Source organism: Arachis hypogaea, chromosome 17 (assembly GCF_003086295.3).
Source record: "Arachis hypogaea cultivar Tifrunner chromosome 17, arahy.Tifrunner.gnm2.J5K5, whole genome shotgun sequence".
Taxonomy (NCBI): Eukaryota; Viridiplantae; Streptophyta; class Magnoliopsida; order Fabales; family Fabaceae; genus Arachis; species Arachis hypogaea.
In genome coordinates, this window is record NC_092052.1 from 122,213,950 (window position 1) to 122,279,580 (window position 65,631).

The following is a 65,631-nucleotide window of genomic DNA, read 5'->3' on the forward strand; positions in this document are numbered from 1 at the left end:
GTGCAGTATCACGAGAGGTAAAGTGCCAATGTCTGTTGTTTGAGTCAAAAGGCATATTGTGCTGCCATTCCCTGAGCGTCCTAAGCTTTGAGCAAGTAAATAACGTGCCACCGAAATACATACTGGAGCACTGGAGCAAGAACATAAAGAGGAGGCACACACACATCAAGAGCAGCCAAGACGAGCCTCTACTAGAGCCGAGAAGCAAGAGATTCAACGATTTAGTGTTTCGGTCGCACAATATATGCGAATTTGCTTCAGAGTCAGAGGAGCTGACCGAAATTCTGCACCGGGAGTTTGACAATGTGATGGCCAAGATGCAAGAATATCAAGCGAGAAGTAAAGAAAAAAGTTCGTTATCCCACGAAGAAGCAACGTTGAGTGACATGAACAACCTTCAACGCCCGCCACGTGTCAGAACAAGAGGTCGACCCAAGAACAGACTTTGATCAAACCTGGAAAAAAGATCTTAGACGCCATGAAGAAAAATAAAAAGCCAGCTCCAAGCGAGGTAAAATTGATTTGCTTTTTGATTCATTTGTGCATTTTGCTAATATATGATTTATTTTCTCTTTTTGCAGTTGAACCTTTTAGATGGTGGACCAACGATTCAGTCAAGTTCCAGCTTTTACAATGCACTGGATATGAATTATCCCAGAGAGGATTATACGAGTTTTAGATTTTATTAATATAATTTTCTTTTCATCCATGAGCAAATTTTGGTTCACTGAAGTTATAGGAGGTTTAATTTCTGACTGTTGTTAGTCTTTAATGAATAGTCACTTTTTTTGTTTTTGATATTAGCTTTTTTGAAATTCTTTATTCAAAAGTCACTTTTTTCTTTATTGAATAGTCAATTTATTGTGCTATGTCAAATAGTTCAGGTGTTTCTGAAACTGAATACTAATAGAAACATTTTTTTTTATAATTAGCTCTCTACTATATTGATATATGCAATTTTTCGGTTCATCCAGTGTATTAATTTTGGTTCATTGTGTTTTTTGGGGTTCTTAATGTCTTGATAAATACCCTGATTCCATTCACTGTGAACCTGGAACAAAATAACAGCCAGACAGTTTCAACAGATATATAAATTAACATCTTAGACAAGGACAAGGAGTAATCCATCTTGAATGAGATATAAATATTAACATTAGATATATACATTGATATTAAGATTAGATATATACATTAACATTTACATTAATATTCACGTATATACATTGAAAGAAGCATTCTTTGCTTTTTCAAACAAGTTAAACAAAATATTGTTAATTACAACCACTCAATCATAGTATATCTTATTTACTATCTAAATCTGCAGATAAGAATTTACAAAAAGGGCTAGAGAAGACAGCAGATGGCTTCGGGAGTCTTATTGCTTCAGATGCTCAAATCACTTGATCTCTTATTTTGTTCATTTCGTGCTACAGAATATTCGGACCATATTCGTGCCTGAAGCCATCAATCTCTTTCTACATTTCAATCAAAAGGAATTAGTTACATAAGAAATGAACCCAACCGAAATAAGAAATGAAAGAATTGCATGCAAAGGGAGAAGTGAAGACGCTAACAATCAAGTGAATGAAAATTACAAAGACTACTGAACCGAAAGCAATTCATGTGCTGAACAAAATGTGATACACATTCAATCATCAAGAAAAATATTTCTGCATGAAAAAGGACTCCACTGAACAATATCACATTTGTAAGTTACTTAACAAGCATACATAAACAATTTTCAGCAAAGAAAAGCAAAACTAAACTAGATGAATATCATACAATCATATAAATGAATATCACCCAATACTTACTGACTTTCAGATTTGGTTGTGCTTTCTGAATCTGTCAGCACAAACTTCCTTTTTTTGCTTTATTTTTTAACCACCTTTTGTGGTTGTTTTCTTTTCTTTGTGGCAGTTTTTTCAATTTCTTCTTCTCTGCAATACATGAGAACAAGTGCATAGGAACAATTTTAAGCAAATACAAATAAAATGAAACCAATATGAAGATCAAACTTACTGGTTTTCGGATTCACTTTTGATTTCTGAATCCATGGGATTGCTTTCAGTTTCTCTTGTTGTTTCTGAATCCATCTCAACAAGCTTTTGTTTTTTAACCACCCTCTGTTGTCTTGTTCTCTTTGCTGACGGTGTTTTGTCGGATTCGGATTTAGATTCAAACTCAGAAACTGTGTCTTCTTCTGAAGAAGAATCCATATCAACATTTTTCTTTTCTTCTTTTTTCCCTTTTCCTTTCTTATCTAACTTCTTTCTTTTTGTTTTTTCCTTCTTTATTTTCTTTCTATACAGAAGTCCCTAAAACAGAAACTTATGTAATGAGCAAATATACTAACAATCAGCTGAATCAAAGTGAGCAACCCCATTGAACCGAATGACACTAATGTGCTGAATAAAACACCATAAACATTTAATGATAAAGAAAAATATTTCTGCATGCACAAGGACTTAACTAAAAACACTATCAATCAAGTGAATCAAAATGAGTAACTCCACTGAACTGAACAGGATTCATGTGGTGAATAAAATGAGATAAATATTTAATCATCAAGAAAAATATTTTGCATACAAAGGATTCAAATGAACACACTAAAAATTGCAACTAGGAGAAATAAATTAATTATAACCTAAAACAGAAGCTTATTTACTTAGCAGAGTATTTTAGAAGCATTTGAAACAAAATTTTAAGGGAAAATTTTTGCTTAATTTACCAATGTGTCCATTGCTTCTTCCGAAATCCGGTCTAGCATCATCTTCTTTGTCCAATGGGCCACCCACAGTGACGGGAGAGCATCAGGTCCATACAAGCTTAGGAACTTGGTTTCATAGAAGTAAATCAGCATCAAAATAAAAGTCCTCCAAAATTTTTGTCGGTTCTCCTCCCCTTCAACACTCATATCCATGACAGACTTTGTCATACTCACCAACGTAACACATTTGAGGCTGTCAAATATTGCCTTGTCTTCCAGATTCAATTTCCTGTAATCAACCTTTTCAGAAAAATGATTCTCTACAATATTTTAATAGCAACAAATCATCCAAAAGGGCTCAGTTTAATTTTCTTGAACTGAAAATAAGCAGGAAGTGAGAAGTGTATTACCACCGTTGTTTATGCCCAACGCATTTGCAACCTTGCGAGGAGTTATGTATATTTTTTCATGGAGATTTTTCAGGTATCCATGATACTCATCATAGTAATCAATCAATTCTCTCAAGAGGGCATGAGAGACATTCATTTCCGGGACATGTGCCAGGGCACCGAATCCCATTTCTTCAACTATATCTTTCTTTTTCTGACTCAAATTCTTTAACACTGTTGCTATTGCCTTTGTTTGGCATCTGCAATCATGAGTTTTCTGTAAGTTTTCAAACAGAATGTGATAATATATTTATAATACAAAATAGATATTATTCGAATGAAAGCGGATAAATATAATTAATGTGCTTACGTTATAGCGCGGCTTCTCCTTCTTTCTCACCATTGTCTTGTTGAGTTTTGCTGTAATGAAAAAATTTGGTCAATACTTCACTCAATTACACCGACAAGCACAAGCATGCATATCTTAATCAAGTCAATGAAAATGTCCTAGCCCATTGAACCGAACCCCCTTAATGCACTAAATAAAAATAAATAATGAAACAGCTAGAAAAGCATTGTTGCATGCAATTAGAATAACCCTAAACCCTGAACACAGTAACTATCAAGTGAATAAAAATTAACAAGCCCACTGAACAGAACACAATTCATGTGCTGAATAAATCGTTATAAACTATCAATCATCAAGAATAGTATTTGTCCATGCAAAAAAAAAAGTAAAATGAACAGAGTAACAACCAAGTTCAAATTTACATACACTACCCATTGAACTGAATGAAAATAAGAACAAATTTCATTCAAAGCCCTACTTACACTGTAAAAATGGAATGAGAATAAACCTAAACCCTGAAACACTAACTATCAAGTGAATGAAAATCACCGAGCCCACTGAACCGAACAACATTCATGTGGTAAATAAATCGTTATAAACTTTCAATCAACAAGAATAGTATTTCTCCATGCAAAAGAAGTGAACTGAATAGAGTAACAATCAAGTTCAAATTTACATACATTATCTACTCACTTACAATATCCACTGAACTAAATGAAAATAAGAACAAATTTATTCAAAGCCCTAGTTACACGGTAAAAATGCAATCAGAATAACCCTAAATCCTGAACACATTAACTATCAAGTGAATGAAAATCACCAAGCCCACTGAACCGAACAACATTCATGTGGTGAATAAATCGTTATAAACTTTCAATCATCAAGAATAGTATTTCTCCATGCAAAAGAAGTGAAATGAACAGAGTAACAATCAAGTTCAAATTTACATACACTATCTACTCACTTACAATATCCACTTAACTGAATGAAAATAAGAACAAATTTCATTCAAAGCCCTAGTTAGACTGTAAAAATGCAATCAGAATATGTCGATCTACTAAACGAAGCAAATCAATCCAGTAAACTTAAAATGGAACTAGGAGAAATGCTACATTGCAAGATTTCAAATGAACAGTAGTTTTTCTTATACCTTTGTGAGTCTCTGTTGCTGTTTTTGTTCATTTTTGCTTGTTCCTTGCGAGATCTTCTCGCGATTCTTCTACAGTAATGGTTTCCACAGAGAACTTAAGTGAAGTTTGAGTGATTTTGAGAGAGATTCGAAGAGAATGAGCGATTTCGTGTAGTGTTTTATGTTGAAGAAGAAGTAACGTTTTTTCATAATGAAGCTTGAATGAAGCAACGAGGGGTTTCGTGTGTGTTTGGCGCATGGAATCACGCTTCATTAATGCATGTGAGTGAATTTGGGCTTGGACCAACTTGGATAACTTGGATACACATTCTACATGGATGTGTAGCATGACTACAATATTATATATATTTATATATCTCTTCTTTTAGTTCTTTCCTAAAAATATTAGCACATAATTAATGTAGATAACATATATATTAAACAAGTATCTCCATTGAATTAATCATAAAAATTAATAAAAGATAATGGCATAATTTTTACCTAATTGTAGCAAGTATCTCCATTAAAAATATTGGCTAATTATTACCGTGTATATATATATATATATAAAGTAATAGTGAATTGTAAAAATTATTTATTATCTATTTATATATATATATATAATGTAATAGTGAATTGTAAAAATTGTTTATTATCTATTTCCTAACTTTATCTAAAACGCTAATTATAGTAATATATTATTAGGAGTTAAATTCTCATGCGATCTTCTCAATGCTTAACAAATGAATCGAAATTCTTATATATTGTTTATTTATTAACAGGTCAAACATCAATTTAGAATTGATGGAAACTGAAATTGTTTCGTCTTTAAAAGTCATGATGGATGAAAATAATGTCCTAGCAAAGGCATTTCGTTCAGCCCAGGATAGATACCAAGTTTATGGCTCCGCTGATGTTAAGTTACGGTTAATAATCAAAAGAAATACTGATGCAAGGACATATAATCTACCAACTACATCTAAAGTTGCTACACTAATAGTTGGAGATATTGATGAGAGCGGGATTAATAGGGATATAATACTTGAGACAAATTCAAGAATGTTGCAGAGGATAGAAGTAGTACATCTAATGTACCTTGCTCTTCAATATCCTTTGTTGTTTCTATACGGTGAGCAGTGGTGGAGTTTGAAACAAAATTTTGGTGGGGCAAAAAATTTAACATAAAAATTTAATAATATTATTTATATTAAAATAAAATTTATAAATATAATTATTCTTTAAATTTGTTACTAATAAGATAATAAATAAATAATTCTACAGATAAAAAATATAAAATAGTTTATAATGATACTTTTCGAGTCTTTAGTGACTTAACATCTTTAATAATTGAATCAGAACTAAACCTTTCAGCAATTTATAATATTTATTGAATTTTTTTATCAATTTATACAAATACAATAATATCAATAAATACCTAATTTTTTATATTTGAACTCAAATGTAGAAGGAGTGACTGGAGTGTTGCTTGTTGAATACAAAGGCCCACCCAATTTAGTCCAAATCCAACATTTTTTAATATTTAAAACTAAAAACTATTGTGCAATAAGAGCAAGAAAGAGGATTGAATCTAAGTACTTTAAGTCATAGTAAAATATGTGAACCAACTGAACTATTTTTTATTTTTTTGAAGAAGTACTACTAATTTTTTTATAAAAAAAATTGGGGAGGGGGGATGGCCTCCATTGTCTCAACTAAGCTTTGCCCCTGACGGTGAGGATGGTTACAAATTCCATATAGCTACTTTTTCTCGACCAAATGTCAGAAAAACTGAGAAAAGACCAACAATAAGCATGAGAGACTTCTTTGTATACAGACTTCAAAAAAGGACTACCGAGTCTCAAATTCTTTTGCGGTAAAAAAGATTACTGTAACAATTCATAGTAGACACCTATACTATGATTGAGTCAGACCGGCTTTTATACTTATAATTGAAACAACCAAACTTCAGGCTAGGCAAGTTCTAGTAATTGCATGAGTGTATGGTTCGTGGTGAAACTAATGCCATTAACACTGGACAAAGAATTATTCTCTCATAGAGCTTTATCGGTGGTCCAAGGTACATGTTCAACAATTGCAAAGATGTTTTTGCAATATGTAAATATGCTGGATATCCAAGTTACTTTATCACTATGTCATGTAATCCAGAATAGAATGAGATAAAAAGAGAGGTAACACCCCAAGGACTCCATGCAGAGGATAGGCCAGACATCTTATGTAGAATATTCAAGTTGAAGGTTGATAAATTAATTAATTAAGACATTGAAGAAAGGAACATTCTTTGGAAAGATTATTGGATGTAAGTATAAGGGTTAAGTACTTTTTTCGTCCCAAATGTCTGAGCTCAAAATCAAAATCATCCCTGACCTTTTTTCTTTATTAAAATCATCATCAATGTTACGAAACATTATAAAATCGTCATTTTCTATCTCAATTTTATTTTTTTCACCAAATTACCCTTAACCATTAATAAAAAAATAAAATAAAAACAAAACCCCACTCTACCCCCACCCCACTATCTCTTCGCTCTCTTCCCTCCCATCTCCTTTGTCAGTACTCTTCGAACTCCCCCTCCCCCCTCCACAACCCCAAAAACCCCATCCCACCATCATCATCAGAAACAAAAAAAATTATAAAACAAAAAATTAAACCCGATCCCACCATCAACACGTTCTGCATCACACACGCAACAAGATAAACCTTCAGCACCATCACCATCACCATCACCATGCGATTACTGTAACAGCTCCAGATCAGTTCTGTATTGCAGAGCAGATTCAGCGAAGCTCTGTACGCACTCTTCTCTGTGACTCTTGCTATGATTCCCATGCTCTGTTCCACGAAATTCTCTGTTCTCTACCATAATTGTGACTGAAAAAGTCACGATCTTTCTCTTCCAACCGTACATGAGAGAGGTCCCCTTGAAGAATCACTGCTTTTTCTTCCGTTTAGGAGCATTTAACCATTTTGGAGTTTGAAGATATTGGAAAAAAGGATTTTCTTTCTGGTGGTGCTAGTGGTGGTGGTGATGGAGAAGGAGGGGAAAAGAATTCTACTAATGACTTTATGGGGTGTGTTAATAAGAATGTTAATGAAGGAGAGAGGGTTAATGGAAAGTGATAATCATGGTGAGATGGGGTTTAATTTTTTTTGTTAAGGGATGGGGATGGGAATGAGGGTGATGATCAATTGATCATGGTGGGATGGGGTTTAATTTTTTTTGTTAAGGGGATGGGGATGGGGATGAGGGTGATGATCAATTGATCATGGTGGGATGGGGTTTAATTTTTTTTTGTTAAGGGGATGGGGATGAGGATGGGGATGGGGATGGGGTGCGGTGGGATGGGGTTGGGTTATGTTTTTATTTTTTAATATTTTTTATCTTTTTATTAATAGTTAAGGGTAATTTGGTCAAAAAATAAAATTGAAATAAAAAAGGATAATTTTATAATATTTTGTAACGTTAAAGATGATTTTAATAAGAAAAAAAGGTCGGAGACGATTTTGATTTTGAACTCAAACGTTAAGGACGAAAAAAGTACTTAACCTTAAGTATAACTAATCTTTCTACGAGTTTTTATTTACTCTATCTAAATTATCTATAGGACACTCATTGTACAATACACTATCGATATTAAGAAACAATTATGTATAGAACACTTACATAGTACCCTCATTCGATAGTGTACTATCTTGAGTATATTATAGTACACTTATATAATTGGTATTACTTCAAGCTCATTGTATGGTACACTTATATATAGTTTTATATGATTTTATTTTACCATAATTTTTTTATATTTACTTTATCGTGCTTATTTGCACTATACGCTTAGGTTTATATAGTTTAGTTTAGAATCAACTATTTTTTAAATCACACTATCTAACTTATTTGCAATGTACTTAGTTTTATATGCTTTAAATTTTTGCATAAATGTTTATTTACTTTGTTCAAATTATTAGTAATATCATATCTTTAAATTTGCAGATTGTCTAACCATAGAATTTTAGAAGAGAGGTTTACCTCACGTCCATCTTTTTTTATTAATTTATTATTATCAATTTAAAAAAATTGACAAATTCTAAGTGTTAATGGGTAATGCATTCTTATTGTATATTTAGAGCTTGAAAATATTAGAATTATTATAAAAATTTGTATTATTTTATTCTCCAAATAAATAATTTTATAATTACGTTAATCATATAATTTTGTATACTAACATTGATATAGTATTGTTTCAGGTATATATTTTGCAGGTATCAAAGAATAGTGTTGAGTTGTTATTTAGTGGGTTTAAATTATGTATTATTTATTGGAGAATTTTTTACATTAGAATTCTCTAATAATTTGTTGTTCATTTTCACCTGATTTTAATATGTTCTTACACATATAACAATTTGTTGGTAGATTTAAGTATTACTAGATTATTTATAGTCACATTCAGTATATATGTCTGATTTATTGAAGAAAGTAGATTACTAAAATCGGTTAATAACTATTTTAGAGTTAATATAATTAACACTAGATTAAGAAAAAACAAACAATGCATAACTCATTACTTTTTCAAATTATTATAATTCAAATTAATTTTAACAAAACAACTTAAAATTATAATTTCAATTTTATCACGTGTATGGCACAGGTAATTACACTTATTATAATAAAAAATTATGTTATTTCAAATTAAATAATTTATATAACGGTGATCTCATTTATTGTTATAAATGTTAAATTGATTAAGTCATAATTACTTTTGATTTGAAATTAAATAAGAATAAAATTAGATATTATCTTTATTTGGGCTTTAGATACTATTTTTATTTGGGTTTTATGGTTTAATGGGTCTATGCTCAAATATAAATAGTGATTTTAGAGTTTCGGTCTTTAAGGTAGCGTTTGTTTTGAGATACTGGGACAAAGACTGGGAGATTGAGACTCAGTATCATGTTTGTTGGCTCAAAGACTGGTACTAAAATTTCTGTCTCTGTCCCTAAAATTTCAGTACCTCCAAAAAGTGGGGACACAGGAGACTGAAATATTTAGAGACAGAAACTAAAACTTTAATAATATTTTATACCTAAGATACTCTCATTTCAATTAATTAATTCCAATTTTATCCTTTGTACAAATTAAATTAAAGCTTCATTCTTGTTTCAATTTCTGTCTCCCACTTTACACCAAACAGAATACTGAGATTTATTTCAGTCTCTGTCTCTAAGTCTCTGTCTCTCAGTATCAGACTTTCAGTCTCTGTCTCTCTACCAGTTTGTTTTGAGGTATTGAGACAGAGACTGGGAGACTGACACTCAGTATCATGTTTGTTGGTTCAGAGAATGGTACTAAAATTTCTGTCTCTATCTCTAAAATTTCAGTATTTCAGTACCTCCAAAAAATAGGGACACAGGGGACTAAAATTTTTGGAGTTGGTGACTGAAACTTTAATAACATTTTATACCTAAAATGTCCTCATTTTAATTAGTTAATTCCAATTTTACCCTTTGTACAAATTAAATTAAAGTTTCATTCTTGTTTTAATTTCTGTCTCCCACTTTGCACTAAACAGAATACTGAGATTTATTTCAATCTCTGTCTCTTAGTCTCTATCTCTCAGTCTCAGTCTTTCCATCAAACGCTACCTAATATATCAAAGCCGTCTCCATACCTCTTTTCTCATTAGAAGAGTGCGATTCAATCCTATTAGAAATACAGAAGGTTTTAGTTGAAAAAGATAAAAAAACTAAATTCTTTCAATCATGCTTATAAATTCAGATGCACTTTTATACATGTAAATATTTCTTTCTTAATAATTTAACATAGATAATCTTAAAATTAAAAAAAAAAATTAAGAACTTTCAACACTTAATTCAAGTCTCCTTCTCAAATTCTAGTATTTCCATTAGTTACATATAGACATTTGACACTCACATAAAGGTGTAAGAACACCATACTTGCGCAAAGAGAAAATTATTTGTTAGTTGGAACAGAGTTTATTTGACAAGTTAAAGAAATACAAACTTTTTACACCACTCTAGGTTAAAAATCAATCCAATTCTTGAATCACTACTAAATCTTGGGTACTCTTGTTTAGAAGATATTTTAAATTATTTTGATTTAATTAATTAGTTGTTATCTTAGGATACTTTAATTTAATTATTTAGAAGACATCGTAAAATATTAATATTTTAAATTATTTTAATTTAATTAATTAGTTGTCATATTAGAATATTTTTATTTAAGTAGTTAAAAAATTAATTAGAATATTAATATTTGAGATTATTTTAATTTAATTAATTAATTTTCATATTAAAATATTTTAATTTAATTAATTAGTTGTCATGTTTTTAGTATCTCACTCTATTGTTGATTATTAGAAGAGAGAATAGTATTGTAATACATATAGTAGTGATGAATCGTTAAAATAATAGGAAAACCATTGGAAATAAACTAATCCTTCTTGAAACCTTTGCAAAAAATAAAATAATGAAAAGGTCAATGCTATTAGGCCTAAGATTTCTTTGATTTGCTTCTATGCTACATTTCACATTATAATGATGGAAAGGTAAGAATGCTTAATGGGACATATATACCTAAATGAGTGTGAGTATTACTTGGCTATCTTGATGTGCATGTGTGTGTATATATGTGATTCACAAAAGAGTGATAATGTTGCGTGAACAAATTAATGGTGATATGGTGAGTGGACTTGGTGTGATAGTGATAGTCAACTCTCTGTGAACCAAGTGAATTATTGTTAGAAAAAGTCTAGGGGCCAGCAACTTTTCTAAATTCTGACCAGCATGTAACCAGCAAGGAAAAGTGAGTCATTGGATGAAATCCCACACCAATCTCACACCATTAAAACCATCATTGATGACTATTTGATGGCTACAAATATCAAAAGTTGCTGGCCTCTAGCACTCCTCTTATTGTTATATACGTAGTCTCTTATTATTGATGTGTACACCAAATCAAAGAAAATGTTATCCCTTTGTTCATTTTTGGTATCCTTTCTACTGCTGCTGGGGATCTTCTTAAACATTTTGGATGTTATTGTTATTATTGATTACCTCGCCGGGTGGAATACCAAGGTGGCAATTGATGCAGACAAAAGAATGTGTTCATCCCGGTGGTGTGGGAGGCATGAGATAAGGTACCCTTTCAGGCTGAATAATAGTAGTCCAAGCCATTGTGGTGATCACAGGTACACCCTCTCCTGCGAGAATGATAACCAACTCTTTCTCTATCTCACATCAATCAAGTTCCAAGTACAGTCAATTAACTACAACAACTACACAATCCGACTAGTAGATTCCAATGTTGCGCTGCATACCCATAATAATCACTCTTCTCTCCTTCCTTATTCTTTAACCTCCTCTAGTTTCAGCAGTGCCAAAGATGAACCATATAATGATCGGTTCTATAACCAGCATCATTTAGTTGATGTTATTAGATTGACAAAGCAGATGGTATATTTGATGAGGTGCCCACCATATGGAGTAAAATCTTCTTCTGCTGCTGCAACTTGCATGAATGGATCTTATGCGCTTGGGAGTACATTATTCTATGTCAGTGATATTGATAAAAGTCTCCAGGATTTGGTGTTCGGAGACTCGTGTCATATAGAGTGGATGTATCTGATTTCATGGCCTGTTGAAATCAAACACAGAAATAATTCATGCACAGACATCCATCGTATGCTGCTCTACGGGTTTGAACTTTCTTGGTTGAAAGTATATTGCAAGTATGAGGCCATCCTCAGTGATAGTAACAAAGTCATTTGTTATGATAAGCCTTCACTACTTATACATACAAGTTGTAAGTGTATATCTACTAATTTAACTACCTATTCAATATTCATATATCGTACACTTGTGTCTTTCTAGGGTATCTGTACCTTAATTTATGACTATTATTTAAAACTTGTTTTCAATTTTTTTATTTTTTTTTTAATTTTAAAAGTAATTAATTTTAGTTTGGATTATAGATTATTATTTTTCAGGAATTTGAATTCATTTATTTTAAAAAAAGATATAAATTTTTTATATTAGAATTGTAGAAATCTACATCTTTGTTGTTTTTATTATTTGTAAATAATTAAAAGAAAAAGTTAAAAAAAATGAATTCAAATAAAAATATCAAAAATATAATATAAAATTGTGAATTAACTTTATAATTATGATATATTTAAATATACTTAGTAAAAAGATGTTGTGTCAAATTTAAATTTATTTAAAGCCGTTTTCAACAATTTATATGAGAGAAATTAAGAAATGAAATGATAATAGTAATAAGAGTTGTATATGCAATATGATTAGTAAATAGACCAAATAATATAATAAAAAGAGTCTTATACAATATATATAAAATAAATAATGTGAAATTTAAATATTTATAATTAAAACTTCTTATAATTATGATTATTATGACACTTTATGTATATATATTTATTGTATTTAATTAATCATTTATGTTTCAGTTGAATAATAATAGGTAAGTTTTTATAATTTTTTTTAAAATGATTCACTGACTCTCATATGTCATCATGTATTTAGAAGTACTGATGTGATATTATTAAAAAAAAATAAAGAAAAAGTCTTACGAATCAATATTTTTATTAAAATCTAATCAACATTTAACTATTAAAAAATGTATAATTTTATATTATTAAATATAATTTTATATCATTAAAAATACCAATAATAATTAATTAATATTTATAAATTAAAAATGTACGAGTTCTTTAACATTACTGAAAAATAAAATACTAAAACTCATTGCATAAAAAATTAATATCACTTTTATAGATTATAAATAAATAATTACTAATTCTATAATCTTATGAAGTACCACAAGAATTCTTTTTTGTATAAGTTTTTTTTTAGTTGTCGACTTGTCGTTGAACATTCCCTTTCTAATTCTCTTCTTCTACATTTCTAAGAAACAAAAAATATTTTACTATTCCTTAATGTTATAATAAACTGTTAACAATTATGTTGATATAATGATGAAAGAAAGAGAAACTTTGTATTTGTATTTATTGTTTATTTATTTATTAAAAAATGTAAAAAAAAAAAATATGAGAGCAATGTGTTCTTTTTAAACTTAATTTTCCTTTTGAATCCTAGGTAGATAATTTTGACATCTAATATGTAACTACATATTACATATGTGTTTTTAACGTAATTAAATTCTTAAATTAATGCTTAATTTGATAGAATTTTCTGAAGAAATGGTTATACTTTTCTAAAAAGCAAACATTATGTTATTAAGATCTTTTAATACAATATTTTATTCATTTAAATTATGTAATGACTATTATTTTCTTGTGTACATGGCATTATTCATTATTCATTATTCATTATTCTTGATATGACTATTAAAATTATATCAAAATTATTCATTATTCTTGATATGATTATATACGACTTTTATAGATGTGAAAAATATGAGATTGGCATTATGACAGTTAAGTTTATATAATATTATAAAGATGACTATATAAATAGATGTCATCTTTTATATTATAATAAAATAAATTTAATATTGATATAATATATTTATGTATTTAAAAACTTAGCTGTCATTAATTTATTATAACACTAATTTGATATCTTTTATATAATTTTCATAAAATGAAATTTGCTCAACCTTTGATATGAACTAATATCTTCTATAATATAGTTTTCTATATAAGTGAAGAATTTAATATGAGAAATTAACATCGAAGAATTTAATGTAAAAAATTATAAAATTGATGGTAGATGTATTATATAGATATTATTTTCTATTATATTATAAATATAGTTTATATTTACAGAAAGAAAAAGTCTAGACGGTCAGTAAATTTTGTGGTTTTTAGTCATCAATTAGCTATCAATGATATTTTTAATGGTGTGAGATTGTATCTAATAGTGTAAAATCATTCAATTTCCTTTTGATGGTTAAGTGCTGACCAAAATTTAACAAAAATGCTAGCTTACTATAATACTAATTTAATATGTTCCCTGTTTGTTTATTGCAGTCCTGTACTCAATGTATGTTGAGGCTCTAATGTATGGAACGGGTAAGCCTTGTCTTTTCCTTTGCGCTACGTACTTATTTTATTTCGGATTGAAATCTATGGATAGGTCTACGATGATGACATTATGGAATTTATGATTTCTCTACTCTTCCCATCTCCTTTACAGTTTTATTTATTCTTGCCAAATTTGCACTTGGAGCTCCATGCATCATTATCTTCTGCATATATAAATGGAGACGAAGGCATTTATCCATATATGACAATATCGAAGATTTTCTGCGAAGTGACAACAACATCATACCAATTAGATACTCCTACAAAGAAATCAGGAACATAACTGAAAAGTTCAAGACTAAACTAGGAAATGGAGGCTATGGCTCTGTCTTCCAAGGAAAACTTCGAAGCGGTCGTCTAGCAGCTGTTAAGGTATTGAATGAGGCCAAATCCAATGGCCAAGAATTCATCAATGAAGTTGCTACTATTGGAAGAATTCACCATGTTAATGTGGTGCAACTCATTGGTTTTTGTGTGGAAGGATCAACGCGTTGTTTGGTATATGAGTTGATGCAGAATGGCTCTTTAGAAAAATACATATTTTCACCTCAAGATAGTGCTTCCTTAAGTTGTGAAAAACTCTATACCATTTCCCTTGGAGTGGCACGTGGTATTGAATACTTGCATAATGGGTGTGACATGAAAATTCTGCACTTTGACATCAAACCTCACAACATTCTTTTGGATGAAAACTTCAATCCAAAAGTCTCTGACTTTGGACTTGCAAGGCTATCTCCCACTGATAAAAGCATTGTGTCTCTGACTGCAGCAAGAGGAACCATAGGGTACATGGCTCCTGAGCTCTTCTACAGAAATGTTGGCGCAATCTCGTACAAAGCTGATGTCTATAGCTTTGGGATGTTGTTAATGGAGATGGCTAGTAGAAGGAAGAATTTGAATGCACAGATTGAAAATTCCAGCCAGATATATTTTCCCTTTTGGGTTTATGATGAATTGCAGGATGGAAGGAAAATAACAATAGAAAATGACACAGATGAAGAGATGAAGTTGGCAAAAAGAATGATGATTGTGGCATTGTGGTGTATACAAACAAGGCCTAATGATCGACCTTCAATGAAGAGAGTTGTGGAGATGCTAGAACAAGACGATGACTTAGAAATGCCTTCAAAACCATACTTCTACCCACTTGATGCACCCACAGAAGACAATGTTGAACATACCACAACTCATAACAGTTCATCACTTTCCTCTGACATCTCGTCAGTTAGTGATTCAAAGGAATAGAAATAATCGGTTTGGACTCTACTTTGATATAATGTTGCATGCTCTGTATCTAGCTAGCTTATGTCTTTGGCTATGTTGTGTATATTAGTATTTATGATGCAATTAATTCGTTCCTATGTGGTCTATATGTATAAAAAATTGGTTTTACTAAGAGTGACATTATTATTTTTCTAATAATTAAGATGAATTCTCTTATCTACTAATGTATAAAAAATTGGTTTTACACTCTTTAGTCCACAACTTGATTAAACTAATTAACAATCAAAAGCCACCATCCAAAAATTGATTACTATGCTAAATGAATGAGGGAGAAATGGTCTTCATCTTCTTAGCTTCTTCATGATCACGACTTGAATGGCTATGTTTAGCTGAAAAACAAAAAGCATCACGTCTAAGCAAAGGGAAAAAAAATAAAAGAAAACAAAAAGTTACGCGCATTACTTGTGGAAAATTAGTGAATGGACAGTGATTGCGATATTCATATCAATCTTTTGTGCTTGGAGCACATCATACGAGTATAATGAAAGAAAATTTTCCTATAAGACAAAGGTAAACATTACAAGTTAATGAAAGTATTATAAGTTAATTAAGTGCCTAGAATGTGCAAAGAACATTATTGTTTAAGGAAGGTCCCATGAATTAGACGTGTATAGTGACTAGTGAAACGAATATTTGATGAATCCATTGCAAAGAGAGTGAGTGGACTTGGGAGAGTGATGATCAAAATAAACGAACAATAGAGAGTGAGTTCAAACGAATATATATCACATTTTTTCGTTATTTTTTTTTAGGACCACCATTACTTATTTTGCAATTTTCTTTCCTCGTTTTCATGAAATTATAGTAGAATCTTAATTTAATTCTTAAAATTTTTTTATATTACGATTTTAAATGAGTCGATTAATTTTACAAAATTTATAATAGTTCTAACAATTTTACTATTTAAATCTTATTGAAATCTTACATTTTATGTATATTTAATTCACTTTTTCGATTTCACATCAAATTTTGATTTTTCACTAGGGCTACACATGAATCGGATCGAATCAGATATAACCTAAAATTATATCCGATCCGCACTGCACTCATCAGATTGGATTGAATATGTTATCCGTATTTTTTCAGGCCGTGTAACATCTCAAGATTTTTTTTAGAACATTTTACATATGCTCTCTAATTTTATCAAAATATCTAAACTACCCTTTACCCCTTTTCTAAACCCTAACCCTCTATTAACACACACACCCTGCTGAGAATAAAACTACCCCTTTTCTCCACCTTACTTGTTGGCATTGTTGTTTTTTATCTCTCTCTCTCTCTGAAATGGATGTTGCAAGCTGGAGCACGTCCTTGTCAAAGTCTGATTTTTGTTTTATGGGTGACTAGTGAGTAGATTTTGTGACACTGAATTCTTATTATCCTTTCAACCTTTAAGTTTTTATTTTTTAAAATAATTTATTAAAACGAATAATTTTTAAAATATGACTTACAACTCCTGCAATGTGAACCTTTTACAGCCAAAATAATCTATCTTAAGACACTAAAAACTTTTATAACTTATATAGTGCAAAAATATATGGTGTGATTCGATGGGCAAACTAAAGTCTAGATATATAGTTATCTGTTGAGGTAGAATTAATTTTGGTATATTAATATAATGACAAATATTATATTAGAATAAAAGTTTAAGTGTGATTTAATATGTGTGTTAGTATTACAGACTTGATACTTGATAATACATTTTTCAGCTCATCTTATTGTTGTTTCAGCAAATTTTCACAATACAAAAATTAAAACATTAATCCAATGCATATAAAGACAAAAATCAAAATCAAGATATAAAGAGAGAAGGTTTTGCATTCGCTAAGAGAGAAAGAAAAAAAAAATAAATGGGACATTTGACAACATTATAATGAACAAGAAACAACAAAGATAGAAAAATAACAACACTAAAGACAACAAAAAATCAAACAGCAGAAGATCAAAAATCAGAAGTTGGTAGAACAAAAATAAAATGTATGAACAATAGAGATTAGTGGCGCAATTATTATAAGGACAACAAAAGTGGTGGAGCAAAATGAAAAGATAATGCATGCCAAGAAAGATAGCTACAACGACAAAATCAACAAGAAAAATGAAGAGGTTGTGAATCAATTTGATAAAGCAAGCTTCTCACTGTATAGCTGATTCTTTACAATATTTGAAGACAAAAAAAATATAATGAAAAATTCAGAGCATCATCTTATACATTGCATATAGAATTATTTTCCTTTAAGTTTATGTTTTATTCTAGATTTTATTGTTATAGCCATTTGATGTTTATCTTTCTGTAATTGAGAAAAAGATAAATCATTGTGAGGTAAAAAATGAAAAAGTCATGAGAAAAAAAAGGTAAGAGAGATAAATTAAAAAAGCCAAAAAAATTTCTGTATATTTGGTTATTGTCGAACTAGGATTAGTTCTTCTTTTCAAGTTGGGATAGCACTTAGTGGTTGTTGAATCAATTTGGATTCTCCTTTGTCAAGTTGGGATAGTACTTGGTGGTTACTAGACTTAGGTTAGAAATTTAGTGGTTAATACTAGATAAATTAGGTTGTAATTCATTGGTATTGGTGTATGTAATTAGTTTGATTATAGTAAAAATTTTACCATGGTTGTGATGGAGACTGCTGAATGTAGGTTTTATTATAAAAAAAAACCTCGAACTAGAATACATACTTGTCTGATTCTCTCATTTCCTATTTTGTTCTGTTCTGGTTTTAGAGATAAAACGAAAAAAATTTATGCATAATCTGCTTCTGCAAAAACAGAACAAAAAACTTAGGATGAATTTGGTTTACATTTTCATTTTCTATTTTTATTTTTAGTATTTTTTATTTTTTAGATTTTGTAAAAAAAAAAGGTGAAAGTAGAAGGTGAAAATAAAAAATAAAATTTTATTATTTTTACTTTTTTTTTACAAAATTTAAAAAAATAAAAAATACTAAAAATAAAAATACAAATCAAATGTACCCTTCATTTTTAAAACTAACTTGATTGAACCCCTTATCAAGTTCTATCCTTCCCATTAGCTACATATAGAGGTTTGATACTCACATCAAGGTGCAAGAACACCATACTTGCATAAAGACAAAATTAATTGTTGGAACAGAATTTATTTGACAAGTTAGAGAAAATACAAACTTTTTACACCACTTCAGGTTAAAAATCAATCCAATTCTTGAATCACTTCTAAATCTTGGGTACTCTTATTTAGAAGATATTTTAGATAATTTTAATTTAATTAATTAATTATTATATTAGAATATTTTGATTTAGTTAGTTAAAAGACATTGTAAAATATTAATATTTTAGATTATTTTAATTTAAATAATTAATTGTCATATTAAAATATTTTGATCTAGATAATTAAAAAATATGTTAGAATATTAATATTTGAAATTATTTTAAGTCAATTAATTAATTATTATATTAAGATATTTTGATTTAATTAATCAAAAAACGTGTTAGAATATTAATATTTTAGATTATTTTAATTTAATTAATTAGTTGTCGTGTTTCTAGTATCCCACTCCATTGTTTATTATTAGAAGAGAAGATAGTATTGTAATACATATAGTAGTGATGAATCGTTAAAATAATAGGAAAACCATTGGAAATAAACTAATCCTTCTTGAAACCTTTGCAAAAAATAAAATAATAAAAAGGTCAATGCTATTAGGCCTAGGATTTCTTTGATTTGCTTCTATGCTACATTTCACATTATAATGATGCAAAGGTAAGAATGCCTAATGGGACATTATTACTTGGCTATCTTGATGTGTATGTGTGTGTATGTGATTTGCAAAAGAGTGATAATGTTGCGTGAACAAATTAATGGTGATGACTAGTGAGTGGACTTGTGTGATAGTGATAGTCAACTCTCTGTGAAGCAAGTGAGTTCTTGTTATATCTGTAGTCTCTTGTTATTGATGTGTAGACCAAATTAAAGAAAATGTTATCCCTTTTTTCATCTTTGGTACCCCTTCTACTGCTGCTGGGGATCTCCTTATTCGTTTTCAATGTTTTTAGTGGTGGCAACATGTGGACTACCGAGGAAGCTTATGCAGACAAAAGAATGTGTTCATCTGGGTGGTGTGGGAGGCATGATATAAGGTACCCTTTCAGGCTGAATAATAGTAGTCCAAGCCACTGTGGTGACCACAGGTACACCCTCTCTTGCGAGAATGATAACCAACTCTTTCTCTATCTCAAATCGATCAAGTTCCAAGTGCAATCAATTAACTACAACAACTACACAATTCGACTAGCAGATGCTAATGTTGCTCTGCATAGTCATGATCTCTCTTACCCCCTTCCTTATTCTTTAACTCCCTCCAACTTCACCGGAGCCCAAGATGAACCATATCAAGATAGGTTCTATAAACAGCATTTTTATCATGTTATTAGACTGACAAAGCAGATGGTATATTTGATGAGGTGCCCACCATATGGAGTAGAATCTTCTTCTGCTGCTGCAACTTGCATGAATGGATCTTATGCGCTTGGGAGTACATTATATGTCAGTGATTTACATGACTTAACACTTCTACTAGTTAGTTAGTGTAGTGAGCTTATGTGTATAGTGTTGGTTACAAAACTTATCAGTGACTTAGTTACTTTGTACAAGAGAGAAGAATTAGTTAGCAGTAGAGTAATTAGTGACTATATATATCAACAGTATTATTTTGTATGGATAGTTTTTGCATTCCCATTTTTCAAGTGGAATGGTGATTGAGATGTGAATAAGAAACACACTCTCCCTTCTCTGAGTTTCGTGAAGTCGCTCTTTCATCTTCCAGAACTCACCACTTTCACATGGTGCGGTGAGCGTGGATGGAAGGATTGAGAAACTTCGAAAGAAACTTGAATGCAACTTCGATTTCGTCTCCCTGTTGATTCAATTAACCTGCATGCAGTTTCAATTCCTTCTTCTTGCAAATTCAATTTCATCTTCTTCTTCTTCTTTCTTTCTTCTTCGATTTCATCTTCTACTCCGTTTCTTCTTCTTCTTTGTTTCTTCTTCCTTCTCCCTTGAACTCACACAATAGAGACTGATGAGAGCTACTTTGTTCTGCACAAAGCTAATTCAGACAAATAGTGATCCGATCAGCGAGTTCTAGGCGAAAATTCCACAAATCCATCAGTTCTTAAAATTTCTTTAAAATTGAATCCAGAGCAAGAAATTGAAGAAATGGCGTCAGACAACAATCCACCGTTCTCTTCTGTAGACATCCAGGCTCTTGCAAGTTTGGTTAACCAGATCAATCTTATGCAATCGAATGCAACAAGAACGCAATCAAATCCTGCATTGGATCCAGTGAGTCCCTATTTTCTGCATCCCGGAGAAAATTCAGGTTCTTCTTTACTTTCGACTCCTTTAGTAGGAAACAATTACCAAATTTGGGAGAAAGCTATGTGGAGAGCACTTACATCAAAGAATAAACTAGGATTTGTAGATGGATCAATTAAAAAACCTGAAAGAGGAACTGCATTGTTTGAAGCATGGGAACGATCTAACACATATGTGATTTCTTTGATTAATCAATCTTTAAGCCCTGAGATAGCTAAGAGTGTAGTGTGGATAAATTCTGCTGAGAAATTGTGGAAAGAATTAAAGCATAGGTACTGTCACGGAGACATATATAGAATTGCAGAACTAGAGAAAGATCTATTTGCTACAAGACAAGGAGAGTTAACAATTACTGCTTACTATACAAAATTGAAAGAGATTTGGGAAGAATTAGATAATTTGCGCCCGATCCCGATCTGTTCAAGATGTTCTGAAAACTGCACCTGTGAATTGAATATATTGAGAGGTTATAAGGAAGACTCAAGTGTTGTAAGACTCTTGCGTGGATTGAATGATCAATATTCTACTGTACGATCTCAAATCATGCTGATGAAACCATTGCCCAAGGTAGATGCAGTTTTTTCTGATTTGCTTCAGCAAGAAAGGCAGTTTAACATGAATGAAATGGTTGAAGAGAAGGCATTGATAACCAATGCAAGAACTGATGGTGGAATTATTAGAGGAAGGGGTAGAGGCAAAGGAGGTAGGGGAGGCCATGGCAATTATCACAAGACTGGAAGAGGTTCAAAGCAGTGCAGTTATTGTGGCAAAAATGGCCATCTAATAGACACATGCTATAAAAAGCATGGATTCCCTCCTCATTTCAAGAATGGTGGTGCCTCTATCAACAATTTGGTTGCTGAAGAAAGTGATGATAACAGCAATCAGTCTCAAGAAGCATTCGGCAATTCTGAGCTTGGCTTTACTTTAGAGCAAAAGGAAGCATTATTAGCTCTCTTGAATCAGCAAGATGCACAACCAAAGCATAGCATAAATCAAATTGTTGCCACCACATTTCCGTCAAACCAAGGTATATCTTACATAATGTCAATGTCCATTTTCAGTCCAAAATCCTGGGTCATTGACTCAGGTGCTACAAATCATGTTGCCTATTCAAAGTCATTTTTTCAGTGCCTATATCAAATAAAACCTGTTCTTATTAATATGCCTGATGGTACCAGTACAATAACCCAATATGCAGGAACCATAGTATTCTCAGACCAGTTTAAATTGTTTCATGTGTTTTTCATTCCAACATTCAAATTTAATCTAATATCTGTGTCTAAATTGACTGCCGATTCAAAATTAAAACTTACATTTGATGAATTTGGTTGTGAAATTCAGGAAAAGATTACCATGAAGACAATTGGTGTAGCTGAACAGAGAAGAGGCTTGTATGCTTTTGAAAACCTCACACCTGTTCAAGCTGCATCTTCATCTGTTCTTCCATCTACATCTGCATTGGCTATTGAGCCTACACAATCTGCATCTTCATCTGTTCTTTCATCTGCATCTGCACTAGCTGTTCAGCCTGCACAATTAGATAATTCTGAGCTCTGGCACCTCAGATTAGGACACATACCTCATGATAGGATTGTTGTAATGAAAAAAGAATACAATGACTTGAATTTTTCTGCTTGTAATAATCCTTGTGACTCATGTCACTATGCAAAACAAAAAAGATTACCATATGCAACTAGAGTTTCAAAGAGTGAAAATAAATTTGACATTGTCCATATGGACATTTGGGGACCTATAAATACAGCTTCAATTTCTGGTTTCAAGTATTTTTTAACTGTGGTTGACGACAAAAGTAGATTTACATGGCTGTATTTTATGAAATCAAAAGGAGAAGCCGCTGATTTGGTCAAAAATTATGTTAAAATGGTTGAAACTCAGTTTGGCATGGTAATTAAAAAGGTTAGAACAGACAATGGAAATGAATTTAAGCTACCAAATTTCTATGCATCTAAGGGTATAATACATCAAACTACCTGTGTTGAGACTCCTCAGCAAAATGGCATAGTAGAGAGGAAACATCAACACATTTTAGAAATTACAAGAGCATTGATGTTTCACTCAAACATGCCTAAAAGGTTCTGGAACTTTGCAGTAGGACATTCAGTGCATCTAATAAACAGAATTCCTAGTACTCTACTGCAAAACCAGTCACCATACTACATTTTGAAACAAAAATTACCTGATATATCATACCTCAAGGTGTTTGGATGTCTCGGATATGCATCAACATTAACAGCACATAGAACAAAACTGGATCAAAGAGCTCACAAGTGTGTATACTTGGGGGTCAAAGATGGAGTTAAAGGACACATTCTTTACAATGTTAAGAGTAGAAACATTTTCATTTCTAGAAATGTTCAATTCTATGAAAATTTTTTCCCATTTGCATTACAGGAATTTTCAAGCAATGATAAAAATAATAGACAAATGCAAACTGTCCCAAAATTGCATCATGCATCTTTATTTGAGGATCCATTTCTAGATTTGGATGAACCTTCTTTTTCCCAAGGTTGGTTAGATACCATGCATCTATCATCTCATTTAGATTCTACCTCACATACTCAAACCAATTCTAATAACAATTTACATCCATCACCACATTGCCACACTAACTCAAAGCATCCATATCCTGACATAGCATCACAACCTAGAAGACCCTTAAGAGAAAGAAGACGTCCCACATACCTCAATGATTATCACTGCAATAGCATGAATGCATCAGCAAATGATTTTTCTAACATTTCACACAATTCATCATGTTCTTCTCAAGAATTTTTTGAAAATTACACAAATATGTTACTAAACCAGGCAGATCAATTTTTTGACAAGTCTTCCATTCTTTTCTTTGAGTCTGAGTCTCCAGTTCCTCTCCTTCCTTTATCACCTGAGTCAATCACACAAAAATCCAACCAGGCCAAATACAAAGAACCAAAAACCTATGCTGAGGCAGTTTGTGATCCGAACTGGCAAGAAGCTATCTATGCAGAATTAATTGCTCTAAAGGAAAACCAGACTTGGACTCTTACCAAGCTTCCTCATGCTAAAAAGGCAGTAGGGTGCAAATGGGTGTTCAGGTTGAAATTGAATCCTGATGGATCTGTGGAGAGATACAAGGCAAGACTGGTAGCTCAAGGCTTCACCCAAACAGCAGGGGTGGATTACTTTGAAACCTACAGTCCCGTGGTAAAAATGAGCACACTGAGGATAATTTTGTCAATAGCAGCTGTAAAGAATTGGTTTGTACACCAATTAGATGTCAACACTGCATTTTTACATGGAGATTTAGCTGAATAAGTATACATGCGACCCCCTCCAGGTTTAACATTGCCTTCACCAGACTTAGTTTGTAGATTAGACAGATCCTTGTATGGTTTGAAGCAGGCCAGTAGACAATGGAACACCAAATTATCAACTACTTTGATCGATTTTGGCTACACTCAATCTCGACATGATTATAGTCTCTTCACAAAATGTCATGGTTCACAATTCACAGCCATCTTGGTATATGTAGATGACTTAATCGTTGCTGGAAATAACATGGATGAAATTGGGTCCGTCAAGAAGCACTTGCATGATTTGTTTAAGATCAAAGATTTGGGTGACTTAAACTTTTTTCTAGGCCTTGAAATAGCTCGAAGCAAGAGGGGCATTGCAGTATGTCAACGAAAATATTGCATCGACCTATTGAAGGAGTATGGATTAATGGATGCAAAGGCAGCAACTACACCAATGGATTACACAATAAAATTGGCAAAAGATTCAGGGAGTTTACTCAATTCAGCATCTGAATACAGAAGATTAGTAGGAAGATTACTCTATTTGACCAATACTCGACCTGATATTGGATATGCAGTAGGAAAATTAAGCCAATTCTTAGACTGTGCTACTGACAAACACTTTGAAGCAGCCATCAGAGTATTAAGATACCTCAAGGCCAAACCTACCCTGGGTCTAATGTTCTCATCCCAAACTGACTTGGAACCAACTGGTTTTTCAGACAGTGATTGGGGAGCCTGCTCAGACACAAGAAGATCAATTTCAGGGTACTGCTTCTTCATAGGAACTTCTATTGTATCCTGGAAAAGCAAGAAACAAAACACAGTGGCCAGTTCTTCATGTGAGGCAGAATATAGGGCCCTTGCAATGGCCACCAGAGAAGCGCAGTGGATCACCAATATACTTGGAGACTTGAAGATTGAATTGAGTAAGCCAATTGCAATATATTGTGATAGTCAATCGGCCTTGCATGTTGCGGCCAATCCAGTTTTCCATGAAAGAACTAAGCATATAGAGATGGATTGTCATGTTGTTCGAGACAAATGGCAAGAACAAGTGACAAAATTGCTTCCTGTTTCAACTGTTAATCAAACTGCAGATATATTGACTAAAGCCTTAACTCCAAAGATGTTTCAAGACTGTCATGACAAGCTCAGAATGATAGATGTAACTGATTCTGGCTTGAGAGGGGGTGTTACATGACTTAACACTTCTACTAGTTAGTTAGTGTAGTGAGCTTATGTGTATAGTGTTGGTTACAAAACTTATCAGTGACTTAGTTACTTTGTACAAGAGAGAAGAATTAGTTAGCAGTAGAGTAATTAGTGACTATATATATCAACAGTATTATTTTGTATGGATAGTTTTTGCATTCCCATTTTTCAAGTGGAATGGTGATTGAGATGTGAATAAGAAACACACTCTCCCTTCTCTGAGTTTCGTGAAGTCGCTCTTTCATCTTCCAGAACTCACCACTTTCACAGATATTGATAAAACTCTCCAGGATTTGGCGTTCGTAGACTCCTGTCATATAGAGTGGATGTATGTGACTTCATGGCCGGCTGAAATCAAACACAGAAATAATTCATGCACAGACATCCATTATATGCTGCTCTACGGGTTTGAACTTTCTTGGTTGAAAGTATATTGCAAGTATAAGGCCATGCTCACTGATCATAACAAAGTCATTTGTTATACTTATAAGCCGTCACTTATATGTAAGTGTATATCTACAGCAATGATAGATAGCCATCAGAATTTAATATTTTTTATTATTAATTAATTATTAATATTTAAAAATATATGTTAAATTATTATTAAATTAAAAAAATTAGGTTGATATAATAGAAAAAATAATAAATTTTGATAATTTTCTAGTATTTCTTTATATGAAAAGATAAATCAATTATATTATATAATACATTTTAATATTGTTTAAAAATTGATTAGATAATATGCATACTAATATTAAATTTGAAGTATTTTATATTAAAAATATTTTGTAAAATATTTATTTAATAATTTGTATATAATTCCAAATAATTATTCAACAAAAATATAATACAAATTGGATTATAAATTATTGTTTTTAGGAATTTGAATTCATTTATTTACAAAAATATAATACAAATTGGATTATAAATGATTGTTTTTAGGAATTTAAATTCATTTATTTTTAAAAAAAGATATAAATTTTTTATATTAAAGTTGTACAAATCTACATTTTTGTTGTTTTCATTATTTGCAAATAATTAAAAGAAAAAATTAGGAAAAAAATGAATTCAAATGGAAATATCAAAAATATAATATAAAATTATGAATTAATTGTATAATTATGATATATTTAAATGTATAGAGTAAGAAAATGTTGTGTCAAATTTAAACTTATTTAAAGTCATTTTCAATCATTTGTATGAAAGATTAAGAAATAAAGTAATAATAATATTAATAAGAGTTGTAATATGATTTATAAATAGGTAAAATAATATAATATTAAGAATTTTATACAATATGTACAAACTAAATAATGTGAAATTTTAATATTTGTAACATAAACTTTTTATAATTATGATTATTGTGACCTTTATTTATATGTATTTATTATATTTAATTAGTAATTTATGTTTTAGTTAAATAATAATAAGTAAGAGTTTTTAATTTTTTTTTAAATGACTGACTCATTCTCATATGTTATTATTATGTATTTAGAAGTAAAATGTGACATCATTAAAAAAACAAAATAGCCAAAATTTATTGTATAGAAAATTGATACCAACATTTATAGATTATAATTTATAGATTATAAATAGATGGTTACTGATTCTAAAATCTTATGAAGCACCACAAGAATTTTCTTTTTGTATAAGTTTTCTTTTTAGTTGTTGTAACACCCTACCACACTAAGCTTTACGCTTAAGTCGTAAAACAAAGGTGGTGTGGTATTACGACCTCTAAAATAAAATGAGTACATATAATAACAGAAGAATTATAATATGCTAGGAGCCTTGAAGAATAGGAAAAATAAAAGTCGCGAAATAAAAGCGCAACGCTCAAGGAACGAGTTAACTTGCGTGCTAAGAAAACCATAACTACTAAACATAAGATAACAAAAGTAGGAATAGAGTGCCAAAAATACAAAATAACAAGCTCCTAACTCAGCCTGCGAAGTCAAGACTGGCCGGAGAATATTTACACATATATACATACATATCCAAAACCCAAAAGTACATATACACAATCCTGCCTCTCCATAAACCTCTAAGAAGATCAAAAAGAACAAGTTATACGGAGAAAAAGCTAAGTACATATATATACATCATAGCATAATAAAATAACCATGTAACCACAACACTTCAAGAGTCCAGACGCCTAACAAGATGCCTCTCGACCTGCATCTGAAAAACAACATAGTATGGAATGAGAACCGGAGGTTCTCAGTATGGTAGAGGTGCCACACACATAATATATAAGGTCCTGGGAATGCCAGAGGCAATCCTAGAACGCCGACACTCAGATTATAGAACTTAAAGTATTAAACGAAGTCATAAAAGGTGGTTTTTTAAGAATATTTAATCCTAACTTAACTTAACCTTAAAATCTAAGTCCCATACTGCCATTCCTCCATACCTCCAACTCCATCATACATTTTCATAGACAAGTAAACAGATAAAGGCAAGCACAAGAAGGTTACAGTTACTGCAGGTAACAAATACACATTTAATATGGCAAGTACACATAGGTACACCCAATTAAAGCACAAGCAAGTAATTCAAGTATTATGCATATGATGCATGCCTGTCCTATGGCTGATGAGGCTCATCTATCAGTTATCCAGCCAACCCGACAAGTATGAATTGTCCTTAGACTGTCCCCCGACGTGCATCCCCAAGAGTCTATGCATAGCTTTTTCTCAAATAATCAATATTGCTCAATGGGGGTAACATTCCCGGGAATTTATATAGTGCCGGTCACACTTACGTCGTAGGGTCAACAGAGTATCGAGTTTTCAACCTGGTACATGTGGTGGCAAGCCACGGCACTTGATCCAGGGAATCTTGTATCTCAGATTATTCAAATTCATAAGCCATGTAAATAATTCAATTATAATTCATCAACATCCACATCATTCTCAATCGCATCTCATTCATCATTATACGTCAATCATATTCAATCCTTATCCTTCATTACCACACCTCCCATTCCGTCCATCAATAGTTCCAATTCAAAACATAATTCATTCTTTTCTAAATGAATCAAACTTAAAACATGCTCATTTTTTAACAATTCTAAATCAAACCATATAACCTTTGAATCTAAATCTTTTTAAATAATCATATAAACAAAATCTCTAATTTTTATAAAATTTCGGCAGCATCTCCTCTAAAACTCGGACTTTACCACCCTTTTCGGGTCCAAACCTGCTTTCTTTTCAATTCAACATACCCTTCCTCATCATCATAACAGTCACCACAATAAATCTACCTCAGATCAATAATTATACTCATACAATATTCAAATCCAACAACCAAAGGTCAACTTAGGATTATAGTTCACTAATCCTAGGCTTCTAACACAAAATACCTCAAATCAATAATTCACCAAATCATTAGTTAATCAATAAGCACCAAACCAACCATGTTCATCAACAATAACATTCAACCATAATTCTCTCCAAATTAACATAACAATATTCACCATCCAAAATTAATAACTAATTATCCAATAAACTTCAACCAAATATATTCATCGACAAATTACTAAACATTAAACATACACCTGCATTCCAACTTATCCTATGGTCATCTAGCCTAAGTTTTTACAGAACATTATATATTAAATGCAAGAAACATAAACCATACCTTAGCCGATTTCCAAATATTATTCCAAGACAATTTTCCTAAAAGAACATAGCCCTCAAAACCTCAACTAATTCTCTTTCTTCAAGTTCCAGTATTCACAATTTCGGGCTCCAATTATTTATTTTCAACCTAATACACATTCATAACACATATATATCCAATTTAATACTCAAAGTTCAAATCCAATGAAATTAAAATAGAATTATCGTATCCTCACCTTACCCAAGCTTCACATAAGCAAGAGTGAACGTTTTTCTCAAGCTAATTGGATCCTAAAACATCAAAAATCAAAGAAATTCAACACCCCTTCTCAAAACTAAAAAATTGGGGAAATGAAGGCTGAGTGTGAAATAACGAGTTACCTATAAAATTGTTCCAGTAGAAACGTAGAGCTCAATGTAGTGAACGCGTGGCCGCAAACGGTGCAGCGATCGGAGTTCGGACGGAGGAGTTACGTCAGTTGGAATTTCACCGTAGGGTTACGGGATTCCTTTCTCTCCTTTCCCCTGCAACTTCAACGTTGCTGAAATGGGGAAGAGGAGGACGTGGGTCCTTTTAATAAACTGGTCCGGTTGGGCCCACGGCCCAGTTTGGCCCCGGTTCAACCGGTTCAGCCTGTTCGGTCCAATCTTGGACCGTTTTCTTCGAAAGTGTCAAAATTCTCGTTTCGATGAGCTCTACCCTAATTTAATATAATATTCACATTTCTAATCCTTCTTATTAAAAACTACTATATTGACTAATTATCTACTGATTTAACCGGAGTTTACATCCTACCCACCTAACAAAGAATTTTGCCCTCAAAATTCAAATTCAGTTACTTGAAAAGAGATGTGGGTAGTCCTTTCACATATCTGATTTGAGTTCCCAAGTGTGTTCCTCGATACCAGCTCGAGTCCAAGTTACTTTTACTAATGATACTTCCCTTCCACATAATCGTTTAACACTGGTGTTATCAATTCTTACCGGAATTACTGGAACTGTTAGATCTTCTCTTACTTGAATTGGTTCCGGTTCTAGAACATGACTTGCATCAGGAGTATACTTCCGAAGCTGTGACACATGAAACACATCATGCAAATTCGAAAGATATGGTGGTAAGGCAATTCTATAAGCTACCGACCCAATTCTCTTCAAGATCTCAAACGGTCCAATATAACGGGGATTCAGTTTCTTAGTCTTAATAGCTCTTCCCACTCCAGTGGTTGGTGTAACTTTCAAAGAAAATATGCTCCCCTTCCTCAAATTCCAAAGGCTTTCGCCTCTTATCAGCATAACTCTTCTGGCGGCTCTGGGCTATAAGCATTCGACTACGAATCTTCTTTATCTGTTCAGTAGTTTTAGCTATCATCTCAGGCCCTAACAAACTTCTTTCTCCAGTTTCATACCAACATAGTGGAGATTGACATTTCCTGCCATATAGAGCCTCATATGGAGTCATTCCGATGCTTGCATGGTAGCTATTATTATAAGCAAACTCTACTAATGGCATATACCGATCACAGCTCGCTGGCTGGTCCAAAACACAAGCTCTTAGCATATCTTCCAAGGTCTGAATAGTTCTCTCTAACTGACCATCTGTCTGAGGGTGATACACAGTACTCAAGCCTAACTGAGTCCCAAATGCACGCTGAAAAGCTCCCCAAAATCTTGATGTGAAACGAGGATCTCTGTCAGATATGATAGTAGAAGGCACACCATACAACCTGACAATCTCTTTGATATACATTCGAGCCAATTCCTCCATTGTGCAACTTATTCAGATAGGAAGAAAGTGAGCTGATTTTGTCAGTCGATCCATAACCACCCAAATAGCGTCACAACCAGATCGGGTTCTAGGCAAACCTATCACAAAATCCATTGTGATACTCTCCCATTTCCATTGTGGAATCTCCAAAGGCTGAAGGGTCCGTGATGGTCTTTGATGCTCAATCTTAACCTTCTGACACGTTAAACATTTAGATACATGCAACGCCACATCATTCTTTATACCTGGCCACCAGAACATCAGTTTCAGATCCTGATATATTTTGGTGCTCCCTGGATGAATTGAAAACCCGCTCTTATGAACTTCCTTCAAGGTACTCGGTCGCAAGTCTCCAATATTTGGCCCAATAATCCTGTTCTTGAACCTCCACAAACCATCCTGTTCTTCTGACACTCTCAATAATCTGGTTCTTGAACCTCCACAAACCATCCTGTTCTTCTGACACTCTCCACTGTTTCTCCTGTTCAACTGCTAGTAATACTTTATGTAACGCTTCACTATCTTGATGAGCCTTCAGAAGTTCTGATTTTAAATCACTTGAAATCTACAACTGACTCAAACACAAAATTCTAGATTCTTCTCTAACTCTCAAATTCAAACCTTGAAATGCCTTCAGTAACTCTTCCTCCTGTAGCATCATCCAAGCTGCATATAAAGACTTCCGACTCAAGGTGTCCGCCACAACGTTCGCTTTTCCTGGATGATAATTCAATTCAAAATCATAATCTTTCAGAAGCTCCATCCACCTCCTCTGACGCATATTCAACTCTTTCTGCTCAAAAAGATACTTCAAGCTCTTATGGTCTGAGAAAACATGAAACTTAATGCCATAGAGGTAGTGCCTCCAGATCTTTAAAGCAAACACAACAGCAGCAAGTTCTAAATCATGCGTCGGGTAGTTCATCTCATGCGGTCTTAATTGCCGTGAGGCGTATGCTACAACATTCTGGTGCTGCATCAGAACGCATCCTAGACCCTTCAGTGATGCATCACAGTATACTTCAAACCATTCACTTGGTTCAGGAAATACTAACATGGGTGCAATAGTCAATCTGTGCTTCAAAGTTTGAAAACTTTCCTCACACTCCGGAGTCCAGATAAAAGGTGTATCCTTCCTAGTCAGATTAGTTAAAGGTAAGGCGAGCTGTGAAAATCCCTTAATGAATCTGCGATAATATCCCGCCAAACCTAGAAAACTCCTGATCTCTGTCACTGAAGTTGGTCGCTCCCAATTCATCACTGCTTCCACCTTAACAGGATCCACGGCTATTCCCTGCTTACTCACCACGTGTCCGAGAAACTTTACTTCACTCTTCCAAAACTCACATTTAGATAACTTAGCATACAACTTCCTGTCTCTTAGAATTTACAGCACAGTTCGCAAGTGATCAGCATGTTCCTCCTCAGTCTTAGAGTAAACAAGAATATCATCAATGAAGACAATGATAAACTTATCTAGATACGGCCAGAAAATTCTGTTCATATAATCCATAAATACTGCTGGAGCATTAGTTAAACCAAAAGACATCACCGTATACTTGTGATGACCATAACGCATCCTGAAAGCAGTTTTCGGAATATCCTCGTCTCTAACCTTTATATGATGATAACCGGATCACAGATCAATCTTAGAAAACACACCGGCACCCTGTAACAGATCCATTAGATCGTCGATTCTAGGTAACGGATATTTTTTCTTCACAGTGATCTTATTCAATTGCCGATATTCAACACACAAGCGCATACGTCCATCCTTCTTCTTTACCAGTAATACTGATGCTCCCTACGGAGAAACACTTGGTCGGATAAAATGCTTACCCAACAGATCCTCCAGCTGAGCTTTTAGTTCAGCCATTTCTAAAGGTGACATCCTGTAAGAAGTAATCGAAATCAGACCGACTCCAGGCACCAACTCAATTGCAAGTTCAACTTCCCGGTTAGGTGAAAATTCATTAATATCATCCGGAAACACATCTGGAAATTCATATACAATTATAATCTGCTCTAAACTCTAATCATCACCTGATACTCCCGCAGTTAATAACATAATACCCTGACATTCAGTTCCAGAACAGTTTACTATCATAGAGTTCAAATAGTAACTATTCACCACAACTGGTGCTTCTAACCCTTCTGGCATAAACTGTACTAACTTTTCAGAATATTCAAGCAAAACATGATTCTTAGATAACCAACCTCCCGGTTATCCCAGCATCATCTACCTGCAGGATACGTCGTATTCCCTACCACCAATGCTGAGCCTCGCTTTGCAGCTGATAAGTTCCAAACTCAACCCATTGCTCCTCAAGAACCTGCAACGCCCTTTCCATAGCCTGGATCCAATTATCTGCATCAGTGGAATTTGAAGTTCCCTTAAAAGTCGGAGGGCAAACTTTCAAAAACGTAGTAAGTGTCATAGGACCGTCTTCATCATTATTATTCCCATGATTATCCTAATTTATCTGGTTACCCAGCATCTCAGTTGTTGCCTGCATAGCTGCAGCCATATTTCCCAAGGCAGCCATAAAGTCTACTGGATCATTCCCTACCGGGCTAGGAGTAATGGTGCCTTTCCTACTTCTACCTCGCCCGCGACCGCGTCCGCGAGTCGACATCTGGTCCTTATACACACCAAACAAGCGATATTAAGTTGATCAGTCTCAATATCGCAAGTCTAATGCTTTAAGTTCCAAATGCATGCTCACAAACATTTATGCCATATATATCAATCAGATATTCTAATAGCACATACACACATATACAGAGAATACACAGAAGTACAATCAGTCTGTCTTTCAGGCTCTATAGGAACGAACTGCTCTGATACCATAATGTAACACCCTACCACACTAAGCTTTATGCTTAAGTCGTAAAACGAAGGTGGTGTGGTATTACGACCTCTAAAATAAAATGAGTACACATAATAGCAGAAGAATTATAATATGCTAGGAGCCTTGAAGAATAGGGGAAATAAAAGTCGCGAAATAAAAGCGCAACGCTCAAGGAACGAGTTAACTTGCGTGCTAAGAAAACCATAACTACTAAACATAAGATAACAAAAGTAGGAATAGAGTGCCAAAGATACAAAATAACAAGCTCCTAACTCAGCCTGCGAAGTCAAGACTGGCCGAAGAATATTTACACATATATACATACATATCCAAAATCCAAAAGTACATATACACAATCCTGCCTCTCCATAAACCTCTAAGAGGATAAAAAAGAACAAGTTATACGGAGAGAAAGCTAAGTACATATATATACATCATAGCATAACAAAATAACCATGTAACCACTCCGCTTCAAGAGTCCAGACGCCTAACGAGATGCCTCTCGACCTGCATCTGAAAGACAACAACATAGTATGGAATGAGAACCGGAGGTTCTCAGTATGGTAGAGGTGCCACACACATAATATATAAGGTCCTGGGAATGCCAGAGGCAATTCTAGAACGCCGACACTCAGATTATAGAGCTTAAAGTATTAAACAGAAGTCATAAAAGGTGGTTTTCTAAGAATATTTAATCCTAACTTAACTTAACCTTAAAATCTAAGTCCCATACTGCGATTCCTCCATACCTCCAACTCCATCATACATTTTCATAGACAAGTAAACAGATAAAGGCAAGCACAAGAAGGTTACAGTTACTGCAGGTAACAAATACACATTTAACATGGCAAGTATACATAGGCACACCCAATTAAAGCACAAGCAAGTAATTCAAGTATTATGCATATGATGCATGCCTGTCCTATGGCTGATGAGGCTCATCTGTCGGTTATCCAGCCAACCCGACAAGTCTGAATTGTCCTTAGACTGTCCCCCGACGTACATCCCCAAGAGTCTATGCATAGCTTTTTCTCAAATAATCAATATTGCTCAATGGGGGTAACATTCTCGGGAATTTATATAGTGTCCGGTCACACTTACATCGTAGGGTCAACAGAGTATCGAGTTTTCAACCTGGTACACGTGGTGGCAAGCCACGGCACTTGATCCAGGGAATCTCGTATCTCAGATTATTCACATTCATAAGCTATGTAAATAATTCAATTATAATTCATCAACATCCACATCATTCTCAATCGCATCTTATTCATTATTATACGTCAATCATATTCAATCCTTATCCTTCATTACCACACCTCCCATTCCGTCCATCAATAGTTCCAATTCAAAACATAATTCATTCTTTTCTAAATGAATCAAACTTAAAACATGCTCATTTTCTTAACAATTCTAAATCAAACCATATAACCCTTGAATCTAAATCTTTTTAAATAATCATATAAACAAAATCTCTAATTTTTATAAAATTTCGGCAGCATCTCCTCTAAAACTCGGACTTTCTTTTCAATTCAACATACCCTTCCTCATCATCATAACAGTCACCACAATAAATCTACCTCAGATTAATAATTATACTCATACAATATTCAAATCCAACAACCAAAGGTCAACTTAGGATCATAGTTCACTAATCCTAGGCTTCTAACACAAAATACCTCAAATCAATAATTCACCAAATCATTAGTTAATCAATAAGCACCAAACCAACCATGTTCATCAACAATAACATTCAACCATAATTCTCTCCAAATTAACATAACAATATTCACCATCCAAAATTAATAACTAATTATCCAATAAACTTCAACCAAATATATTCATCGACAAATTACTAAACATTAAACATACACCTGCATTCCAACTTATCCTATGGTCATCTAGCCTAAGTTTTCACAGAACATTATATATTAAATGCAAGAAACCTAAACCATACCTTAACCGATTTCCAAATATTATTCCAAGACAATTTTCCTAAAAGAACATAGCCCTCAAAACCTCAACTAATCCGCTTCCTTCAAGTTCCAGTATTCACAATTTCGGGCTCCAATTATTTATTTTCAACCTAATACACATTCATAACACATATATATCCAATTTAATACTCAAAGCTCAAATCCAATGAAATTAAAATAGAATTATCGTATCCTCACCTTACCCAAGCTTCACATAAGCAAGAGTGAACGTTTTTCTCAAACTAATTGGATCCTAAAACATCAAAAATCAAAGAAATTCAACACCCCTTCTCAAAACTCGAAAATTGGGGGAAATGAAAGCTGGGTGTGAAATAACAAGTTACCTATAAAATTGTTCCAGTAAAAACGTAGAGCTCAACGCAGTGAACGCGTGGCCGCAAACGGTGCGGCAATCGGAACTTGGACGGAGAAGTTACGTCAGTTGGAATTTCACCGTAGGGTTACGGGATTCCTTTCTCTCCTTTCCCCTGCAACTTCAACGTTGCTGAAATGGGGAAGAGGAGGACGTGGGTCCTTTTAATAAACTGGTTCGGTTGGGCCCACGGCTCGGTTTGGGCCCGGTTCAACCGGTTTAGCCTATTCGGTCCAATCTTGGACCGTTTTTTTCGAAATTAGTGTCAAAATTTTCGTTTCGATGAGCTCTACCATAATTTAATATAATATTCACATTTCTAATCCTTCTTATTAAAAACTGATATATTGACTAATTATCTACTGATTTAACCAGAATTTACAGTTGTCGTTCAACATTTCCTTGTCTAATTTTCTTCTTCTACATTTCTATATAAGAAACAAAAAATATTCTACTATTTCTTAATGTAATAAACTATTAACAAAAAATATGTTGAATTATGGAATAACTATTATTTTCATGTATACATGGCCATATATTGCAATTTAGAATTATAACTATTAAAATTATATCAAGATTATTCATTCTTCATATGGCTATATACGACTTTTATAGATGTGAAAAATTATGAGATTGGTTATGACAGTTAAGTTTATATATGTTATTCTCTATGATATTATAAAGGTAACTATATAGATAGATGTCATTTTTTATATTGTAATAAGATAAATTTAATATTGATATAATATATTATGTATTTAAAAACTTAGCTGTCATTAATTCATTATAACATTACTTTGATATCTTTTATATAATTTTCATAAAATGAAGTTTGCTCAATCCTTGATATGAGAAATTAATATTGAAAAATTTAATGTGAAAAATTATAAAATTGATACTAGATTTGTTATATAAATGTTATTTTCTATCATATTATAAATTTAGTTATATAGATAGATGTTTTCTCTGTGCTGATATAAACTAAATTTAGTATTGACATATTTATAGAAAACTTAAGAATTCTAGTGTCATTAGCTTACTATAATATTAATTTAATCTTTTCCCTGTTTGTTTCTTGTAGTCCTAGGGATATCACTTCGGGTTCTAATGGCTGGAATCTGTAAGCCTTGTCTTTCCCTTTGCGTCACGTACTTAATTATTTTATTTCGGATCGAAATCTATGGATAGGTCTATGATGATGACATCATGGAATTTAGGAAGAAAACACCATTAGAATTTAGCAGTAAATATGAGAAACAACAACAAAGAAACATAGCATAAATAAGTGTAAAATTTTGCCATTCAAATCTAGAAGTGCTAAAGTGAGTGACTTTTATGATTTCTCTACTCTTCCCATCTCTTTTACAGTTTTATTTGTTCTTGCCAAATTTGCACTTGGAGCTCCATGCATCATTATCTTCTGCATATATAAATGGAGACGAAGGCATTTATCCATATATGATAATATCGAAGATTTTCTGCAAAGTGACAATAACATTATGCCAATTAGATACTCCTACAAAGAAATCAAGAACATAACTGAAAAGTTCAAGACTAAACTAGGAAATGGAGGCTATGGCTCTGTCTTCCAAGGAAAACTTCGAAGCGGTCGTCTAGCAGCTGTTAAGGTATTGAATGAGGCCAAATCCAATGGCCAAGAATTCATCAATGAAGTTGCTACTATTGGAAGAATTCACCATGTTAATGTGGTGCAACTCATTGGTTTCTGTGTGGAGGGATCAAAGCGTTGTTTGGTATATGAGTTAATGCAGAATGGCTCTTTAGAAAAATACATATTTTCACCTCAAGACAGTGCTTCCTTAAGTTGTGAAAAACTCTATACCATTTCCCTTGGAGTGGCACGTGGTATTGAATACTTGCATAATGGGTGTGACATGAAAATTCTGCACTTTGACATCAAGCCTCACAACATTCTTTTGAATGAAAACTTCAATCCAAAAGTCTCTGACTTTGGACTTGCAAGGCTATCTCCCACTGATAAAAGCATTGTGTCTCTGACTGCAGCAAGAGGAACCATAGGGTATATGGCTCCTGAGCTCTTCTACAGAAATGTTGGCGCAATCTCGTACAAAGCCGATGTCTATAGCTTTGGGATGTTGTTAATGGAGATGGCTAGTAGAAGGAAGAATTTGAATGCACTGAATGAAAATTCCAGCCAGATATATTTTCCCTTTTGGGTTTATGATGAATTGCAGGATGGAAGGGAAATAACAATAGAAAATGACACAGATGAAGAGATGAAGTTGGCTAAAAGAATGATGATTGTGGCATTGTGGTGTATACAGACAAAGCCTAATGATCGACCTTCAATGAAGAAAGTTGTGGAGATACTTGAACAAGACGATGACTTAGAAATGCCTCCAAAACCATACTTCTACCCACTTAATGCACCCAGAGAAGAGAATGTTGAACATACCACAACTCATAGCAGTTCATCACTTTCCTCTGACATGTCGTCAGTTAGTGATTCAAAGGAATAGAAATAATCGGTTTGGACTCTACTTTGATATAATGTTGCATGCTCTGTACCTAGTTAGCTTATGTCTTTGGCTATGTTGTGTATGTTAGTATTTCTGATGTATATGATGACAATAAATTCGTTCCTATGTGATTTATATATACTTTTTAATCAAGTTAGATAATATATATGTGAACAATAATATTATAAAAAAATAAGAGTAACAATATCATTTTTCTAATAATTACGATGAATTCTCAATGTATAAAAAATTGGTTAGACACTCTTTAGCCCGCAATTTGATTAAGCTAATTAACAATCAAAACCCACCATCCAAAAATTGATTACTATGCTAAATGAATGAGTGAAAAATGGTCTTCATCTTCTGAGCTTCTTGATGATCATGACTTGAATGGCTATGTTTAGCTGAAAAGCAAAAGCATCACGCCTAAGCAAAGGAAAAAAGAAATATAAGAAAACAAAAAGCTACGCGCATTATTTGTGGAAAATTAATAAATGAACAAATTTAAAGAAAATATCCGTATAGTAGTCTAGCCTCTTCCAAGGTTTATAAGAAGACAAATTATCTTAATGCACGATGCAATAAAAGTGAAGAATATAATTTTAAAAAGAATTTTATATTAAGGTTAATACTTGAAAGATAATTTTATAAGACTCACCATATGAGAGAGTTTTTGTAGAAATGATTCTCCCAATAAGTGTTGTGCTTGTTACAGACTTACAGCAGCCTTCTTTTTATTTATTTATTTTATATATAAATGAGTTCAGCGTTAAGATTATAATTTGTATAATTATAACTATATTAACAAGAGATATAATTTATTTTTTATTTTTATTTATTTTTTATTATTATATTTTTTAATTTTTAAATAAAAATAATAATAAATTAAATTTTTATAATTTATTTTAATTTATTATTAAATAAAATATAAAATTATTAATTTTTTTTGTATTTTTAATTTTTGTGTAATGCTCTGTTTTCAGAAACAATGCACGAAGACGAGCTGATTTGACGCCCACCGAGGGTGATACAAATATCCACGAGACATGATTAAAATCCTTCGGAAGAAAAAGTCAAGAAACTCTTAGATTTTGGAAACAATTGAATTAAATTAGGAAATGATGTAAACTTTGATATTTTGTAAATCACTTGAGAAGAAATGTCATCCCTGCTGCTGGTGATGTTGCTGCTGCTATGCTGTATAAGCATGAGAACAAGCGATGCAAAAAACTGTTCATCAATATGGTGCGGGAAACATAACATAAAGCACCCTTTCAGGCTTCAAAACAGTTCAGTTCACTGTGGTGACCACAGGTACACCCTCTCTTGCGAGGATCATCACCAACTTTTCCTGTATTGGAAATCAGCCAAGTTCAGTGTTCAATCAATTAACTACAACAACTACACTATCCGATTAGTGGATGCAAATTTTGCCTTACTACATATGCATCATCATCACTACTACTCTAACTCTTCCCCACTCCTTAATTATTCCTTAGCTTCCTACAATTTCAGTGATTATGAAACTGATGAGCCGTATCAGTATTTGTTATACAAAGTGAATGGAGATAGGCTTATGGTCATGAAGCAGATGATATATGTGAGGTGCATCAACGACACTTTCTATGTGAATTTTGATGGCAAGTCTCTGTGGGAATTGGGGCTGAGAGACTCCTGTTATGTAGAGTGGATGTATCCAACATCTTGGCCTCACGATGAAGAATGCAAAATCAACAACATTTCATGTAGAGACAACCGCAACATGCTTCTCTATGGTTTTGAACTTTCTTGGGCAGTTAGTTCTTGCAACCGTTACTTTCGGGACCAAGTCGAGATCGATGATCATAACAACGTTTTGTGTTATCCTGTTTTTATGCCACTATTTGCAGGTTTGATTGCTCATTCTTAAAGTATTGTACTGTACAAAGTTAATTTCCGTCCTGGTACCTATGATTTATGGGATTATCCAATTTGGCCATCAAATGAAATTCTAATTTTAGTATTTTACTATAGTGGTCTCTCAAATTGAACTCCGGACATAATAGTCTCTAAATATTTTTTAGTATCACGTTGAAGTGTCCAACCATTGGCTGAGTTAGCCACAATTTAATTCCTCCCTCTCTATTTAACCCTAACATTCTTTGGTTTCTCTCAAATCTTTTAAACGTTATCTTCTGGTACTTCTTCCTCCTGTTCTTCTCATTCTCTTCTTCTTTATATATCAATGGGGATGCATGGAAGGAGGCAAAGGAGTCGTATTGACTTTTTGCTGCTAAGCTAAATTTTTGGTTCTAGGAATTGGGTCTTAGCGATTGTTAATAATTGAAATTTTGAAAGAAAATTGAGTTTTTTGTGGTGGTAGAAGAGTTGATGATCTAAAACCCAGGTTTGATGCTTGATTTAGAGAGTTGAATATGATGGTAATGTGAAAAAAGAAATGAACTTGTTTGGAAATCATTTAACATGAGAAAAAAATTCCCATGCATCCCCATTGATATGAAGAATGAGAACAGCAGGAGGAAGAAGCATTAGGAGGGACTAAAATAGAGAGGAAGGGATCAAATTGGGTTCAAATTGCAATCTTGCTAATTAAGCTAGTCACTGCACACTCTAACCTGTCATAAGATAATCACGTCATCACTGAAACAGTTGAGTCATCGTTAGAAAATTGTCCAAGAGATCGTTATAGTGAAATTAGAACATAGATAACCAGATTGAATGATCCTGTACTTTCTTTCTCTGTTTTTTTTTTTCAGTAAATCATGTGTCATAAATCCTAACTATTTCTTTTTTCCCTTTTATCCATGTTTCTTGTCCGCCCAATTTTGCTGATTGCAGGTACTCTAATTGGAGGAATAAGTAAGTCCTTGTATTTCCCACTATAGTATTTTTATCATTTGGGTTTGAATTTTTAAAGTTTATGCATTGGACTGTGATTACCTCATGGAATTGATTAATTATAACCCATGGAATTCTGCAGCAACCAGAGAAACGGAAACATTACGAATACCTTGCTTTAAAGTTGACTAAGCAAATTACATAAGTATTATGCAGTTGAGTATGTTCTTGGCAAATTAAAACTAAGACACCTTATGATTTATTTGCTCTTTTTTCTATCTTCCTTGCAGCTTTGTATGTTCTTCTCAAATTTTTACTAGTTGGAGTTCCATTCATCATTCTTTTATGCATATATAAATGGCGACGGAGGCATTTATCTGTGTATTCGACTATTGAAGATTTTCTTCGAAGCGACAATAGTATTATGCCAATTAGATACTCCTACAAGGATATCAAGAACATAACTGGAGTGTTCAAGACAAAACTTGGGAATGGAGGCTACGGTTCTGTCTTCCAAGGAAAACTTCGAAGTGGTCGCCTTGTAGCCGTCAAGTTGTTGAATAAGGCTAAATCCAATGGCCAAGAATTTATCAATGAAGTTGCTACTATTGGTAGAATTCACCATGTCAACATAGTGCAACTTATTGGTTTCTGCATAGAGGGATCAAAGCGTGCTCTCATATATGAGCTGATGGAAAATGGATCATTAGAAAAATACATATTTTTCCCTAAGAATGATTCCTTAAGTTGTGAAAAGCTCTACACCATTTCCCTTAGAATAGCACGTGGTATTGAATACTTGCATAATGGGTGTGACATGAAAATTCTGCACTTTGATATCAAGCCTCACAACATTCTTTTGGATGATAACTTCAACCCAAAAGTCTCTGACTTTGGACTTGCAAGGCTATCTCCCACTGATAAAAGCATTGTGTCACTGACTGCAGCAAGAGGAACCATAGGGTACATGGCTCCTGAGCTTTTCTACAGAAATGTTGGCGCAATCTCATATAAAGCCGATGTCTATAGCTTTGGGATGTTGTTAATGGAGATGGCTAGTAGAAGGAAGAATTTGAATGCACAGACTGAAAATTCCAGCCAGATATATTTTCCCTTTTGGGTTTACGATGAATTGCAGGATGGAAGGGAAATAACAATAGAAAATGATTCAGATGAAGAGATGAAGTTGGCAAAAAGAATGATGATTGTGGCATTGTGGTGTATACAAACAAGGCCTAATGATCGACCTTCAATGAAGAGAGTTGTGGAGATGCTTGAACAAGACGATGACTTAGAAATGCCTCCAAAACCATACTTCTACCCACTTGACGCACCCACAGAAGAGAATGTTGAACATACTACAACTCATAACAGTTCAAAGTTATCCTCTGATGACATCTCTTCAGTCAGTGATTCAAAGGAATAAAAATAATCTGTTTGGACTCTACTTTGATATAATGTTGCATGCTCTGTAGCTAGCTACCTTGTGTCTTTGGCTATGTCGTCTATATTAGTATTTCTGATGTATATGATGACAAGATATTGGTTCCTATGTCCTCTTCCATATATACTTTCTCATCAACTTAGATAGTTCTATATATATAATTTTTGTTTTTTTAAGATTATATACTTTCTTACCTTATTACTTAAATGAGTTGTTCGGATAGAAATGTCGTCTTTAACTTATAATCCAACCCAAATGCATACAGCCCTGCTATTTTCCCAATCAAAATTAAATTCTACAAAACAATTATGTGAATAGTGACACTATAAAAAATGAGAATGACATTATCATTTTCCCAATAATTATGGTGAATTCTCTTATCTACTACTGGTATAAAAAACTGGTTTTACACTCTTTAGTCCACAACTTGATTAAACTAATTTAACAATCTAAAACCACCATCCAGAATTGATTACTATGCTAAATGAATGAGGGAGAAATGGTCTTCATCTTCTTAGCTTCTTCATGATCACGACTTGAATAGCTATGTTTAGCTGAAAAACAAAAAGCATCACGTCTAAGCAAAGGGAAAAAAATAGAAGAAAACAAAAAGTTACGCGTATTACTTGTGGAAAATTAGTAAATGGACAGTGTTTGATTTGCATATCAATCTTTTGTGCTTGGAGCACATCATACGAGTATATTGAAAGAAATTTTTCCTATAAGACAAATGTAAACGTTACAATTTAATGAAAGTATTATAAGTGCCTAGAATGTGCAAAGAACATTATTGTTTAAGGAAATTCCCATGAATTAGACGTGTAGTGAAACGAATATTTGATGAATCCATTGCAAAAAGAGTGAGTGGACTTGGGAGAGTGATGGTCAAAATAAACGAACAATAGAGAGTGAGTGCAAACGAATATATATCACATTTTTTCTTTAATTTTTTTTTAAATTTGTTTTTAGGACCACCATCACTTATATCGCAATCTTCTTTCTTCTTCTTCATGGAACCTGGTTGGCGTTGTCACTTTTTAGTCTTTATCCATCTCTCTGAAATTGACATTGCAAGTTGCAGCACGACCTTGTCAAAGTCTTCAGGCATCAACACCTTTGTTGAGTGAATAGATTAAGAGTAGTTTATATAGTGCAAAAATATATGGTGTGATTCGATGAGTAAAGTGTAAGAACAGCATACTTGCAAAAAGAGAAAATTAATTGTTGGAACAGAGTTTAAAAAAGAGAGATGGAGATTGAGTTCTAAAGAATGTAAAATTAGTATAAAGTTATTTTGGTAAAAAAACTAAATAAAATAAACAGAGAAAATTATTTATTTCTAATTTATGAATAGTTTATATCAAAGAAGTGCATCTATAAATTGAGTCACCTTAATTCAGTTTAATGCAATTCATCCAACAAAAATAATAATAACAGAGAGAGGTATGTTCTCCTTTTGTCAAGAGAGAGTATTATTGTAATCTCCTCTTGATAGAGAGTATTATTGTGTTCTCCTCTTGAATTTCACTTTAGAGAATAAAGTGTGATCTCTCACCATTTATTTCATAGGTGGGACCAAAAATAAATATAAAAGAGAAACTATTCAAAGGTAGAAGATCACACTTTATTCTCTAAAGTAAAATTCAAATTTTAGAAGATCCAAATTCTTCAAAGAAAGTTATTTTCTACAAATTTTTAATTCTTCATCTCTATATTTTGCAACGTACCTAACAAAGAAGACCTCACCATCTGCTAGAACATATGATGGCAAACTACCAAACTAAGCTAACATAACAGTACATACAATTTACTCCATGTAGCTAACTATAATACAGGCCAAATATATTTGGATTATATCAAATGATTTTTATTCGGCAACTTAAAAAGAAAATACAAACTTTTCAGACAACTCCAAGTAAGAAATCAGTCTAATTCTTGGATCACTTCTAAATCTTGGATAATCTGTCTTGCAGCCACACCAATTTTAGCATATTTTCTTGAAGGCCCTGTGGAAGCAAAAGGATTAGGAGGTATTGGTAATGTGTCTTGGTCTCCCTCCAACATTTGAAGCACTGTCTGCATTGATGGTCGATCCACTGCATGCCATTGGATGCACCAAAGTCCCACTGTTGCTAGCTGCTTAGCAACTTTAGCATCCCCTTCATCTTCAATATGAATTCTCATTTCTTCCTTCTCTTCCAAAAGATTATGAATCCATTCAGGATAGTAAATATGGCTGCTGTTTTCTTCTACATCCTCTGTGATCTTCTTCCCTCCAATTGTTTCAAGTAGCATCATTCCGTAGCTATAAACATCAGACTTGTAAGATACATTTCCAAAGTTTCTTGAGAAAACTTCGGGCGCAATGTACCCCAAAGTTCCTCTAGCTGCTGTCATTGACACTACACTTTGATCCTTGGAACATAATTTAGCTAGACCGAAATCACAAATTTTTGGAGTAAAGTTGTGATCTAGCAACACATTTTGAGGTTTGATATCAAAATGGAGAATGCGTTGATCACAACCTTGGTGAAGGTACTCAATACCTTTAGCTACACCTAAAGCAATTTCTTGCAACTTCTTCCAGCCCAAAAAGTTTTTCTTGTTGTCCGGCGAATTTATGAACTTCTGCAGCGAAGAATTCGGCAAGAACTCATAGATAAGAGCTCTTCTGAACCCATCAGCACAAAAACCAACCAACCGGACAATGTTGACATGGTGGATTTTACCAATTATACCAACTTCATTGACAAACTCTTCCCCATTTCCCTGGGAATTATTCAGCATTTTCACAGCAACAGTAAATTCTTTTGAGATGCTTCCTTTGAAGACAGTTCCATAGGCTCCCTCTCCTAGCTTGTCGCCGAAGTTATTGGTAATTCTCTTGATTTCAGAATAAGAGTACCTGGTTGGCTTTTGAGCTCTGTAGTCTTCAAGAAATTTTTCAATAATTGCTTCTTTTTCTTTTTGTATTATGCAAGTATCATAGATGTAGTAAATCGCACCGGTTAGCAGGATAAGGAAAAATGATCCCAGTACTGATCCTGCATTCATCAAAACTCCATCTTTAGAAAATTTTCACATTTACTTGCTTTCAGGCTAATTAATAATGATACCAAGAAAAGCATTAAAAAAAAGAGAAGGCATAATGAAGTTGAAAACTGACCTGTTGTAACCAGAGCTGTTGATGGTCCTGCAACAACACCAGAAACTTAGATCATGAAATCACTTGAAAAAGCAATGACCCTTAATTTCTTTAACAAGTTAAAAGGTACATAAAGCTAGTAGGACTGTAGGAATCATGGACTGATTCATTGATTTGGATGTTTAATGTTTTCATTAAATTCATCTACTTGCTTCAATTATTTGTTAATATAACATCTAAGAAAAGAATCTACTTCAAAACAATAAGAGTCAACCTTAATTAAATTGGCTATTAGTCATGTCAAATGCAACAAAATGAAAAAAATAAAATAAAAAAAAAGCTACCTTTATGGTTGTCTAAACAACTGAATTCATTCTTTGTACTATTCCAACTACACCTGTTCCCTTTTGATTCACAATGTCCACAGTCTGGTTCAGACCATTTCAAATGAAGAGGAGCATCCTCATCAACGAATATTCTCGGGACTAATGAAACATTGAACATTTTCGTGCAGAATGAAAGCGGCAAGTCCTCGATTTCCGACCAAGATGGAACTGCATATATGCTACTAGCCGAGGTGCTTAGGCATTGAATCAAGAAAAGTTCCATGTAATCTCTTTCAAGTGCTGAACAGTTAAAGAAATAATAGTCACCATAGTTATGATCAACCTTCATGTTGAAGTTGAAAGGTGAAGCTGAAAGTTTGAGGCTATGAAGAAGCCTAGGAAAGCAACCATTATGAGGATATGATAAATCAATTGTTTGCTTTCTATAGTCAATCTTGTTGACACTGAAATTCAGTGAATCATGGAGCTCAATGAGAGTCTCATTACTGTCTGTGCAAACCAGATCAAAGCCCGGGTAGCCGCAGTTTCGCGGCTGCCGGCCTTTGATTCTGAAAGGGAACCGGATTTCTTGATATCCACATGACAAACCTTGACATGTATCAGAGCCTAGTGCTAACTCTACATTGAAGCAGAACATGAATAAAACACCAATCAAAGAAAAACCCATGTTAGAGTGTAGTATAGATTCTTGTGTGGTTTATTAGCTCATGAAATGAAAGCATTATTAAGGTTCTAAGTTCTAACCCCTTTCTTGGGCTTAACATAATTTTCAATCACTCCATAGCTTCCCAGTTATTTCCACTTCTAAAGTTTGTGGTGCTTATGCTTACAGGATAGAAGTTGACTCTTGACTAAAGGCACACGTTTTCCACGAGACTTTTCTCTCGTCCTTGCATAAAGCTATAGCTAATTTTATGTAACTTATGTAAACAAAAAGACCATGGCTTTTACACCTAAGGTAGAGCCAAAGATTAGAATGACTAAAAAGGGTGATCCACAGGTAGCTTAGGATCGGGATATTGAACCCGACGTGAATCGAACACGCAACCTTCTGATCTGGAGTCAGACGCGCTACCATTGCGCCACGGATCCTATGCTATTTAATTGCGCATGCTTTCTAATAATATTTGTTCTTGGTTCACAGTTTCTGTTTTTTGGACTCGATTGGATCGACAGTTTAAAACTCTACATGGGCCTTTCCGCAACATGGAACAAATCGTTTTGGGCTTTCATTAATTCTTGTATAAAATTAAATCTTCAAGCAAGAAAAAAAACAAGAGATTATTTGGTTTGTTTTCAATTTTCTTGTTTTTATTTTTAGCATTTTTTGTTTTTTGAATTTTGTGAAAAAAAATAAAAAATAGGATGTAAAAATAGAAAATAAATTTTATTATTTTTACTATTTTTTCTTTTTTTTTTTTATAAAATCAAGAAAACAGAAAATATTAAAAATTAAAATACAAAACAAACACTTCATATATTTTTTTTTAATTGAATAGATAGCTCCTAATTTTAGACATTACAATATCATAAACTTATCTATATTACACGTTTACACACACAACACTTAAGAATTTCTATTCACTATTTGATTTTGCTAAGTTTCGAACCTAAATACAATATATTAAGAGAGACTATAATTTTTACTTGAACTAAGTCTCAGCTAAAAAAAGAAATTATATATTATGTCAGTATCTCACCGAAAGAAAAATTCATAGTGAACATTGAACACAATAACACGTTTAAGAATTTAGATGAAGTTTGTAATGTTATTACAGTCTATATATACTAGTGCGCATTAATAGATTAATAACATTTCTATTAATTCAAAATTTTATAATATAATAATAAATATGAAGTTAACTAAAATAATAATTTTTTTTGTGACCAAAATAATAATTATTTTAACTAAGAAATTTTGGGTTTGATTCTTTACAATAGTAAAAATATATTTTTTAAAGTTATATACAGTAAATGATAATTCAAAAAAAATATTATATTCTAAATTCTTCTCCTATCTCTTTTATATGTGATATTATATATATATATATATCAAACAATAGATAGCCGTGATTTCATCGTCGACATGGCCATCTTTCCGCGTTTCACGTCGGTTCCGCGTTTCACGCCGGTTCCGCTCCTAGGTGGCGCCTCTCCTCCACCGTGGCCTCCCCTCCAGCGTGGCTTCTGATCTTCAGGGGATGCATGTGCTCCTCTGTCAAATTGATGTCAGTCATCATTTCATCTCCTCGCTCACGCAACCTACCATACCATCCCTTTCGGCGACTCTTTCACGCAACCTGTCTTCTCCATCGATTTCCTTGAACAACTAATGATTACATGAAACCCTACGAGGTTTGCTTTCTTCTCCTTACTCTGCCCTACGAAGCTCTGTTCAGGATCCCTGTTTTCGTGCAACTTTGTTTCGTCGCCGTTCATCCCTCTTAGCCCTTTTCCAGTCGAGCCTCAAATGGAAGATCTCCGATCAATCAATCAGGTGCGTTCAAACCTATTTTGCTCTTCATCCTATGTCTTTACCTTCATTGTGTAGTTTTTTCTGATCAATCTAGGTTACTGTTGCAGGGTTAACGCAGATTCAATTGTCTAGGGTTTGAGAAATTTCAAATTGTGCAAAATGTGATCATTCTTTGTATCTGTTCCATAATTAACCGATATTGTATTGTCTAAGGTTTCTGAGATTTCTAATTTTGCAAATTGTGATCATGTTTGGTGTCTGTTCGATGGTTAGCCGATATTTTATTGTTTAGGATTTGTGAAATTCCTAAATTTGCAAATTCGGATCCTTTTTGGTATCTCTTCCACTTTTATTCCAGATCTTATTGTGTAGGGTTTCTGAAAATTGTAATTTGTCAATTGTGTATGTGACTTGGTTTGTGTGTGGGTTCATGTTGTTGGTTTCATTCTTTCCCAGTTGTTGTTAATGTTGAGTATGGTCTATCAATCTGTTTCATCTTCTTTATTTCCTTATTTAGATTTTCATCTGATTATCAATTCTATTGTTGGTTATGTGATTGACAATTTTTTATTCATGTTTGTGTAATTTTTTTTTTAAAGTTTATCTATATACTTTTTTTTCAATTCAAATGTTGTTTCCAATGTATGCCTAACTAAGACATTTACCAACTCTGAATGCCACGAGTACAATGATTTTTTGGGATAGTTGATGACTGCCTTCCCCATGGGGAAATGAGCTGGAGGTGCACTGTAGCAGGTATGATTTGATTTGGTTCCTATCTCTTGATATCTTGAAAGTTTCACTTGTTCTTGCTGTTTTTATGTTTGTTCAGGTTTTGTCCCTCTCATTACTTGCCTCTATGGCATGGAATGGAGATGGATATGGACTCATATTTTGTTTTCCCTTTTTTTCCATATCCAATTTCAATTAAAAAAGGTGAGCCTCTTTGATACAAGTAGAACTACTTGTGATTTATTTGTGTGCTTCATTTAATTATGACCAAAGTAGAGCCATTAAATCCTATATATCAACTGATGAATGTATTTTTAATCTTTTACTTTGTATATATTCAACAAATCCATGTAGTTTTTATACTCTTTTCTGTATTCAGGATCATGTTGTTTCGTCTTATGTTTGATTTCAAATTTTATGAAGCTCTCTCATAATTATATTCAGAGTTGACCCATTGAATGCAATATAAAAATTTTATGAATCTATTTGTATTTTTTTATTTCCTGTATATTCGGCAAATCCATCAACTTTAGATCAAGTGATTTGGTTGTTACATGTGGGCTGTGTGAATCATCATGAGGAAATGGGTTTTCTACCTAATTTGTTATTTTGGTGGTGATGTGATTGACAAGAATTGAGGTATATCTTGCTGGTTGTTCCTTTATATAGTTTGATTTGATTTTAGGTCAATTCATTCCCAATTTCATTCTCTCCTATTCAACTTTTGCATACCAATTTCCATTTTGATTCAGTAATCTATTTGGATTTTTTGGGCTGAATATAGCAATTTCTAATTTTATTTCCATTTTGATTCTAATTTCCTTTTTTGTTTTTTTTAAGCTATGTCCATCAAATCCATTAATTTTACCTATTGTGAATTGCTAGTTGGATGTGGATTGTGGGAATCATTATCAACGAATTAGTTTTTTAGCTAATATATTCTATTGGTGGTTATGTGATTGACAGATTTTTATTCATGCTTGTGTATATTTTTTTTTTCAGTTTATCTATATACTTTTTTTTCCAATTCATTTGCTGTTTCCAATGTATGCCTACCTAAGACATTTACCAACTCTGAATGCCATGAGTACAATGATTTTTGTGGGTAGTTGATCACTGCCTTCCCTATGGGGAAATGACATGTAGGTGCACTGTAGTAGGTATGGTTTGATTTGGTCGCTATCTCTTGATTTCGTCAAAGTTTAACTTGTTCTTGCTGTTTTTGTGTTTGTTCAGGTTTTGCCCCTCTCATTAGTTGTCTCTATGCCATTGAATGGAGATGGCTATGGACTCATATTTTGTTTTCCCTACATTTCCATATCCAATTTCAATTCAAAAAGGTGAGCCTCTTTCGTACAAGTCAAAGTAATTGTGATGCATTTGTTTGTTTCATTTAATTATAACGAAAGTAGAGCCATTAAATCCTATATATCAACTGATGAATCTATTTTTAATCTCTTACTTTGTATATATTCAACAAATCCATTTGATTTTTATACTGTTCTCTGTATTCAGGATCATGTTATTTCATTTTATGTTTGATTTCAAATTTTAATGAAGCACTGTCATAGTTATATTGAGAGTAGATCCATTGAATGCAATATTAAAATTTCATGAATCTATTTTTATTTTTTTATTTTCTGTATATTCAACAAATCCATCAAGTTTAGATCAAGTGAATTGGTGGTTGCATGTGGGTTGTGTGAATCATGATGAGGGAATGGGTTTTCTACCTAATCTGTTTTATTGGTAGTGATGTGATTGACAAGAATTGATGTATATCTTGATGGTCGTTTATTTACATAGTTTGATGTTTTGATTTTAGGTCATATCATTCCCAATTTCATTCTCTCCTATTCAACTTTTGCATACCAATTTCCATTTTGATTCAGTAATCTATTTGGATTTTTTGGGCTGAATCTAGCAATTTCTAATTTTATTTCCATTTTGATTCTAATTTCCTTTTTTGTTTTTTTTTAAGCTATGTCCATCAAATCTATTAATTTTACCTATTGTGAATTGCTGGTTGGATGTGGGTTGTGGGAATGATTATCAAGGAATTGATTTTATAGCTAATGTATTCTATTGGTGGTTATGTGATTGACAGATTTTTATTCATGCTTGTGTATATATATATATATATTTTTTTTTTTGCAGTTTATCTATATACTTTTTTTTCCAATTCATTTGCTGTTTCCAATGTATGCCTACCTAAGACATTCACTAACTCTGAATGCCATGAGTACAATGATTTTTGTGGGTAGTTGATGACTGCCTTCCTAGGGAATTCTCTTCTAGGTAGTCTATTTCATGAGCGGTGATGTGATTGATAGGAATTGATTGATAGCTTCTTGATGATTTTTTGGCATTTTGATTTGCATTTTGATGAAAGCTTTTGTTAGTCAACTTACTTGCATTTGAATTCTTTAGTGGTTATGGAAAGAGTGCTCTATGTTTCGCCTGTTGCATAGAAGTAGAGCTGATTGTCATGAATTTTTGTGCTTCTGTTTTAAAGGAATATGCTTTTGCTACTCCAATTCAAGTTTTTTGTAACACCCTATCATACAAAGTCTTATGCTTAAGTCATAATTCAGAGATGGCAAGGTATTACGACCTCTAAAACAAAAATTTAGTACATATAGTAGTATGAATAATTGATTATAACTAGGAGCCTTTGTAGAAAAAGGGAGTAAACAAAAACCGTAACTCGAACGCGCAACACTCCGATCGATAACGTAACGAACCGGGATAAGCTAACGCGAGATCATATATATAAAGAGTGTCAAAAACAAGAATATCAAGACTCAAAATCCGGCTGCGAAGAGAACCGGTCCGAGCATAGCAATATATACATATGATAAAATAAGGAAACCCCAAAGGAAACCCAAAGGGACACAAATACAGAAAACCTATTCTCCAAAAATCCCCTCTAGAAGGAGTCATCACAGTTTGTATTATTTAATGGAGATAAAAGTATCTAAACAAGATATATAACCCAAAACAGAGTCCCGAGAACAAAGGATCTTCGCTAATCCAGAAGTCTCCAGCATGCCTCAACGAGAAGCCTCGCGTCCTGCATCTGAAAACCACAAAATCCGCATGGGTGAGAACCAGAGGTCCCCAGCACGGTAACAGCTTCCACATATATAATACATAATAATAGAGGAAAGCCGAAGGCAATCCTAGAGCTTCCCCCAGATAATATCAAAGCTTATAAACAAGCTAAACCGTAAGTGGCAACTGACTAAAGATTCTTCAGTCTAACTAATACTTCCCTTTCCAATTCCTTCAAACCTCCCAACCACCAGCAGGAGTATAATATAGCAAACACAGTTATATCAGACAAGAGATTTACAAATAGGAACAGATAAGGCATTTAGACAATTAGCAAGTAATATGCAGTCAAATAGGCAATCTCAAACAATTCATGTAGTATGCTTATGATGCATGCCTGTCCCTAGTGGCTGATGATATCATCTGTCGGTTATAGAGCCAACCCGACAAGTCCTGGTAGCTAATCATTGGACTGTCCCTCTGTCGTGCATCCCCAACTCGAGTTATACTCATCATAAACTTGATCATAAACATGATCCATATCCATCACCCTCACTGGTGAATATTTACGGGGGCGAGCTCATCCGGGCCTTTCACAGTGCCCGGCCACACTTACGACATAGGGTCAAAAGAGCTTCGAGTCTCAACCTGGAGCACGTGGTGGCTAGCCACTGCTACTACCCAGGGAAACCCTCATCTCCAATGGTGGAAGTGCAAACATTCACAATTCATTCAACAACATATATGCATTTATACTTAGCCATAAACATGGCTCCGCCGCCACACGGCATAATCCAGCCATCCGGCTCACGGTTAAATCCATAACCAGCCAATTCATTAACAATTATGGCCATTCGGCCCATGGCATAACAAGCACTTCCACCGCCATCCTCCACATCTCACATAATCATCTTTGATCCTCATGGATCATTCATTTTTCCCTTGCTTCACTCGCAAGTTACCACATTCACTAGCCCTTTTCCTCATGCTAGGCATATCATAATGATTTAAGACATAAGTGGTGAGATCGGAGGCTTAGAAGTATGAAGTTTGGCTTTTAAAACTCAAAAATCAACTTTGGGATGAAAACAGGGCCACACGTACGCGCACTCCACGCGCACGCGTGGATGATGCTTTCTCGAAGAACGGCGCCTACGCGCCAAGTGCGCCTACGCGCGAGGGGTCATTCTGCTAAAAATTTTTTAAGTTAAAAGCTGCAGAATTCACAGATTCAACCCCCAATCTTCCGACGGTCATAACTCTCTCATTTTAAATCATTTTTCACCCGTTCTTCGAACGGCATGGACATCCCGGATCCAATTTCATTTCTAAACAGATTTGGCACAAATCAAAGATCCGTAGTCCAAGTTATGTCCCGTCAAAGTATGCCCAAAAACCATATTTTCATTCAAAACCACAAAGTGCCATTTTCAAAACAAGCCACTTTCAACTGTTTTCAAAATCAATTAAAACATGCCAATTTCATCCCTTTTCTTTGAAATCAATCAAAGTGTACCAAATTCAACAACAAGCCATCCTCAACTCACGCATTGACATTTTACCAAAATTCTCAAAACTACCTCCAACCATTTTAACACTTCTCAATCAAAAGGCCAAAGGATAAACACAATATTATGTTATACATCCTTCTCATCCCAATTTCTAACAATATCAATTTCCAATCAACCATCATTATACATAATCATCATACTCACCAACAATATGGCACCACCCATCAATTCAACCTCAATCATTCATCAAGTATATATCACAACATGCATTTTCTCACATATCACACAATCAAGGCATCAATATTCATAATCACACATATGATCACATCATATATCTCAACCATTCCACAACATCATCAATTCAATGCCTATCTTAGGGCCTCTAGTCTAAGTATTTCCTACCACATTACATATTAGATACGGGAAACCGAAACCATACCTTAGCCAATTTCCCAAGCTCAACCGGAGCACTTCCAAACCACTTGTCCACAAGTTCTCAAGGTATCAACACCTCCAAGAACAGATTTTATCACACAAAACCCTCTTCCAAGCTTTCCAAAATCACCAATCAAGCTCCAGTATTCACATATACACAACCTAAGCCACAATCATCATACCCATACACAACATCTCAATGCCCAAACCTCATAGAATAACAAATTACACTAGGGTTGAGAATCTTACCACACCCAAGGTCCAAGGAGACAAGATTAACCTTCTCCTTCAAGAGAGTTGGGTCCTATAACATCAAAGAACCCAAAATCTCAACATTTTTACTCATGAAACTCGAAATCAAGGGCTGGAATTTCGAACAGTAAAATGTGGCTTACCTCAAGATTAATTGTATAGGTTTTGTAGAGCTCTCCGCGGTGAACGCGTGGCCGCAAACGGAGCGGCAATCGGAGCTCTAGATCAAAAGTTATGGTGGTTTGAAGATCAAGTGAGAGATAGAACTTGAGAGAGTGTTCTTCCCTCCATGGCCTCTCTTTTTCAGCGTGTATTAGTGTTGTGTGAGGAGAGAGAGTGCTGAAAACTAGGGTTTTGGTTCAGTTATGTTGGGTCAAGGGCCCACTTTGGGTCCGGTTGGACCGGTTTGGCCCGTTCGGTCCAATCTTGGTCCGATTTCCATAAAATTGGTACCGAAATTCTCGTCTCAATTTCCTCTATCATATTAAGCCATAAAAATATCATTTTTGGCTTTCTAGAATAAATTCTCATATATGGGTTAATTAGCCGTTAATTAACCGGGTCTTACATTTTTCCCTGCCGATTCAATTCTCTGCTGTTCAAGTGGTGCATTCCCATTTCAACTCTCATTCAATAATGTCATTGATGAATCTTTATTTTTTTTATTAAGCTATATCCATCAAATCCATTAAGTTAACCTAAAATGAATTGCTGGTTGGATGTGGGTTGTGAGAATCATTATCAACGAATTGGTTTGGTGGTTAATGTTTTCTATCCGTGGTTATGTGATTGACAGAGATTGATGTATAGCCTGCTGGTCATTTATTTATTTTTGGAGTTCAACTGAATTGCATTGCATATTTTTTTTTTCTTTATGTAAACATTATCAAGGTATGAGGTTTCATTCTCACCCATTTCCTGGTCCCTAATTGTTGATTTCTTCAAAGTTTCACTTGTTTTGGCTGTTTTTGTGTTGGTTCAGGTTTTGCCCCTCTCATTAGTTGTCTCTATGGCATTGAATGGAGATGGATATGGACTCATGTTTTATTTTCCCTCCATTTTCGATATTCAATTTGAATTCAAAAAGGTGAGCCTAAAGCCCTTGATTTTTTCTATAAAAGGATGGTTGGTGATGCACATTCAATGCACAAACATTCTGCTTTGTTCTATTTCCTCCTAAGCTCTGTCTACATTAGAATTTTTCTGTTTACATTTGATCTATTTCATCAACTCTATTTACGTGCTTTGTTTATTTCTTTTTTTTTTCTTTCTACAATGCCTCCTCCATTTGATATGATTTCTAAGATGCATCCTCCTAGAGAGGCTTGGAGGCTGAAAGTTAGGGTTCTAAGGCTTTGGGTTGTACCCTCTTTTGGGAATCATGATGTTCCTAACTCAATGGAGATGATTCTCCTTGATGAGCATGTTAGATCCTATTAGCTTCTCTTTTAAATATGGTTTTATTTGTTGTTTTTTAACTTTTCAATTTTAAATTATGTGTTTCCCTGATCTGATTTTGTTGTTTTGTTGGATTTCCAGTGTGGAAAAATTCAAGCTACAGTTAAGAAACCACTCCTTAATAGGTTTAGGGATCATATAGTTGAAGGTCAAGTTTATAGAATGGCATACTTTACTGTTGTGTCAAATCATGGTAGTTATAGAGCAACTTCTCATGAATTCAAATTGGTTTTCCTTCACCGAACCACTATTGTAGCTATTGATGAAGATGTTATCCCTAAGACTTGTTTCAACATGCTTCCTTTTTCTGAGCTGCTGAACATGACTCAAGATTATGATTTTTTAGTTGGTGTGTCTATCTTCTTGGTTTGCTGTTATTCAAGTTTTTTTAACAAATCGTTTCAATATTTAATAGGTTCTGTTTATTTGGAATAGATGTCATTGGCCTTTTAACTTCAGTGGGAGAAGAGAAAGAATATGCAAAAGAGGGGAAAATTGTGAAAATGATTGTGCTTGAATTAAGTTCAAAAGAGTATGTTTATTGAGTTATTTCTTTTGCTTTCTCTTTATGTTTTGATCATCTTTTTTCCTTGTTTTCTGTTTGATCCTTTGTCTTCTTTTGAGTTTCAGTCTTACAGTGCGATGTGCATTGTTTGGAGACTATGTTAATCAAGTAAATCATTTCCTTGCCTCTGGCTATGTGGAGCAGCCTGTTGTAGTGATGCAACTTGCTAAAGTCAAGTTCTTTAGGGGTAAACTGTTTCTTTTCTCTACATCTCATTTCTACTCTATGTGTTGTCTGCAATAAACTTTGCTAGACTATTCCTCTGTTGCTGTGTAGGCCAAGTAGGTCTTCAAAATGTGATGTATGCCACTCAAATGTTATTTAATCCTAATCTTCCTGAAGTTGTTGAATTCAGGCAGAGGTTAGGATGTTTTATTTTGTTGATTTTTATTGTATTCTTTATTTACAACCAATCTGGAATAACAAGTACAAGTATTTGCATAATTTTTTAATATATAGTATGGTTGAGCAAGGTGTCAACGGTACCCAGCCACTCTTTATTGCAAATGAGGGTAAAGTTGTCTCCTTGGAAGATGATTTCATGCGTTTAACTAGAAAATGCACTATTGAAGAGCTTCAAGATAACAATGAGGTTGTGTTCTTTTGAGTTAGTTGTGTTTATATTTATTTTATACAGAAATGAACTGAAAAGGAAAATTAAAGAACAATTTCCATATATGTTTTTCCATTGATATTCTTAACAAATTTTGAAATCCTGGTTGCATAGGAGGGTTCTTTTATCATTTTTGGTACAATCCAAGGTATTGTTGAGGATGGAGGTTGGTGGTATTCTGCTTGTGTGTGGAAAGGGTATCTATCCTCAAAATGGTGCATATTACTGTGATTTCTGTTTGAAGCACATAACTAATGTGACTCCAAGGTCAGAAATTTTTTTCAATATGTCTTTTCATTTTGTCTTGTGGATTGTTTATGAAAATAATGTTTCTTGGAATTATTTATTCTGAATCATTGTGTTCCTTTTGTTTTTTCTCCGCAGATTTAAAATTAAAATAACAGTTGAAGATCATAGTGGGGAGGGTATTTTCCTTCTCTTTGATCGTGAGGCATCTTATTTGCTTAAGAAATCATGTGCTGACTTGTTTACTGAGGTTCAAAGAGATGCAAGTGTATGTTTTAAGTTTTCTTTAGTGTATTATTCACTTTATGGGATGTTATATGTGTTATTTAAACTCTGTATTTGTTATGTATTATTTTCAAAATAGCTTGTATGTGGGGATACTTATCCTCCCATATTCCAAGGGCTCATTGGAAAGAAGTTACTGCTGAAGGTTGATACCAAAGGTGTGCCACATGATACATTTTATGGCACTTTCCGAGTTAGGAGAATATGTGATGATCCCACGATTATTGCCATGTTTGAGCTTCCCGATTATGATGCTGATGATGAGTCAACCCCAAAAAAGGTTACATATAAATATAATTATTTATAGATTGTGTAAATTCATGTTTTCTTTCTTTTTTATTTATTTATTGTGCTGTGTTGAATTTTCCTTATTGTCTTATGTATTATTAAACTCTTGTGGCATATGAATAGGAGGCTGATTTACACAAATCTGTTCCATGTGGAAGTGGTGATATTGGTGTTAAGAAGGATTTATCAAAGAATTTTATTAAAAGTGAGGAAATTTCTGGTGAGTCTTCTGGGATTTTATCTAAATCCCCTGTTCTTATAGATTTTCTGGCTGAAAAACAGCCTACTGTTTTCGGAAGGACTGAGTTTGCTCCGTTAATTAATGGTGAACATGGAAAAGATGACAAAACACCCAGCAGTGACACTGTTAGTGATGATCTTTCTGCTAAAATAGATATATTGCTTAGCTCACCAGAAAAAGAAATTCAGGTGCTATTATATAATATTTTTTCCCTCCTTCCTATGTGTGTTGTTTCTAAATGGATTTTGCATTTCTTGGCTGAGTTTGATACCTTTTGTTAATTCTTTGTGATAGGAGGTGTTGTCCCATGTTATTGATGCACCTTCCAAATATGGAGAGAAGCTTATTCATGAAAATGATGTTGTCACCTCCAAGGGCAAGAGGAATCTGAATCCCCAATTTGAAGAGGCCGCTGTTGATGGAGATGGGCGTGGGTTCAAGATTGCCAAGGTTAATGGAGTTTGATCTAACGTGTGGAATTGAGCTGCTGTGTCTAGGTGTAGGTAGTTTATATAGTATATCTACAAGTGTTTAGGAAGGCTTCTGATTCCAAATACATCAAAATGTGATCATACTGGCTTGATGGTATTTTGATTTGACCTTTTTGGATTGTGTCCAACAAATAGGATTGTCAGATATAGGGATTTTTCTTTTCTGTTGGCTGTTGTCATCTGTCAACTATGTCTATTGTCAACTCCTCCTTTTGTAATAGTGACTTTGCTAGGGATTGGACACATTTTCAATATTGTACCCTCTTTAGGTTACATACTAGGATGTGTATCAGATCTTGGGTTCCTCCTTATCATAGGAGAGGTATCCATATGTAATTGTGTCTATCACTATCAGTATTTTAACGAAATGCGGCAGTTCTTATTTTTATTTCTTTATTGTTGTACAACTTTATCTTTTCATGTCAATTGGTTATTGGTGTTGATTATAATATTTTATTTTTTTTTATGTTTTGCGTTATCAAAGGTGTGCATGGTTATATAAGTTATTTGTTGGTGTGTTTCACAAGTTCGCTTCCCAATCACCCCCCGTCTTGCTTTTTTTTTTTTTTACCTCTTGCTTACAGGAATTTAACAATGTGGATGTCTTTTGGGCAATGAATTAGGGGTAGTTTTTGTTATTTATGTTTCAGCCTCTTGTTTTGTTTGGTACGAGTAACAAAGATGTCTCGTGATTCTGTTCGTGCTAGAGAATATAGGCGAAATTCTTTGAAAAGAAAGCAAACGCAAAGTCACCATCGAAATAAAAGAGGTCACTACTGAATTTACTTTTGTGATATTTTTTGTGTTTTATGTTCCATTTCTCAATGATTTTATATCTATGGGAATGTTTTGTAATTTTCTTTTGTTTTTTAATTTTTAGAGGTCCTCGATTCTTCGATGTCTGCTCTCTCTTTTAATGATTATATGGGTAATTTTTTTGACTCTATCTTTATTTTTTTACTTAACCTTTGCGTTTATAAAAATTTATCTGTTTTTTTATATGTTTCCAATGTTTTTATTTATTTTAATTTTTTTAGATAATTTAGTTGAGGTATCCCAGAATGTTGATCAGAGTTCAAATATTATCTTCTCAGGTATAATAATATCTTTAAGTATTTTATCCTTGTCCAAATTTGTTTTTGTTAACTTATATTTTAAGTTCTATGGATTTATATCTAATAATATATTGGTTTCTTGATTTATTATTGTTTTTTGACACTGTGATAAAAATCTCTATGGAATGATTTAGATCAATATATAGGTTTAATTTATATTGTTGTTTCAAACATACACAAGTACTATAGGTTAGTAAATTATTTAATTAGTGTTTATTCTTGTCTTGGACAATCTGAAGAGTTTTTTCGTTATGTGATTGGATTCATGTGATTAGTTAATTAATTAACTTTTCTACCTAAATATTAGACGAGGGGTATTTCTTGGAACTTTCTTAATTTCGTGTCATAATCAATAGTTGTATATTAAAGAAAAGTTTAATTCTTCTGTTGGTTCCTCTATTTCTTTTAAATCTCCTATTAGTTCGATATAAGTATTTTTTCTTTTAGTTTTGCCCGTAAATTTTTTTTTCGTGTTAGTGTTTTCAATTATGCCTCCCTTGATAGTGAAAAAAAATATACATACTTGGTTAAAAATTTTACAAGATTCTATGAGCAATAGACTGATTAAAGTCTAAAAAATTACAAAATCATTGTAATAGTGATTTAGCTTATTTAATTGCAACCTAGATAATTAGTATGACTGATTAAAATAATGAAACAAAGTCTATTCTACCATTAAAAAAAATCAAACTATTCTTCAATGTACATTAAGCTTTATTTATATTTAGTTATTTAATAAATCAATGCTAACTCAGATTGGTTTTTGTAGTTTGTTACATTTTTAATGTTCAATTTGCACGTTGATTAATCAATAATTAATTGATTTTTTATTTCATCATTTATTTTTTTTTTTGTTTCGTTTTGAAATAATAATTTACATAAATTTGTGTTGCTATTTTAAATTAAAATGGTTGTTATAGACCAATCAGAAATATATAATCCTTCGATAAATTCATTCGGTCAAGTTGGTTCTGTTATCGATCATCCTCTGTTCTTGCAAAGTGAGATACAAGGTACGCTCTCTTTTTTAAATCATCTATTATTCAAGAATAGTCAGATAGAAATCTTATTAATTTACTTTTAAATGATTCCATTGTGCTTTTGTGATGAGATATTATTCAGGCAGTATAAAATAGAAATAGTGTTTTGTGATATATTTATTTCACAAAATTTAAATGACTTAATTATTTATTATATATTATATTAGTAAGCTAATGGTTTATTCATTTTATGTTGAATCTATTTCATGGCATCTAATTGAGATAAAACTTTTTTTTATTGTTATGCATGTTTTTTTCTGTTCTATCTTTACCAGGTTGTCTTGATGTTGGTGATCCTAACTATGAATGTTCAATCTGTGGGGCGTCTTTCTGGTTATCAGAACGTGTTGAAAGAGACTCTACAATTAATCGTCCTATTTTTACTGTTTGTTGCTCAAAAGGGAAAATTCAGTTACCTTATCTCCGAAAGCCCCCAGATCTGCTATATAATTTGATTAATGGACATGATAGGAAGAGTTTGTATTTCCAAAAAAATATTCGATCTTATAACAGTATGTTTGCCTTCACGTCTCTTGGTGGTAAGGTTTTGGATTCAGTCAATGATGGGAGTGGTCCACCGCAATTTATAATAGCTGGTCAAAACTATCATCGGATTGGAAGTTTGCTCCCGGATCCTGGTCAGAAGCCTAAATTTGCGCAATTATATATATACGACACTCAACATGAGATAATGCATAGGCAGGGAATATTTCGGTATGTGTGTTTGAAATTTTGATGTTAAGTTTTTTTTTTTATTTTATTTCCCTGATGTTTTAATGTTATTTGCATTGAAAAACATGTTTATATCTGTCATTGCATAGTTATATTGTGTTTTATTCCCGTTATAATGTGTTATTAATGATTTCTGACTGATAATGATTTATCAAAACATATCAAAATTGTATTCTGTGTGGTTTTTAAATATATTTTTGTGGTTGATGTATATTTATTTTAGGCAAACATCTGAGATAGATAAAGAATTGATAACTGAGTTATTGCAAATGATCGATACTCATAATGTCATAGCACAGTCCTTTCGAAGAGTCAGAGAATTCTATCAGTGTCATCCATCCGAGATCTTCTCTTTGAAGTTGTATTCGCATAGAAAGGTTGATCGAAGAACTTACAATACTCCCTCTTGTGACGAAGTTGCTGCTTTGATTGTTGGAGATTTTGATTCGTCGGATCATGGTCGTGACATTATTGTTCGATCTACTACTGGTCAGTTGCAACGTATCTATGAAACTCATGCTCTATATTGGCTTTTATAGTATCCGTTGTTGTTTCCATATGGCGAGGATGGTTATCAGTTAAATATTCCTTATCGAGGTCAACCTGAGGGATATGTCCCTGGAAGGAGAACAAGGGTTTCTCTAAGGGAATTCATATGTTTTCGTTTGCAGATTAGGGAGCAAGAAGATGGAATTATTCACAAGTGTAGGTGATTATTTCAACAATTTGTTGTTGACTGTTTCACGATGATTGAGTCACAGAGGTTGTATGAGATTAGAATGAAGCAAAGTACAATTAGAGGGGAAGTGCTTCAAGGGATAGAAGAGGCTATGCGTCGTGGTGATGATGAAGCTTCTTTGATTGGGACACGAGTCATCTTGCCTTCTTCATTCACTGGTGGTAGACGTTATATGTTTAATCGTTGTTAGGATGCGATGGCAATTTGTAAACATTTTGGCTATCCAGATTTATTCCTTACTATTACGTGTAATCCAAATTGGCCTGAATTTCAGCGATTCACTGAGCGAGAGCGAATTCCCATTGCTGATCGTCCTGATATCTCTTGCCGTGTTTTTCATGCTAAGTTGAAATGCCTTTTAAGCGATCTCAAGAAAGGTGTATTTTTTGGTCCACTTAGTGCAGGTATGTTATTTCTCGCTTGCCATCTCAATTTTTGTTTGTTGTGCTCAGACATGTTGTTGTCTGGCTTCTTAATGATGCTTTTGTATTTTTTAGGTATGTATACTATTGAGTTTCAAAAAAGAGGTCTACCACATGCACACATGTTACTATGGCTTAATGGGGAAAGCAACTTACAAAGTGTTGAAATTGTTGATGAATTCATCTGTGTTGAGCTACCCAATCCCCTCAAATTTCCGGCTCTTTATAATATCGTCACCAAGTACATGATCCATGGTCCTTGCGATCGACTTAGACCGAGTTCTCCTTGCATGAAAGATGGTAAGTGCTCAAAATTTTATCCAAAAAGATTCGTTGATCAAACGAGCTTTGATGAAGATGGCTATCTGATATATAGACGTCGTAATATGGGTGTGACAGTGAAGATCAACGATGTTGATATTGACAACAGATTTGTTGTGCCTTATAATCCACTGTTGTTAATGAAATATCAAGCTCACATAAATCTTGAGTTCTGTAACAAGTCAAACGTGATCAAGTATCTTTTTAAGTATATCAATAAGGGTCCTGATCGGGTGACTGCAACTATTGGAGAAACATGTCATGTTGGTGAATCTTCTCAGGTTGTTGATGAGATCAAGCAGTATTATGATTGTCGTTATTTATCACCGTCTGAATCCATGTGGAGAATTTTTGCTTATGATATTCATCATAGATGGCCGTCAATACAGAGGTTGACTTTTCACTTGCCCAACCAGCAGCATGTTGTATTCGATGATGCTGATATCACTACTCATGTTTATTTGCTCAGCAAAGATTTGCTGACGATGTTTACGGCTTGGATGATAGCCAACAGGAGGTTCCTGGATGGGCGGTCTTTAACATATGTGGAATACCCAGGAAAATTTGTCTACTGTTCGAACAGTAGGGAGTGGAAGCCGAGACAGAGGGGATTCTCAATTGGAAGATTGAGTTTTGCTCATCCCTCATCTGGTGAACTTTTCTATATGCGGATGCTTTTGAATGTACAGAGAGGTTGTACCAGTTTTTGAAGTATAAGAACCGTGAATGGTGTTACTTATGATACATTCCAGGAGGCATGTTCTGCCATGGGATTCTTGATATATGATAAGGAGTATGTTTCCGCTATTAAGGAAGTTGCCGAGGTAGCGTCCGCTGCACAGTTAAGGAGGTTTTTTGTGATCCTGTTACTATCTGGTTCCATGGGAAGGCCTCTGTCAGTTTGGGAACAAACTTGGGCTTATTTATCTGATGATATTCTTTATCGCAGAAGGCATGAGCTGCAATATCCTGGTAAGAATTTTGTTCATTGTGATTTTATTATATGATAGCAAGCACACACGGACTCAGACACCGCAGAAATTATATAATATTTGTTAATTATCGTTAAACATAGATCTAACAATGAGCCAGGGTGAGTTGCAAACATTTTGTTTGTTGGAGATTGAGAAACTATTGCAGAGTAATGGAAAATCATTGAGAAATTATGCTGGCATGCCGGTTCCTAATAACTGTTTAGTCTCTCAATTTAGCAACTTGATGCTGCTGCGTGAGTTGCAGTATGACACTGTTTCTTTGGCTCTTGAGCATGATGCAAATGTGTTAAAGTTAAATGAAGAACAGAAGGTGGTATACGATAAAATTATTGATTGTGTCTCGAATAAGAGGCACAGATTCTTTTTTGTGTATGGGTTTGGTGGCACTGGAAAAACTTTTTTATACAGGGTTTTGTCGGCTAGATTGCGATCTGAGAAAAGGGTTGTTATAAACGTTGCTTCTAGTGGTATTGCTTCTCTGTTGTTACCTGGTGGTAAGACAGCTCATTCTATGTTCAATATTCCTGTTGAGCTGACTGAAGATACTGTTTGTCGAATTAAGAAGGATAGTGCAAAAGCTGAGGTAGTCCGATTGGCCGATTTGATTATTTGGGATGAGGCACTGATGACTAACAAATTGGCATTTGAAGCACTCGATAGGACGTTACGTGATATAATGGTTTCGGTCTCTGATAGGAATAAAGATTTACCTTTTGGTGGGAAGGTAGTTGTTCTCGGTGGTGATTTCAGGCAGGTCTTAACAGTTATTCCGAAAGGTTCTCGTGCTGAAATTGTCATGGCTTCGATAAATTCTTCTGTCCTCTGGAAATATTGTGAAGTTTTGTGTCTGATGAAAAATATGAGGTTAACAATGGGATTGGAACAATCAACTCCTCAGGAGCTAAGATCATTTTCAGATTGGATACTTCAAATCGG

The 65,631-nt window shown here is 33.5% G+C and overlaps 7 protein-coding genes, 1 long non-coding RNA gene and 1 other non-coding gene across 10 annotated transcripts in view; 6 read left to right on the plus strand and 3 right to left on the minus strand.

Annotated features, from left to right (window-relative positions):
• LOC112763792 (protein FAR-RED IMPAIRED RESPONSE 1-like) overlaps window positions 1–689 on the plus strand; it is a 1,861-nt gene extending 1,172 nt beyond the window's left edge. The window contains exons 2-3 of the mRNA XM_025809373.1: window positions 1–17; window positions 582–689. The exon at window positions 1–17 is cut by the window's left edge and continues 180 nt beyond it. Of these exons, the coding sequence (XP_025665158.1) occupies window positions 1–17; window positions 582–689 (125 nt within the window). The remainder of the gene's footprint in view (window positions 18–581) is intronic.
• A 10,517-nt stretch (window positions 690–11,206) lies between these two features.
• Window positions 11,207–16,111, plus strand: LOC112767426 (LEAF RUST 10 DISEASE-RESISTANCE LOCUS RECEPTOR-LIKE PROTEIN KINASE-like 2.1). Its single transcript, XM_025813285.3, has 3 exons — window positions 11,207–12,411; window positions 14,618–14,659; window positions 14,784–16,111. The coding sequence occupies exons 1-3, from the start codon at window positions 11,574–11,576 to the stop codon at window positions 15,914–15,916; spliced, it is 2,013 nt and encodes a 670-aa protein (XP_025669070.2). The 5' UTR covers window positions 11,207–11,573; the 3' UTR covers window positions 15,917–16,111.
• Window positions 16,112–34,253: 18,142 nt separating this feature from the next.
• On the minus strand, window positions 34,254–36,548 carry LOC140181055 (uncharacterized). The gene is made up of 4 exons (XR_011875646.1): window positions 36,381–36,548; window positions 36,235–36,289; window positions 36,018–36,146; window positions 34,254–34,576 (listed from the first exon to the last, which is right to left on the minus strand). It is a non-coding gene; the product is annotated as an uncharacterized lncRNA (long non-coding RNA).
• A 1,228-nt stretch (window positions 36,549–37,776) lies between these two features.
• On the plus strand, window positions 37,777–39,023 carry LOC112763795 (rust resistance kinase Lr10-like). Its single transcript, XM_025809375.3, has one exon. The coding sequence runs from the start codon at window positions 37,909–37,911 to the stop codon at window positions 38,908–38,910; it is 1,002 nt and encodes a 333-aa protein (XP_025665160.3). The 5' UTR covers window positions 37,777–37,908; the 3' UTR covers window positions 38,911–39,023.
• Window positions 39,024–39,587: 564 nt separating this feature from the next.
• Window positions 39,588–43,373, plus strand: LOC112767024 (rust resistance kinase Lr10). Of its 2 annotated transcripts, XM_025812908.3 has the most exons (3): window positions 39,588–40,799; window positions 41,749–41,769; window positions 42,039–43,373. In XM_025812908.3, exons 1-3 carry the CDS (start codon window positions 40,070–40,072, stop codon window positions 43,172–43,174), a joined length of 1,887 nt encoding a protein of 628 aa, XP_025668693.1. In that variant the 5' UTR covers window positions 39,588–40,069; the 3' UTR covers window positions 43,175–43,373. The 2 variants fall into 2 exon arrangements, with proteins under 2 accessions (XP_025668693.1, XP_072079593.1); XM_072223492.1 differs by lacking the exon at window positions 41,749–41,769.
• A 1,442-nt stretch (window positions 43,374–44,815) lies between these two features.
• Window positions 44,816–47,639, minus strand: LOC112766335 (rust resistance kinase Lr10). Its single transcript, XM_025812243.3, has 3 exons — window positions 46,682–47,639; window positions 46,359–46,385; window positions 44,816–46,236 (listed from the first exon to the last, which is right to left on the minus strand). Exons 1-3 carry the CDS (start codon window positions 47,349–47,351, stop codon window positions 45,116–45,118), a joined length of 1,818 nt encoding a protein of 605 aa, XP_025668028.1. The 5' UTR covers window positions 47,352–47,639; the 3' UTR covers window positions 44,816–45,115.
• A 65-nt stretch (window positions 47,640–47,704) lies between these two features.
• On the minus strand, window positions 47,705–47,776 carry TRNAW-CCA (transfer RNA tryptophan (anticodon CCA)). The gene has a single exon. It is a non-coding gene; the product is annotated as a tRNA-Trp (tRNA).
• Window positions 47,777–56,419: 8,643 nt separating this feature from the next.
• Window positions 56,420–57,774, plus strand: LOC112767397 (replication protein A 70 kDa DNA-binding subunit C-like). The gene is made up of 6 exons (XM_072222012.1): window positions 56,420–56,569; window positions 56,684–56,951; window positions 57,038–57,134; window positions 57,233–57,354; window positions 57,444–57,528; window positions 57,627–57,774. Exons 1-6 carry the CDS (start codon window positions 56,420–56,422, stop codon window positions 57,772–57,774), a joined length of 870 nt encoding a protein of 289 aa, XP_072078113.1.
• LOC112767395 (uncharacterized) lies at window positions 57,233–60,624 on the plus strand. The gene is made up of 7 exons (XM_072222277.1): window positions 57,233–57,354; window positions 57,444–57,528; window positions 57,627–58,047; window positions 58,165–58,294; window positions 58,391–58,591; window positions 58,723–59,028; window positions 59,135–60,624. The coding sequence occupies exons 3-7, from the start codon at window positions 57,941–57,943 to the stop codon at window positions 59,303–59,305; spliced, it is 915 nt and encodes a 304-aa protein (XP_072078378.1). The 5' UTR covers window positions 57,233–57,354; window positions 57,444–57,528; window positions 57,627–57,940; the 3' UTR covers window positions 59,306–60,624.
• Window positions 60,625–65,631: the final 5,007 nt, after the last annotated feature.

Bases quoted from the DNA above. Each gene is read 5' to 3' on its own strand.
- LOC112767024 (XM_025812908.3), top strand. From the start codon at position 40,070: ATGTCATCCCTGCTGCTGGTGATGTTGCTGCTGCTATGCTGTATAAGC. The intron at 40,800-41,748 runs GTTTGATTGCTC...TGCTGATTGCAG, and splicing joins TTTTATGCCACTATTTGCAG to GTACTCTAATTGGAGGAATA. The intron at 41,770-42,038 runs GTAAGTCCTTGT...TCTTCCTTGCAG, and splicing joins TACTCTAATTGGAGGAATAA to CTTTGTATGTTCTTCTCAAA.
- LOC112763795 (XM_025809375.3), top strand. From the start codon at position 37,909: ATGCCAATTAGATACTCCTACAAAGAAATCAAGAACATAACTGAAAAG.
- LOC112767395 (XM_072222277.1), top strand. From the start codon at position 57,941: ATGGAGGTTGGTGGTATTCTGCTTGTGTGTGGAAAGGGTATCTATCCT. The intron at 58,048-58,164 runs GTCAGAAATTTT...TTTTCTCCGCAG, and splicing joins ATAACTAATGTGACTCCAAG to ATTTAAAATTAAAATAACAG. The intron at 59,029-59,134 runs GTGCTATTATAT...TCTTTGTGATAG, and splicing joins CACCAGAAAAAGAAATTCAG to GAGGTGTTGTCCCATGTTAT.
- LOC112766335 (XM_025812243.3), bottom strand. From the start codon at position 47,351: ATGGGTTTTTCTTTGATTGGTGTTTTATTCATGTTCTGCTTCAATGTA. The intron at 46,386-46,681 runs GTAGCTTTTTTT...GTGTTGTTGCAG, and splicing joins TTGTTTAGACAACCATAAAG to GACCATCAACAGCTCTGGTT. The intron at 46,237-46,358 runs GTCAGTTTTCAA...TGATGAATGCAG, and splicing joins AACAGCTCTGGTTACAACAG to GATCAGTACTGGGATCATTT.
- LOC112767426 (XM_025813285.3), top strand. From the start codon at position 11,574: ATGTTATCCCTTTGTTCATTTTTGGTATCCTTTCTACTGCTGCTGGGG. The intron at 12,412-14,617 runs GTAAGTGTATAT...TGTTTATTGCAG, and splicing joins ACTACTTATACATACAAGTT to TCCTGTACTCAATGTATGTT. The intron at 14,660-14,783 runs GTAAGCCTTGTC...TCTCCTTTACAG, and splicing joins GGCTCTAATGTATGGAACGG to TTTTATTTATTCTTGCCAAA.
- LOC112767397 (XM_072222012.1), top strand. From the start codon at position 56,420: ATGCCTCCTCCATTTGATATGATTTCTAAGATGCATCCTCCTAGAGAG. The intron at 56,570-56,683 runs GTTAGATCCTAT...TTGGATTTCCAG, and splicing joins TGATTCTCCTTGATGAGCAT to TGTGGAAAAATTCAAGCTAC. The intron at 56,952-57,037 runs GTGTGTCTATCT...TATTTGGAATAG, and splicing joins AGATTATGATTTTTTAGTTG to ATGTCATTGGCCTTTTAACT.